General features: G+C 52.4%; 1 protein-coding gene and 1 non-coding gene across 3 annotated transcripts; both read left to right on the top strand.

The window, feature by feature from the left end:
- The first annotated feature begins 1,181 nt into the window (after positions 1-1,181).
- On the top strand, positions 1,182-1,255 carry trnat-agu. Its single transcript has one exon. It is a non-coding gene; the product is annotated as a tRNA-Thr (tRNA).
- Positions 1,256-9,093: 7,838 nt separating this feature from the next.
- lrp3 (low density lipoprotein receptor-related protein 3) lies at positions 9,094-53,534 on the top strand. 2 transcript variants are annotated; one of them, XM_038806182.1, is made up of 7 exons: positions 9,094-9,363; positions 33,904-33,945; positions 40,203-40,341; positions 44,132-44,340; positions 47,307-48,390; positions 51,589-51,721; positions 52,357-53,534. In XM_038806182.1, the coding sequence occupies exons 1-7, from the start codon at positions 9,306-9,308 to the stop codon at positions 53,203-53,205; spliced, it is 2,514 nt and encodes an 837-aa protein (XP_038662110.1). In that variant the 5' UTR covers positions 9,094-9,305; the 3' UTR covers positions 53,206-53,534. The 2 variants fall into 2 exon arrangements, with proteins under 2 accessions (XP_038662110.1, XP_038662111.1); XM_038806183.1 differs by lacking the exon at positions 9,094-9,363 and adding an exon at positions 15,939-15,959.
- Positions 53,535-71,145: the final 17,611 nt, after the last annotated feature.

The raw sequence follows: 71,145 nt of genomic DNA on the forward strand, positions 1-71,145 counted from the left end.
ATTATCCCCATTGCCCCACCTTCTCCACATTGCCCCACCCCCACTATCCACATGGTCCCTCTCCATTATCCCCATTGCCCCTCCCCATCACATTGCCCCTCCCCATTATCCCCATTACCCCTCCCCCTCCACATTGCCCCTCCCCATTATCCCCATTGCCCCTCACCTCCACATTGCCCCTCCCCATTATCCCATTGCCCCTCCCCATTATCCCCATTTCCCCTCCCCATCACATTGCCCCTCCCCATTATCCCCATTGCCCCTCCCCATTATCCCCATTGCCCCTCCCCCTCCACATTGCCCCTCCCCCATTATCCCCATTGCCCCTCCCCTCCACATTGCCCCTCCCCATTATCCCATTGCCCCTCTCCATTATCCCCATTGACCCTCCCCTCTCCCATTATCCCCATTGCCCCTCCCCATTACCCCTCCCCATTATCCCCATTGTCCCTCCCCATTATCCCCATTGTCCCTCCCCATTATCCCATTGCCCCTCTCCATTATCCCCATTGACCCTCCCCTCTCCCATTATCCCCATTGCCCCTCCCCATTATCCCCATTGTCCCTCCCCATTATCCCCATTGTCCCTCCCCATTATCCCCATTGCCCCTCCTCATTATCCCCATTTTCCCTCCCCATTATCCCCATTACCCCTCCCCATTATCCCCATTGCCCCTCCTTCTCCACATTGCCCCTCCCCCATTATCTCATTGCCCCTCCCCATTATCCCCATTGCCCCTCCTCATTACCACTCCCCCTCCCCATTGCCCCTCCCCATTATCGATATTGCCCCTCCCCCTCCACATTGCCCCTCCCATTATCCATATTCCCTCTCCCCTCCACATTGCCCCTCCCCCATTATCCCCATTGCCCCTCCCCCTCCACATTGCCCCTCCCCCATTATCCCCATTGCCCCTCCCCCTCCACATTGCCCCTCCCCCATTATCCCCATTGTCCCCCTCCACATTGCCCCGCCCCCTCCACGTTGCCCCTCCCCCATTATCCACGGTTGCGGTCAGGGTCAGTGCGCAGGCGCGATGCCGGCGGTGGGCGTAGAGTGCACAGGCGCGATGCCGGCGGGTGGGAGTGGAGTGCGCAGGCGCAATGCCGGCGGTGGGAGTGGAGTGCAAGTGCGCAGGCGCACCGAGTCTAGAAGCAGCTATTCCGGAGGCTGAGTCGGCGGCGCCGTGGCTTAGTTGGTTAAAGCGCCTGTCTAGTAAACAGGAGACCCTGGGTTCGAATCCCAGCGGTGCCTTTTGGCCCGGGGGCGCCGACCAGTCACTCCAAAAATTTTATACTCACTCCCTCCCCCCCGCAGAGAGTCGCTCTTCTCACTCCCTCACTCAGAGTCACTCCTTTTATACTCACTCCCCTTCCCCATTTCCTCCTCACTCAGACTCACTCCTTTTACACTCATTCCTCTCCTAGGGAGCAGAGTGAGGAGTCAGCTCCTCTCACTCCCTCACTCAGACTCACTCCTTTTATACTCACTCCCCTTCCCCCATTCCCTCCTCACTCAGACTCACTCCTTTTATACTCACTCCCCTTCCCCCATTCCCTCCTCACTCAGACTCACTCCTTTTATACTCACTCCCCTTCCCCCATTCCCTCCTCACTCAGACTCACTCCTTTTGTACTCACTCCCCTTCCCCCATTCCCTCCTCACTCAGACTCACTCCTTTTACACTCATTCCTCTCCTAGGGAGCAGAGTGAGGAGTCAGCTCCTCTCACTCCCTCACTCAGAGTCACTCCCCTTCACTCCCAGTGAGCCCAGTGAAGACTCCTCTGTATCCCCATTGCCCCTCCTCCCATAACACTATACAAAGTTTTCCTCCAAAATGTTTGGAATTTAGGGTTTAAAACGTTGATGTCCGTGGTTTCTTTGGGGAATGTGTTTGCCGGTAATTTCAGGAGGTGCCGGTGTGACTGGTGCTGATTTGTTGAGTTGAACAATCACACTTTGCCCATTGTCTTTACACCACAGAAACAGGCCACTCTGTCCATCGGATCTGTACCAGTATTTCTGCTCCACATAATCCTCCCCCCACCACCACCACCACCCTACTTCATTTCACCCTATTGACATAACTTTCCACTCCTTCCTACCCCATCTGTTTGTCAACCTTCCTCTGAAATGTATTTCTGTTACTCACCTGAACTACTCCAAATGGTAAAAATCCAGATGGTAAAGACGTTTCTCCTGAAATCCTTATTTATTAGTAACTATCTTATACTGTTGCTCTTAGTTCTGGTCTGTCCCACAAGTGGAAACATATTCTCCAAATCTACCCTATCATAAGAACATAAGAACTAGGAGCAGGAGTAGGCCATCTGGCCCCTCGAGCCTGCTCCGCCATTCAATTAGATCATGGCTGATCTTTTGTGGACTCAGCTCCACTTTCCGGCCCGAACACCATAACCCTTAACCCCTTTATTCTTCAAAAAACTATCTATCTTTACCTTAAAAACATGTAATGAAGGAGCCTCAACTGCTTCACTGGGCAAGGAATTCCATAGATTCACAACCCTTTGGGTGAAGAAGTTCCTCCTAAACTCAGTCCTAAATCTACTTCCCCTTATTTTGAGGCTATGTCCCCTAGTTCTGCTGTCACCCGCCAGTGGAAACAACCTGCCCGCATCTATCCTATCTATTCCCTTCATAATTTTAAATGTTTCTATAAGATCCCCCCTCATCCTTCTAAATTCCAACGAGTACAGTCCCAGTCTACTCAACCTCTCCTCATAATCCAACCCCTTCAGCTCTGGGATGAACCTAGTGAATCTCCTCTGCACACCCTCCAGCGCCAGTACGTCCTTTCTCAAGTAAGGAGACCAAAACTGAACACAATACTCCAGGTGTGGCCGCACTAACACCTTATACAATTGCAACATAACCTCCCTAGTCTTAGAACATAGAACATAGAACAGTACAGCACAGAACAGGCCCTTCGGCCCTCAATGTTGTGCCGAGCCATGATCACCCCACTCAAACCCACGTATCCACCCTATACCCGTAACCCAACAACCCCCCCTTAACCTTACTTTTATTAGGACACTACGGGCAATTTAGTATGGCCAATCCACCTAACCCGCACATCTTTGGACTGTGGGAGGAAACCGGAGCACCCGGAGGAAACCCACGCACACAGGGGGAGGACGTGCAGACTCCACACAGACAGTGACCCAGCAGGGAATCGAACCTGGGACCCTGGAGCTGTGAAGCATTTATGCTAACCACCATGCTACCCTGCTGCCCTTAAACTCCATCCCTCTAGCAATGAAGGACAAAATTCCATTTGCCTTCTTAATCACCTGTTGCACCTGCAAACCAACTTCCTGTGACTCATGCACTAGCACACCCAGGTCTCTCTGCACAGCGGCATGCTTTAATATTTTATCGTTTAAATAATAATCCCGTTTGCTGTTATTCCTACCAAAATGGATAACCTCACATTTGTCAACATTGTATTCCATCTGTCAGACCCTAGCCCATTCACTTAACCTATCCAAATCCCTCTGCAGACTTCCAGTATCCTCTGCACTTTTCGCTTTACCACTCATCTTAGTGTCATCTGCAAACTTGGACACATTGCCCTTGGTCCCCAACTCCAAATCATCTATGTAAATTGTGAACAATTGTGGGCCCAACACGGATCCCTGAGGGACACCACTAGCTACTGATTGCCAACCAGAGAAACACCCATTTATCCCAACTCTTTGCTTTCTATTAATTAACCAATCCTCTATCCATGCTACTACTTTACCCTTAATGCCATGCATCTTTATCTTATGCAGCAACCTTTTGTGTGGCACCTTGTCAAAGGCTTTCTGGAAATCCAGATATACCACATCCATCGGCTCCCCATTATCTACTGCACTGGTAATGTCCTCAAAAAATTCCACTAAATTAGTTAGGCATGACCTGCGCTTTACGAACCCATGCTGCGTCTGCCCAATGGGACAATTTCTATCCAGATGCCTCGCAATTTCTTCCTTGATGATAGATTCCAGCATCTTCCCTACTACCGAAGTTAAGCTCACTGGCCTATAATTTCCTGCTTTCTGCCTACCTCCTTTTTTAAACAGTGGCGTCACGTTTGCTAATTTCCAATTCACCGGGACCACCCCAGAGTCTAATGAATTTCGGTAATTATCACTAGTGCATCTGCAATTTCCCTAGCCATCTCTTTTATCACTCTGGGATGCATTCCATCAGGGCCAGGAGACTTGTCTACCTTTAGCCCCATTAGCTTGCCCATCACTCCCTCCTTAGTGATAACAATCCTCTCAAGGTCCTCACCTGTCATAGCCTCATTTCTATCAGTCGCTGGCATGTTATTTGTGTCTTCCACTGTGAAGACCGACCCAAAAAACCTGTTCAGTTCCTCAGCCATTTCCTCATTTCCCATTATTAAAACTCCCTTCTCATCCTCTAAAGGACCAATATTTACCTTAGCCACTCTTTTTTGTCTTATATATTTGTAAAAACTTTTACTGTCTGTTTTTATATTCAGAGCAAGTTTACTCTCATACTCTATCTTACTCTTCTTTATAGCTTTTTTAGTAGCTTTCTGTTGCCCCCTAAAGATTTCCCAGTCCTCTAATCTCCCAGCAATCTTTGCCACTTTATATGCTTTTTCCTTCAATTTGATACTCTCCCTTATTTCCTTAGATATCCACAGTCGATTTTCCCTCTTTCTTCTGTCCTTCCTTTTTGTTGGTATAAACCTTTGCTGAGCACTGTGAAAAATCGCTTGGAAGGTTCTCCACTGTTCCTCAACTGTTCCACCATAAAGTCTTAGCTCCCAGTCTACCTTAGCTAGTTCTTCTCTCATCCCCTTGTAATCTCCTTTGTTTAAACACAAAACACTAGTATTTGATTTTACTTTCTCACCCTCCATCTGTATTTTAAATTCCACCATATTGTGATCGCTCCTTCCGAGAGGATCCCTAACTATGAGATCATGAATCAATCCTGTCTCATTACACAGGACAAGATCTAGGACCGCTTGTTCCCTCGTAGGTTCCATTACATACTGTTCTAGGAAACTATCGCGGATACATTCTATAAACTCCTCCTCAAGGTTGCCTTGACCGACCTGGTTAAACCAATCGACATGTAGATTAAAATCCCCCATGATAACTGCTGTACCATTTCTACATGCATCAGTTATTTCTTTGTTTATTGCCTGCCCCACCATAACGTTACTATTTGGTGGCCGATAGACTACTCCTATCAGTGACTTTTTCGCCTTACTATTCCTGATTTCCACCCAAATGGATTCAACCTTATCCTCCATAGCACCGATGTCATCCCTTACTATTGCCTGGATGTCATCCTTAAATAACAGAGCAACACCACCTCCCTTACCATCCACTCTGTCCTTCCGAATAGTTTGATACCCTCGGATATTTAACTCCCAGTCGTGACCATCCTTTAACCATGTTTCAGTAATGGCCACTAAATCATAGTCATTTACGATGATTTGTGCCATCAACTCATTTACTTTATTCCGAATACTACGAGCATTCAGGTAAAGTACACTTATGTTGGTTTTTTTACCTCTGTTTTGAATCTTAACATCTCCAGTTTTATTCCTTTTGTTATTACTGGGCCTATTCACTGAGCTCCCCTCAGTCACTGTACCTTGTACTGTCGCCCTTTTAGATTTTTGACTATGTCTTCTCTGCCTTGCACTTTTCCCCTTACTTCCTTTTGCTTCTATCAAACCTCTTCATAATTTTAAAGACCTCTATTAGACCAGTCTCAACTTCCTCTCTTCCACAGAAAAGAGAGCTAGCCTGTTCAACTCTTCCGGCTAGTGTGAATCTCTCAGCTGCTCATCCAACTGGGTACAACTGCATTAGCCTGTGTCCATTCTTATCTATCTCGTTGTAGCCAGAGTATCACATGGCTTCTCTTTCAGCTCCCACTCTGTTTCCTATGGTGTTGTTCAAGGATCTGACCTTGGCAGTCTTGGTTACATGTTGCACCTCTTGAAATGAAAATGAAAATCGCTTACTGTCACAAGTAGGCTTCAATGACGTTACTGTGAAAAGCCCCCACTCGCCACATTCCGGTGCCTGTTCAGGGAGGCTGGTACAAGAATATAACTGTGCTGCTGGTCTGTCTTAAAAGCCAGAGATTTAGCCCAGTGTGCTAACCAGCCCCTTTAGTGAACCATGGTTGATTCATCCCCTTCCTAGAATCCTTCCTCACTGGGATATATCTTTGTTGTGAGTCATGAAGTATCTTTATAACTGAGTCTGCACGTTCTCCCCGTGTGTGCGTGGGTTTCCTCTGGTTTCCTCCCAGAGTCCAAAGATGTGCAGGTTAGGTGGATTGGCCATGATAAATTGCCCTGAGTGTGGGTGGGGTTACTGGGTTATGGGGATAGGGTGGAGATGTGGGCTTGGGTAGGGTGCTCTTTCCAAGAGCCGGTGCAGACTTGATGGGCCGAATGGCCTCTTTCTGCACTGTAACTTTTTAAAAAAAATAATTTTTATTTAGATTTTCCAAAACATATCAAAGGGGCGAAACCCACGCAGACACGGGGAGAATGTGCAAACTCCACACGGACAGTGACCCAGAGCCGGGATCGAACCTGGGATCTCAGCACCGTGAGGCAGTTGTGCTAACCACTAGGCCACCATGCTGCCCTTAAACTGTCTTTTCTGATAACTCCTTTCCCAGTCCACTCAAGCCAACTGTGTCCTCATCTAGAAGGACAAGGGCAGAAGGAACACGGGGACACCACTATCCTGAAGTTCCCCTCCAAGCCACACACCATCCTGACATGAAAATATGTCATAAGAACTAAGAGCAGAAGTAGCCAATTCAGCCCCCAAGTCCGCTCCTCCATTCAATACGATCACTTGATTGTCTCTCGGCCTTTCCAGCCCGTTCTCCATAACTCTTCAACCCCCATTACTAATTAAAAATCTGTCTATCTCCTCCTCAAATACACTCAATGTGAAAACTGAATTGAAAATCGCTTATTGTCACAAGTAGGCTTCAAATGAAATTACTGTGAAAAGCCCCTAGTCGCCACATTCCAGCGCCTGTTTGGAGATTGAACTGCGCTGCTGGCCTGCCTTGGTCTGCTTTAAAAGCCAGATCTTTAGCCCTGGCACCCACCGCACTTTGGGGGAGTAAATGTCACAGATTCATGACCCTTTGAGAGAAATAATTTCTCATCATCTCGGTTTTAAATCTGCCAACCCTAATCCTGAGACTATGACCTCTCGTTCTAGAATGTCCAGAAGAGGAAGCGTTTGCTCCACGTCTACTTTATCAATACCGTTAATCATTTTATATACCTCAATCAGACTCCTCTCATTCTTCTAAACTCAAGAGAGTATAGGTCTAAACTGCTCAATCTCTCATCTCTGGAATCAATCTAATCAAGCTCCTCTGAACTGCCTCGAATGGACCTACATCCCTTCTCAAATAAGCCATCTTGGTTACATGCTGCACCTGAAAACTAGCTCATGCACTACGACACCTAGATCCCTCTGCACCTCAGAATTCAGCAGTTGCTCTCCGATTCAGTAATACTCTACTTTTTTATTCTTCCTGCCACACTGAACAATTTCATTTTCTTACATTATACTCCATCTGCCAGACTTTTACCCACTCACTCAATCCAGCAATATCCATCTGCAAACTCCTTATGTCCTCTTCACAATTACCTTTCCTATCTCGGGCCAGTTATCTCACTTGGCTGATTTGTGATTCAGAGCAAGGCCAGCAGCGGGGGTTCAATTTCTGTACTGACTGAAGTTATTCATGAAGGCTCTGCCTTCTGTCCCTTGCCTGAGGTGTGGTGACCCTCAGGTTAAATCACCACCAGCCAGCTCTCCCTTCTCAAACAAGAAAGCAGCCTATGGTCATCTGGGTCTATGGTGATCTACCTTTTACTTTCCTAGCTATCTCTATGTCATCTGCATGACCTCGGACGAGCTTCCCCGGTAAGGGGGCGAGGCTTTCCCTTAACAAGAGGAGCCCAGCAGACATGAAAACCCCGACCCGGATGTTGTTCGGGTGGGAGACTCTTTGGGGAGTGGAGTTGTATTTGGGCGTCACAGTAGCACAGTGGTTAGCACTGCTGCTTCACAGCTCCAGGGTCCCAGGTTCAATTCCCGGCTTGGGTCACTGTCTGTGTGGAGTCTGCACGTTCTCCCCGTGTCTGCGCGTGTTTCCTCCGGGGGCTCCGGTTTCCTCCCATAAAGAGGTGCTGTTCGGTGAATTGGACATCCTGAATTCTCCCTCAGTGTACCCGAACAGGCGCTGGAATGTGGCGACTAGGGGCTTTTCACAGTAACTTCATTGCAGTGTAAATGTAAGACTACTTGTGACAATAAAGATTATTATAATTATTATAAGTCAGGTTGTGTGAATTAAACCTTTTGTTTTGCCTCCATCACCACTTCCTTGGAGTCAGGATTTGCAGATGTGAATTGTAAAAGGTTGAGGTTCCAAAGGTGGTAAAAATAATTGCAAGTCTTTGTTCATTTATTTTGTTATGTTGAAGCTGGATAAACCAATGAGAAGAGTAATGGAGGTTTCTGCTGATATAGAGGTGGAAGGATAGAGGTGGAGGAGGAGCCACTGGACCATGGCTTGGGCAGAAGGTTCAATTAGATCTGAAACATTAATTCTGTTTTTCTGCTGAGATGCTGCATTTTCTGTTTTTGCTATGGTCTGTATTTCGCAGGCAGCGTAAGGTATTCAGGTAACCTGCAGGAAATGCCAGTATGAAAGATGCCAGTATGAAAGATGGCAGCACTGCCGTTCCTCAGGGACTGGATCTGAGTGGTGATTGGCCGGCAGCCCTGCGCAGGCTCAGTTGCAGCCGGCCCTGCGCAGGCTCAGTTGGAGCCGGCCCTGCGCAGGTTCAGTTGGAGCCGGCAACCGGCCCTGCGCAGGTTCAGTTGGAGCCGGCAACCGGCCCTGCGCATGCTCAGTTGAAGCCGGCAGCTGCCCCTGCGCAGGCTCAGTTGGAGCCGGCAGCCGGTCCTGCGCATGCTCAGTTGGAGCCGGCAGCTGGCCCCGCGCAGGCTCAGTTGGAGCCGGCAGCCGGTCCTGCGCATGCTCAGTTGGAGCCGCCCTCCGCAGCCGGGCCGCCATGTTGCTGGCAGAGCGGCGATTCCGCGGCGGAGAGCCCGGGATTCGGGCCGGATTTTAAATTGCAGCCGCCGGCGGGAGACCCACAAGCTCGGTGGCCATGAGGTGGACAGAGGCCCAGCGGCCAGAGGCAGCGGGCGGCAGCAGCAGCGATGTGAGGGGACGGAGCCGGTGAAGATGACGGAGCGGCGGCGGCGGGAGGCCCGACTCGTGGGAGGCCTGGTGCTGGGCAGCGGTGAGAGAGAGCGGGAATCCCGCCAGAGAGAGAGCGGGAATCCCGCCCCTGGGCAGCGAGAGAGAGAGCGGGAATCCCGCCACTGGGCAGCGAGAGAGAGAGCGGGAATCCCGCCACTGGGCAGCGAGAGAGAGAGCGGGAATCCCGCCACTGGGCAGCGAGAGAGAGAGCGGGAATCCCGCCACTGGGCAGCGAGAGAGAGCGGGAATCCCGCCAGAGAGAGAGCGGGAATCCCGCCACTGGGCAGCGAGAGAGAGCGGGAATCCCGCCAGAGAGAGAGCGGGAATCCCGCCACTGGGCAGCGAGAGAGAGCGGGAATCCCGCCCCTGGGCACCGAGAGCGGGAATCTCGCCCCTGGGCACCGAGAGCGGGAATCCCGCCAGAGAGAGAGCGGGAATCCCGCCAGAGAGAGAGCGGGAATCCCGCCAGAGAGAGAGCGGGAATCCCGCCACTGGGCAGCGAGAGAGAGCGGGAATCCCGCCCCTGGGCAGCGAGAGCGGGAATCCCGCCCCTGGGCACCGAGAGCGGGAATCCCGCCAGAGAGAGAGCGGGAATCCCGCCAGAGAGAGAGCGGGAATCCCGCCAGAGAGAGAGCGGGAATCCCGCTAGAGAGAGAGCGGGAATCCCGTTAGAGAGAGAGCGGGAATCCCGCCAGAGAGAGAGCGGGAATCCCGCCAGAGAGAGAGCGGGAATCCCGCCAGAGAGAGAGCGGGAATCCCGCCAGAGAGAGAGCGGGAATCCCGCCACTGGGCAGCGAGAGCGGGAATCCCGCCAGAGAGAGAGCAGGAAGCCCGCCCCTGGGCAGCGAGAGAGAGAGCGGGAATCCCGCCAGAGAGAGAGCGGGAATCCCGCCAGAGAGAGCAGGAATCCCGCCCCTGGGCAGCGAGAGAGAGAGCGGGAATCCCGCCAGAGAGAGAGCGGGAATCCCGCCAGAGAGAGAGCAGGAATCCCGCCACTGGGCAGCGAGAGAGAGAGCGGGAATCCCGCCCCTGGGCAGCGAGAGAGAGAGCGGGAATCCCGCCACTGGGCAGCGAGAGAGAGCGGGAATCCCGCCAGAGAGAGAGCGGGAATCCCGCCAGAGAGAGAGCAGGAATCCCGCCAGAGAGAGAGCAGGAATCCCGCCCCTGGGCAGCGAGAGAGAGAGCGGGAATCCCGCCAGAGAGAGAGCGGGAATCCCGCCAGAGAGAGAGCAGGAATCCCGCCCCTGGGCAGCGAGAGAGAGAGCGGGAATCCCGCCCCTGGGCAGCGAGAGAGAGAGCGGGAATCCCGCCACTGGGCAGCGAGAGAGAGCGGGAATCCCGCCAGAGAGAGAGAGCGGGAATCCCGCCAGAGAGAGAGCGGGAATCCCGCCAGAGAGAGAGCGGGAATCCCGCCAGAGAGAGAGCGGGAATCCCGCCACTGGGCAGCGAGAGAGAGAGCGGGAATCCCGCCAGAGAGAGAGCGGGAATCCCGCCACTGGGCAGCGAGAGAGAGAGCGGGAATCCCACCAGAGAGAGAGCGAGAATCCCGCCACTGGGCAGCGAGAGCGGGAATCCCGCCAGAGAGAGAACGGGAATCCCGCCAGAGAGAGAACGGGAATCCCGCCAGAGAGAGAACGGGAATCCCGCCAGAGAGAGAGCGGGAATCCCGCCAGAGAGAGAGCGGGAATCCCGCCAGAGAGAGAACGGGAATCCCGCCAGAGAGAGAACGGGAATCCCGCCAGAGAGAGAACGGGAATCCCGCCAGAGAGAGAGCGGGAATCCCGCCACTGGGCAGCGAGAGAGAGAGCGGGAATCCCGCCAGAGAGAGAGCGGGAATCCCGCCACTGGGCAGCGAGAGCGGGAATCCCGCCAGAGAGAGAACGGGAATCCCGCCAGAGAGAGAACGGGAATCCCGCCAGAGAGAGAACGGGAATCCTGCCAGAGAGAGAGCGGGTATCCCGCCACTGGGCAGCAGTGAGAGAGAGAGCGGGAATCCCGCCACTGGGCAGCGAGAGCGGGAATCCCGCCAGAGAGAGAGCGGGAATCCCGCCACTGGGCAGCGGTGAGAGAGAGCGGGAATCCCGCCACTGGGCAGCGAGAGAGAGCGGGAATCCCGCCACTGGGCAGCGAGAGAGAGCGGGAATCCCGCCAGAGAGAGAGCGGGAATCCCGCCACTGGGCAGCGAGAGAGAGCGGGAATCCCGCCAGAGAGAGAGCGGGAATCCCGCCACTGGGCAGCGAGAGAGAGCGGGAATCCCGCCCCTGGGCACCGAGAGCGGGAATCTCGCCCCTGGGCACCGAGAGCGGGAATCCCGCCAGAGAGAGAGCGGGAATCCCGCCAGAGAGAGAGCGGGAATCCCGCCAGAGAGAGAGCGGGAATCCCGCCACTGGGCAGCGAGAGAGAGCGGGAATCCCGCCCCTGGGCACCGAGAGCGGGAATCCCGCCCCTGGGCACCGAGAGCGGGAATCCCGCCAGAGAGAGAGCGGGAATCCCGCCAGAGAGAGAGCGGGAATCCCGCCAGAGAGAGAGCGGGAATCCCGTTAGAGAGAGAGCGGGAATCCCGTTAGAGAGAGAGCGGGAATCCGCCAGAGAGAGAGCGGGAATCCCGCCAGAGAGAGAGCGGGAATCCCGCCAGAGAGAGAGCGGGAATCCCGCCAGAGAGAGAGCGGGAATCCCGCCACTGGGCAGCGAGAGCGGGAATCCCGCCAGAGAGAGAGCAGGAATCCCGCCCCTGGGCAGCGAGAGAGAGAGCGGGAATCCCGCCAGAGAGAGAGCGGGAATCCCGCCAGAGAGAGCAGGAATCCCGCCCCTGGGCAGCGAGAGAGAGAGCGGGAATCCCGCCAGAGAGAGAGCGGGAATCCCGCCAGAGAGAGAGCAGGAATCCCGCCACTGGGCAGCGAGAGAGAGAGCGGGAATCCCGCCCCTGGGCAGCGAGAGAGAGAGCGGGAATCCCGCCACTGGGCAGCGAGAGAGAGCGGGAATCCCGCCAGAGAGAGAGCGGGAATCCCGCCAGAGAGAGAGCAGGAATCCCGCCAGAGAGAGAGCAGGAATCCCGCCCCTGGGCAGCGAGAGAGAGAGCGGGAATCCCGCCAGAGAGAGAGCGGGAATCCCGCCAGAGAGAGAGCAGGAATCCCGCCCCTGGGCAGCGAGAGAGAGAGCGGGAATCCCGCCCCTGGGCAGCGAGAGAGAGAGCGGGAATCCCGCCACTGGGCAGCGAGAGAGAGCGGGAATCCCGCCAGAGAGAGAGAGCGGGAATCCCGCCAGAGAGAGAGCGGGAATCCCGCCAGAGAGAGAGCGGGAATCCCGCCAGAGAGAGAGCGGGAATCCCGCCACTGGGCAGCGAGAGAGAGAGCGGGAATCCCGCCAGAGAGAGAGCGGGAATCCCGCCACTGGGCAGCGAGAGAGAGAGCGGGAATCCCACCAGAGAGAGAGCGAGAATCCCGCCACTGGGCAGCGAGAGCGGGAATCCCGCCAGAGAGAGAACGGGAATCCCGCCAGAGAGAGAACGGGAATCCCGCCAGAGAGAGAACGGGAATCCCGCCAGAGAGAGAGCGGGAATCCCGCCAGAGAGAGAGCGGGAATCCCGCCAGAGAGAGAACGGGAATCCCGCCAGAGAGAGAACGGGAATCCCGCCAGAGAGAGAACGGGAATCCCGCCAGAGAGAGAGCGGGAATCCCGCCACTGGGCAGCGAGAGAGAGAGCGGGAATCCCGCCAGAGAGAGAGCGGGAATCCCGCCACTGGGCAGCGAGAGCGGGAATCCCGCCAGAGAGAGAACGGGAATCCCGCCAGAGAGAGAACGGGAATCCCGCCAGAGAGAGAACGGGAATCCTGCCAGAGAGAGAGCGGGTATCCCGCCACTGGGCAGCAGTGAGAGAGAGAGCGGGAATCCCGCCACTGGGCAGCGAGAGCGGGAATCCCGCCAGAGAGAGAGCGGGAATCCCGCCACTGGGCAGCGGTGAGAGAGAGCGGGAATCCCGCCACTGGGCAGCGAGAGAGAGCGGGAATCCCGCCACTGGGCAGCGAGAGAGAGCGGGAATCCCGCCAGAGAGAGAGCGGGAATCCCGCCACTGGGCAGCGAGAGAGAGCGGGAATCCCGCCAGAGAGAGAGCGGGAATCCCGCCACTGGGCAGCGAGAGAGAGCGGGAATCCCGCCCCTGGGCACCGAGAGCGGGAATCTCGCCCCTGGGCACCGAGAGCGGGAATCCCGCCAGAGAGAGAGCGGGAATCCCGCCAGAGAGAGAGCGGGAATCCCGCCAGAGAGAGAGCGGGAATCCCGCCACTGGGCAGCGAGAGAGAGCGGGAATCCCGCCCCTGGGCACCGAGAGCGGGAATCCCGCCCCTGGGCACCGAGAGCGGGAATCCCGCCAGAGAGAGAGCGGGAATCCCGCCAGAGAGAGAGCGGGAATCCCGCCAGAGAGAGAGCGGGAATCCCGCTAGAGAGAGAGCGGGAATCCCGTTAGAGAGAGAGCGGGAATCCCGCCAGAGAGAGAGCGGGAATCCCGCCAGAGAGAGAGCGGGAATCCCGCCAGAGAGAGAGCGGGAATCCCGCCAGAGAGAGAGCGGGAATCCCGCCACTGGGCAGCGAGAGCGGGAATCCCGCCAGAGAGAGAGCAGGAATCCCGCCCCTGGGCAGCGAGAGAGAGAGCGGGAATCCCGCCAGAGAGAGAGCGGGAATCCCGCCAGAGAGAGCAGGAATCCCGCCCCTGGGCAGCGAGAGAGAGAGCGGGAATCCCGCCAGAGAGAGAGCGGGAATCCCGCCAGAGAGAGAGCAGGAATCCCGCCACTGGGCAGCGAGAGAGAGAGCGGGAATCCCGCCCCTGGGCAGCGAGAGAGAGAGCGGGAATCCCGCCACTGGGCAGCGAGAGAGAGCGGGAATCCCGCCAGAGAGAGAGCGGGAATCCCGCCACTGGGCAGCGAGAGAGAGCGGGAATCCCGCCCCTGGGCACCGAGAGCGGGAATCTCGCCCCTGGGCACCGAGAGCGGGAATCCCGCCAGAGAGAGAGCGGGAATCCCGCCAGAGAGAGAGCGGGAATCCCGCCAGAGAGAGAGCGGGAATCCCGCCACTGGGCAGCGAGAGAGAGCGGGAATCCCGCCCCTGGGCACCGAGAGCGGGAATCCCGCCCCTGGGCACCGAGAGCGGGAATCCCGCCAGAGAGAGAGCGGGAATCCCGCCAGAGAGAGAGCGGGAATCCCGCCAGAGAGAGAGCGGGAATCCCGTTAGAGAGAGAGCGGGAATCCCGTTAGAGAGAGAGCGGGAATCCCGCCAGAGAGAGAGCGGGAATCCCGCCAGAGAGAGAGCGGGAATCCCGCCAGAGAGAGAGCGGGAATCCCGCCAGAGAGAGAGCGGGAATCCAGCCACGGGGCAGCGAGAGCGGGAATCCCGCCAGAGAGAGAGCAGGAATCCCGCCCCTGGGCAGCGAGAGAGAGAGCGGGAATCCCGCCAGAGAGAGAGCGGGAATCCCGCCAGAGAGAGCAGGAATCCCGCCCCTGGGCAGCGAGAGAGAGAGCGGGAATCCCGCCAGAGAGAGAGCGGGAATCCCGCCAGAGAGAGAGCAGGAATCCCGCCACTGGGCAGCGAGAGAGAGAGCGGGAATCCCGCCCCTGGGCAGCGAGAGAGAGAGCGGGAATCCCGCCACTGGGCAGCGAGAGAGAGCGGGAATCCCGCCAGAGAGAGAGCGGGAATCCCGCCAGAGAGAGAGCAGGAATCCCGCCAGAGAGAGAGCAGGAATCCCGCCCCTGGGCAGCGAGAGAGAGAGCGGGAATCCCGCCAGAGAGAGAGCGGGAATCCCGCCAGAGAGAGAGCAGGAATCCCGCCCCTGGGCAGCGAGAGAGAGAGCGGGAATCCCGCCCCTGGGCAGCGAGAGAGAGAGCGGGAATCCCGCCACTGGGCAGCGAGAGAGAGCGGGAATCCCGCCAGAGAGAGAGAGCGGGAATCCCGCCAGAGAGAGAGCGGGAATCCCGCCAGAGAGAGAGCGGGAATCCCGCCAGAGAGAGAGCGGGAATCCCGCCACTGGGCAGCGAGAGAGAGAGCGGGAATCCCGCCAGAGAGAGAGCGGGAATCCCGCCACTGGGCAGCGAGGAGAGAGAGCGGGAATCCCACCAGAGAGAGAGCGAGAATCCCGCCACTGGGCAGCGAGAGCGGGAATCCCGCCAGAGAGAGAACGGGAATCCCGCCAGAGAGAGAACGGGAATCCCGCCAGAGAGAGAACGGGAATCCCGCCAGAGAGAGAGCGGGAATCCCGCCAGAGAGAGAGCGGGAATCCCGCCAGAGAGAGAACGGGAATCCCGCCAGAGAGAGAACGGGAATCCCGCCAGAGAGAGAACGGGAATCCCGCCAGAGAGAGAGCGGGAATCCCGCCACTGGGCAGCGAGAGAGAGAGCGGGAATCCCGCCAGAGAGAGAGCGGGAATCCCGCCACTGGGCAGCGAGAGCGGGAATCCCGCCAGAGAGAGAACGGGAATCCCGCCAGAGAGAGAACGGGAATCCCGCCAGAGAGAGAACGGGAATCCTGCCAGAGAGAGAGCGGGTATCCCGCCACTGGGCAGCAGTGAGAGAGAGAGCGGGAATCCCGCCACTGGGCAGCGAGAGCGGGAATCCCGCCAGAGAGAGAGCGGGAATCCCGCCACTGGGCAGCGGTGAGAGAGAGCGGGAATCCCGCCACTGGGCAGCGAGAGAGAGCGGGAATCCCGCCACTGGGCAGCGAGAGAGAGCGGGAATCCCGCCAGAGAGAGAGCGGGAATCCCGCCACTGGGCAGCGAGAGAGAGCGGGAATCCCGCCAGAGAGAGAGCGGGAATCCCGCCACTGGGCAGCGAGAGAGAGCGGGAATCCCGCCCCTGGGCACCGAGAGCGGGAATCTCGCCCCTGGGCACCGAGAGCGGGAATCCCGCCAGAGAGAGAGCGGGAATCCCGCCAGAGAGAGAGCGGGAATCCCGCCAGAGAGAGAGCGGGAATCCCGCCACTGGGCAGCGAGAGAGAGCGGGAATCCCGCCCCTGGGCACCGAGAGCGGGAATCCCGCCCCTGGGCACCGAGAGCGGGAATCCCGCCAGAGAGAGAGCGGGAATCCCGCCAGAGAGAGAGCGGGAATCCCGCCAGAGAGAGAGCGGGAATCCCGTTAGAGAGAGAGCGGGAATCCCGTTAGAGAGAGAGCGGGAATCCCGCCAGAGAGAGAGCGGGAATCCCGCCAGAGAGAGAGCGGGAATCCCGCCAGAGAGAGAGCGGGAATCCCGCCAGAGAGAGAGCGGGAATCCCGCCACTGGGCAGCGAGAGCGGGAATCCCGCCAGAGAGAGAGCAGGAATCCCGCCCCTGGGCAGCGAGAGAGAGAGCGGGAATCCCGCCAGAGAGAGAGCGGGAATCCCGCCAGAGAGAGCAGGAATCCCGCCCCTGGGCAGCGAGAGAGAGAGCGGGAATCCCGCCAGAGAGAGAGCGGGAATCCCGCCAGAGAGAGAGCAGGAATCCCGCCACTGGGCAGCGAGAGAGAGAGCGGGAATCCCGCCCCTGGGCAGCGAGAGAGAGAGCGGGAATCCCGCCACTGGGCAGCGAGAGAGAGCGGGAATCCCGCCAGAGAGAGAGCGGGAATCCCGCCAGAGAGAGAGCAGGAATCCCGCCAGAGAGAGAGCAGGAATCCCGCCCCTGGGCAGCGAGAGAGAGAGCGGGAATCCCGCCAGAGAGAGAGCGGGAATCCCGCCAGAGAGAGAGCAGGAATCCCGCCCCTGGGCAGCGAGAGAGAGAGCGGGAATCCCGCCCCTGGGCAGCGAGAGAGAGAGCGGGAATCCCGCCACTGGGCAGCGAGAGAGAGCGGGAATCCCGCCAGAGAGAGAGAGCGGGAATCCCGCCAGAGAGAGAGCGGGAATCCCGCCAGAGAGAGAGCGGGAATCCCGCCAGAGAGAGAGCGGGAATCCCGCCACTGGGCAGCGAGAGAGAGAGCGGGAATCCCGCCAGAGAGAGAGCGGGAATCCCGCCACTGGGCAGCGAGAGAGAGAGCGGGAATCCCACCAGAGAGAGAGCGAGAATCCCGCCACTGGGCAGCGAGAGCGGGAATCCCGCCAGAGAGAGACGGGAATCCCGCCAGAGAGAGAACGGGAATCCCGCCAGAGAGAGAACGGGAATCCCGCCAGAGAGAGAGCGGGAATCCCGCCAGAGAGCGAGCGGGAATCCCGCCAGAGAGAGAACGGGAATCCCGCCAGAGAGAGAACGGGAATCCCGCCAGAGAGAGAACGGGAATCCCGCCAGAGAGAGAGCGGGAATCCCGCCACTGGGCAGCGAGAGAGAGAGCGGGAATCCCGCCAGAGAGAGAGCGGGAATCCCGCCACTGGGCAGCGAGAGCGGGAATCCCGCCAGAGAGAGAACGGGAATCCCGCCAGAGAGAGAACGGGAATCCCGCCAGAGAGAGAACGGGAATCCTGCCAGAGAGAGAGCGGGTATCCCGCCACTGGGCAGCAGTGAGAGAGAGAGCGGGAATCCCGCCACTGGGCAGCGAGAGCGGGAATCCCGCCAGAGAGAGAGCGGGAATCCCGCCACTGGGCAGCGGTGAGAGAGAGCGGGAATCCCGCCAGAGAGAGAGCGGGAATCCCGCCACTGGGCAGCGAGAGCGGGAATCCCGCCCCTGGGCAGCGAGAGCGGGAATCCTGCCAGAGAGAGAGCGGGAATCCCGCCAGAGAGAGAGCGGGAATCCCGCCACTGGGCAGCGAGAGCGGGAATCCCGCCCCTGGGCAGCGAGAGCGGGAATCCCGCCAGAGAGAGAGCGGGAATCCCGCCAGAGAGAGAGCGGGAATCCCGCCAGAGAGAGAGCAGGAATCCCGCCAGAGAGAGAGCGGGAATCCCGCCAGAGAGAGAGCGGGAATCCCGCCCCTGGGCAGCGAGAGAGAGCGGGAATCCCGCCACTGGGCAGCGAGAGAGAGCGGGAATCCCGCCACTGGGCAGCGAGAGAGAGCGGGAATCCCGCCAGAGAGAGAGCGGGAATCCCGCCAGAGAGAGAGCGGGAATCCCGCCACTGGGCAGCGAGAGAGAGCGGGAATCCCGCCACTGGGCAGCGAGAGAGAGAGCGGGAATCCCGCCAGAGAGAGCGGGAATCCCGCCAGAGAGAGAGCGGGAATCCCGCCAGAGAGAGAGCGGGTATCCTGCCAGAGAGAGAGCGGGAATCCCGCCAGAGAGAGAGCGGGATTCCCGCCATTGGGCAGCGAGAGAGCGGGAATCCCGCCAGAGCGAGAGCGGGAATCCCGCCAGAGAGAGAGCGGGAATCCCGCCAGAGAGAGAGCGGGAATCCCGGCCCTGGGCAGCGAGAGAGAGCGGGAATCCTGGCCCTGGGCAGCGAGAGAGAGCGGGAATCCCGTCCCTGGGCAGCGAGAGAGAGCGGGAATCCCGCCACTGGGCAGCGAGAGAGAGCGGGAATCCTGCCCTTGGGCAGAGAGAGCGGGAATCCCGCCACTGGGCAGCGAGAGAGAGCGGGAATCCTACCCCTGGGCAGAGAGAGCGGGAATCCCGCCAGAGGGAGAGCGGGAATCCCGCCACAGGGAGAGCGGGAATGCCGCCAGAGAGAGAGAGTGGGAATGCCGCCAGAGAGAGAGAGAGCGGGAATCCCGTCAGAGAGAGAGCGGGAATCCCGGCCCTGGGCAGCGAGAGAGAGCGGGAATCCCGGCCCTGGGCAGCGAGAGAGAGCGGGAATCCCGGCCTTGGGCAGCGAGAGAGAGCGGGAATCCCGCCCCTGGGCAGCGAGAGAGAGCGGGAATCCCGCCACTGGGCAGCGAGAGAGAGCGGGAATCGCGCCGCTGGGCAGCGAGAGAGAGCGGGAATCCCGCCACTGGGCAGCGAGAGAGAGCCGGAATCCCGCCAGAGAGAGAGCGGGAATCCCGCCACTGGGCAGCGAGAGCGGGAATCCCGCCAGAGAGAGAGCGGGAATCCCACCCCTGGGCAGCGAGAGAGAGCGGGCTTCCCGACCCTGGGCAGCGAGAGAGAGCGGGAATCCCGCCAGAGATTGAGAGCGGGAATCCCGCCAGAGATTGAGAGCGGGAATCCTGCCAGAGAGAGAGAGAGCGGGAATCCCGCCAGAGAGAGAGCGGGAATCCCGCCAGAGAGAGAGCGGGAATCCCGTCCCTGGGCAGCGAGAGAGACGGGGAATCCCGCCAGAGATTGAGAGCGGGAATCCCGCCAGAGATTGAGAGCGGGAATCCTGCCAGAGAGAGAGAGAGCGGGAATCCCGCCAGAGAGAGAGCGGGAATCCCGTCCCTGGGCAGCGAGAGAGACGGGGAATCCCGCCAGAGAGAGAGAGCGGGTATCCCGCCACTGGGCAGCGAGAGAGAGCGGGAATCCTGCCAGAGAGAGAGCGGGAATCCTGCCAGAGAGAGAGCGGGAATCCTGCTAGAGAGAGAGCGGGAATCCTGCTAGAGAGAGAGAGCGGGAATCCCGCCAGAGAGAGAGAGCGGGAATCCCGCCAGAGAGAGAGAGCGGGAATCCCGCCAAAGAGAGAGCGGGAATCCTGCTAGAGAGAGAGCGGGAATCCCGCCCCTGGGCAGCAGTGAGAGAGAGCGGGAATCCCGCCCCTGGGCAGCAGTGAGAGAGAGAGCGGGAATCCCGCCAGAGAGAGAGAGCAGGAGTCCCGCCAGAGAGAGAACGGGAATCCCGCCCCTGGGCAGCAGTGAGAGAGAGAGCGGGAATCCCGCCAGAGAGAGAGAGCGGGAGTCCCGCCAGAGAGAGAGAGAGCGGGAATCCCGCCCCTAAACAGAGAGAGAGAGCGGGAATCCTGCCCCTGGGCAGTGAGAGAGCGGGAATCCCGCCAGAGAGAGAGCGGGAATCCCGTCACTGGGCAGCGAGAGAGAGCGGGAATCCCGCCCCTGGGCAGCGAGAGAGCGGGAATCCCGCCAGAGAGAGCGGGAATCCAGCCAGAGAGAGAGTGGGAATCCCGCCAGAGAGAGAGCGGGAATCCCGTCACTGGGCAGCGAGAGAGAGCGGGAATCCCGCCCCTGGGCAGCGAGAGAGCGGGAATCACGCCAGAGAGAGAGCGGGAATCCCACCACTGGGCAGCGAGAGAGAGCGGGAATCCTGCCCCTGGGCATAGAGAGCGGGAATCCCGCCACTGGGCAGCGAGAGAGAGCGGGAATCCTGCCCCTGGCAGAGAGAGCGGGAATCCCGCCACTGGGCAGCGAGAGAGGGCGGGAATCCTGCCCCTGGGCAGAGAGAGCGGGAATCCCGCCAGAGGGAGAGCGGGAATCCCGCCAGAGGGAGAGCGGGAATGCCGCCAGAGAGAGAGAGTGGGAATGCCGCCAGAGAGAGTGGGAATGCCGCCAGAGAGAGAGAGAGCGGGAATCCCGTCAGAGAGAGAGAGAGCGGGAATCCCGTCAGAGAGAGAGAGCGGGAATCCCGCCGGGAGCGGGAGGGAGAGAGTGGGAATCCCGCCGGGAGCGGGAATCCCGCCAGAGGGAGAGCGGGAATCCCGCCCCTGGGCAGCAGTGAGAGAGAGAGCGGGAATCCCGCCAGAGAGAGAGAGCGGGAGTCCCGCCAGAGAGAGAACGGGAATCCCGCCCCTGGGCAGCAGTGAGAGAGAGAGCGGGAATCCCGCCAGAGAGAGAGAGCGGGAGTCCCGCCAGAGAGAGAGCAGGAATCCCGCCCCTAAACAGAGAGAGAGAGCGGGAATCCTGCCCCTGGGCAGTGAGAGAGCGGGAATCCCGCCAGAGAGAGAGCGGGAATCCCGTCACTGGGCAGCGAGAGAGAGCGGGAATCCCGCCCCTGGGCAGCGAGAGAGCGGGAATCCCGCCAGAGAGAGAGCGGGAATCCCACCACTGGGCAGCGAGAGAGAGCGGGAATCCCGCCCCTGGGCAGCGAGAGAGCGGGAATCCCACCAGAGAGAGAGCGGGAATCCCACCACTGGGCAGCGAGAGAGAGCGGGAATCCTGCCCCTGGGCATAGAGAGCGGGAATCCCGCCACTGGGCAGCGAGAGAGAGTGGGAATCCTGCCCCTGGGCAGAGAGCGGGAATCCCGCCACTGAGCAGCGAGAGAGAGCGGGAATCCTGCCCCTGGGCAGAGAGAGCGGGAATCCCGCCAGAGGGAGAGCGGGAATCCCGCCAGAGGGAGAGCGGGAATCCCGCCAGAGGGAGAGCGGGAATGCCGCCAGAGAGAGAGAGCGGGAATGCCGCCAGAGAGAGCGCGGGAATCCCGCCAGAGAGAGAGAGCGGGTAATCCCACCAGAGAGAGAGAGCGGGAATCCCGGCCCTGGGCAGAGAGAGAGCGGGAATCCCGCCAGAGAGAGAGAGAGCGGGAATCCCGTCAGAGAGAGAGAGCGGGAATCCCGTCAGAGAGAGAGAGCGGGAATCCCGCCAGAGAGAGAGCGGGAATCCCGCCAGAGAGAGAGCGGAAATCCCGCCAGAGGGAGAGCGGGAATCCCGCCAGAGAGAGAGAGCGGGAATCCCGTCAGAGAGAGCGCGGGAATCCCGGCCCTGGGCAGTGAGAGCGGGAATCCCGGCCCTGGGCAGTGAGAGCGGGAATCCCGGCCCTGGGCAGAGAGAGCGGGAATCCCGGCCCTAGCCAGAGAGAGAGCGGGAATCCCGGCCCTGGGCAACGAGAGCGGGAATCCCGGCCCTGGGCAGAGAGAGCGGGAATCCTGGGCAGCGAGAGCGGGAATCCCGGCCCTGGGCAGAGAGAGCGGGAATCCCGGCCCTGGGCAGAGAGAGCGGGAATCCCGGCCCTGGGCAGAGAGAGCGGGAATCCCGGCCCTTGGCAGCGAGAGAGAGCGGGAATCCCGGCCCTTGGCAGAGAGAGAGAGCGGGAATCCCGGCACTGGGCAGCGAGAGCGGGAATCCCGCCCCTGGGCAGAGAGAGCGGGAATCCCGGCCCTGGGCAGCGAGAGCGGGAATCCCGGCCCTGGGCAGAGAGTGCGGGAATCCCGGCCCTGGGCAGCGAGAGCGGGAATCCCGGCCCTGGGCAGAGAGTGCGGGAATCCCGGCCCTGGGCAGAGGAGAGCGGGAATCCCGCCCCTGGGCAGCGAGAGCGGGAATCCTGGCCCTGGGCAGAGAGAGAGAGCGGGAATCCCGGCCCTGGGCAGCGAGAGCGGGAATCCCGGCCCTGGGCAGAGAGAGCGGGAATCCCGGCCCTGGGCAGAGAGAGCGGGAATCCCGGCCCTGGGCAGAGAGAGCGGGAATCCCGGCCCTGGGCAGAGAGAGCGGGAATCCCGCCCCCGGGCAGTGATAGCGGAAATGTGTAAACTCCACATGGACAGTGACCCGGGTCTTGGGTGCCGTGAGGCAGCAGTGCTAACCACTGCGCCACCCTCAAATTATAACATTCTATTGGCTTTCCCAATTACTTGTTTCACTTGTATAATCGCCTTTTGTGATTTATGCACTAGGGCACCCAGATCCCCCTGCAGCTCGGAGCTCTGCAATTTTTCACTATGTAGATAATAAGCTTTCTTATTCTTCCTGACGAAATGGGAAATTTCATATTTTCCCATCTTTTGCTCACTCATTAAACCCACTTGTACCTTTTCGTAACCTCCTTATGTCCCCTCACCACTTACTTTCCTATCTATTATTGTGTGATATCTCCTAGCCTGTTCTCTAGCCTGTCCCTAATGGCAACAACCTTTCCTCTCTGACCCCTCATGAGTTTCAATACCTTAATCAAACCTCCTCTCCATCTTCCCTAAGGAGAACGGTTGCAACTGCTTCAATGTATCAGCAACTGAAGCCCCTAATCTCTGGAACCATTTGCATGAATCATTTTTGCACTCTCTCTCAAATGCCTTCACATCCTTCCTAAAGTGTGGCACCCAGAACTCGACTCAATATTCTAGTTGAGGCTGAACTAGTGTTTTATAAAGAGAAAATAGTGGCACAGTGGTTAGCACTGCTGCCTCACAGCGCCAGGGACCCAGGTTTGATTCCGACCTCAGGTGACTGCCTGTGTGGAGTTTGTACGTTCTCCCCGTGTCTGCGTGGGTTTCCTCCGGGTGCTCCGGTTTCCTCCCACAGTCCAAAGATGTGCAGGTTAGGTGGATTGGCCATGATAAATTGCCCTGAGGGTCCAAAAGGTTAGGTGGGGTTACTGGGATTGGGCCTAGGTAAGGGTGTTCTTTCAAAGGGTCGATGTGGACTTGATGGACCAAATGGCCTCGTCCTGTACTGTAGGGATTTTATGAACTCAGCAGGTCTGACAGCATCTGTGGAGAAAGAAACACAGTTAATATTTCAAGTTCATATGACCCTTCCAAAGAACATGTAGGTTATATGGACTCAAATCGTTTACTCTGTTTCTTCATAGATTCTCCAAACCTGCTTAGTTTATCCAGCATTCTCTGTTTCTCCATAGATTCTCCAAACCTGCTTAGTTTATCCAGCATTCTCTGTTTCTCCATAGATTCTCCAAACCTGCTTAGTTTATCCAGCATTCTCTGTTTCTCCATAGATTCTCCAAACCTGCTTAGTTTATCCAGCATTCTCTGTTTTTATTTCAGATTTCCAGGTGTATTATTTGCTTTTATTTTAGTATTTTGTACATATTTAACATAATTGCTCTTGTATTCTATGCCCCAATTAATAAAGTCCAGGATGCTGTACACTTTATTAACTGTGCTCTCAATCTGTCACCGTCAATGGTTTGTGCAGATGTGCAACCAGCTCCCTCTCCTCCTCTGCCCCCATTAGAATTTTATCCTTTATTTTGTGTTGTATTTCCAGGTTCTCACCAAAATCAATCACTTCACATTCTTTGCATTAAATTTCATTTCTGCTTGTCTGTTCATTCCACCAATCTGTCTCTGTCCTGGTGCAGTTTAATGCAATCCCCAGAGTTCACAATGCTCCCAAGTTTCATGTCGTCTACAAATTTTGAAATTTACTTGAATGAAACATGGACAAGGAGAGATCGCACAAACTAGGGTTGTATTCGCTGAAGTTTAGACGATTAAACGTTGATTTGATTAAGGGTTTCACAATATTAAGGGGAGCAGATGGTTGGGGAGCCTAGGACAGGATGTGTCAGGCAGAAACTGCTTTGATTGTAGATATATTGAAACCGTACTAAAATGTTCAATTTATTCAAAGTGCAAAGTAAAGGTGCAAAAAGTGGAATTCTGAGTGAATGCCATGGATTGGCAGACATGAATGGGTCTTTTCCTGGTTGGCAGAATGTGACGAGTGGGTAGTGCCACAGGGGTCCGTGCTGGAGCCCCAATTTAAAAAAACATAAATGACTTGAATGAAGAGGCTGAAGGTATGGTTGCTAAATTTGCTGATGACACAAAGGTAGGAAAGTAGTTATGAAGAGAACACGAGGCTACAAAACGGTATAGACAGGTTAAATGAGTGGGCAAAGATCTGAACAAATGATACAGAACGTTTACCGTGAGGAAGCAGTGCAAACAACTGCGCCACCGTGCAGTCCGAGCCAGCTAGATTCTTGATAACCTTACACCTACTTGCTTATCAGGAGTAGAGAATGTGGTGTTGAGGTTACAATCAGATCAGCCATGATCGTATTGAATGGGGGAGAAGTCTCGAAGGGTGACCTACTCCTAATTCATATGGTGGTACTAAATATTACTCCTGATTGGCGGCTGTGTGAGGATTTTCAGATTGCGAGCCTGGATCCATCCGCCATGTTTGTGCGGGGCGGCCTGAGGGAGGGCGGCCACCGCGCATGCGCTGGTTGGCACCGGCCCAACTGCGCATGCGCGGTACCCGAGTCTTTTACGCGGCGCCCCTAGCACATGGTGCCCCGGGCGACTGTCCGAGTTGCCGATACCTTGAGCCGGCCCTGTCAGTGGTTAAGTTTTGGACCCCGGAAGGTTACGGTGCCAACAACCCGTGGCTTAAATAGGTCTGCCCACTGAGCTTTCAGATGGAGTTCTGTTTTTCAGTGGGAGCCCTGGTTAATTATTACAAAAATCAAGTAAAGCGTACCTTTTTTTTGAAATAATTTTTATTGAAAAATTTTGAATTTATACAACAATAACGCACCATAGTAAAATACCAATAATATTAACAGTCATAAACATTCGCCCCACCTCCATGAACAACACAGCATTTTAACAACAACGCAAATTAACACAATATAAAGTTACAGACTAGACACTACAATAAGGAACCCCCCCCCCCCGGGGTTGCTGCTGCTATTGACCAAGATACCTATCTTTGAGCCAGGAAGTCCAGAAAAGGCTGCCATCGTTTATAGAACCCTTGTATTGGTCCTCTCAGGGCAAATTTGACCCTTTCCATTTTTATAAATCCCGCCATGTCACTGATCCAGGTCTCCACACTTGGGGGCCTTGCATCCTTCCACTGTAGCAGAATCCTTCGTCGGGCTACTAGGGACGCAAAGGCCAGGACACCGGCCTCTTTCGCCTCCTGCACTCCCGGCTCTACCGCAACTCCAAAAATCGCAAGTCCCCACCCTGGTTTGACCCTGGATCCAACCACCCTCGACACCGTCCTCGCCACCCCCTTTCAGAATTCTTCCAGTGCTGGGCATGCCCAGAACATATGGGCTTGGTTCGCTGGACTCCCCGAACATCTGGTGCACCTGTCCTCACCCCCAAAGAACCTACTCATCCTAGTCCCGGACATGTGGGCCCGGTGCAGCACCTTAAATTGGATGAGACTAAGCCTCGCACATGAGGAGGAAGAGTTGACTCTCTCCAAGGCATCCGCCCAAGCCCCGTCCTCTATCTGCTCCCCAAGTTCCTCCTCCCATTTAGCCTTCAGCTCCTCCACTGACAACTCCTCCACCTCCTGCATTACCTTATAGATGTCAGACACCTTCCCCTCTCCGACCCACGCCCCTGAAAGCACTCTGTCCATCGTCCCCCGCGACGGCAGCAGAGGGAATCCCTCTACCTGTCGCCTAGCAAACGCCTTTACCTGCAAGTATCTGAACATGTTCCCTTCGGAAAGGCCAAATTTATCTTCCAGTTCCCCCAGGCCCGCAAACCTCCAGCCAATAAACACGTCCCTCAATTTGCTGATGCCCGCCCTTTGCCACCCCTAAATCCCCCATCCTTGTTCCCCGGGATGAACCGATGGTTGCCACCCAGTGGAGCCTCCATCGAGCCCCCTGTTTCCCCCCGATGCCGTCTCCACTGGCCGCCACCACCGGGCTCGTGGTAAACCTCTTAGGGGAGAGCGGCAACGGTGCCGTTACCACGGCACCCAGGCTCGTACCTCTACATGACGCCATCTCCATACTTTTCCACGCCGCCCCTCCCCCCTCCATCACCCATTTACGCACCATTGACACATTGGCTGCCCAATAGTACCCCAGAAGGTTGGGCAGCGCCAGCCCGCCTCTATCCCTCCCTCGCTCCAGGAACACCCTCTTCACTCTCGGAGTCCCATGTGCCCACACAAAGCTCAAAATACTGCTAGTCATTCTCCTAAAGAAGGCCCTGGGGATAAAGATGGGCAGGCACTGAAAGAGGAACAAGAACCTCGGAAGCACCGTCATTTTGACGGACTGTACCCTCCCCGCCAACGATAATGGCAGCATGTCCCACCTCTTGAACTCTTCCTCCATCTGATCTACAAGCCTGGTGAAGTTATGCTTGTGAAGAGTCCCCCAGTCCCTGGCCACCTGCACCCCCAGGTACCTAAAGCTCTCCCCTGCCCGCCTAAGCGGGAGCCTACCAATTCCTTCCTCCTGGTCTCCAGGGTGCACCACAAACACCTCGCTCTTGCCTAAATTTAATTTATAACCTGAAAAGGTCCCAAACTCAGATAGCAACTCCATCACTCCCGGCGTCCCTCCCACCGGGTCCGCCACATACAGTAACAGGTCATCGGCATACAACGACACCCTATGTTCCTCTCCACCTCGCACCAATCCTCTCGACCTCTCTAAATCCCTCAGCGCCATCGCCAGCGGCTCGATTGCCAGTGCAAACAACAAGGGGGACAGGGGGCAACCCTGCCTGGTCCCTCGGTAAAGCCGGAAGTACTCCGACCTCCTCATATTCGTGGCGTAAACCGTACCTTTATAGAATCATCAGTAGAATCATACAGCACAGAAGGAGGCCATTCAGCCCATCATATCTGTGGTAGCACATTGAAAGAGTTATTTAATGAGTCCTACATCCATAGCTCTGCACAACTTCCTCCCTTCAAGTATTTATCCAATGCAGTTTTTAATGTATCTTTTTATTAGAGATTTCCCACTTATACAAATAATGCAACAAATCCCCAGGAATTGCACAGCACAGCATAAATGCCTCAACATACACAAATGTAGAAAAAGACAGGAAAACAACATCACAGTCGGTTCTGGCCAATCATCAAACCCGGTGCCTCGTCTACACCAGGAGAAACAATACATGGATAAACCGGGGAATGTAGGGAAAGGGACAATGCTGGAAAATCTCAGCAAGTCTGGCAGCATCTGTAGGGAGAGAAAAGAGCGAACGTTTCGAGTCCGATGACTCTTTGTCAAAGCTAACAGACAGAGAGAGTGGGAAATATTTATACTGTGGAGTGAGAATGAAAGATGAGTCCTAGCCACAGAAACCCAGGGAAACCGGATGCTAATGGCCACAGATACCAAGGGAAAAGAGTGTTAATGGCAGTCCCCAGAGAGGACAAAAAATGTGAAATGTCAAACAGCAGGGAAACTAACATCAGAGGATGAACTGTAGGTGTGGGGGGAGGGGAAGGGGGAAGCAAAGAGGAGAAAGGTGCAGGAAAGGTGGATCAGATTGGGGGGGGGGGGGGGGGGGAATTAAATGTATTAAGAAAGAAATGGTAAAAGGCAGTTAAAATGAAATGAAAACAAATGGGTCGAGGTGGGACTGAGCATCAGCCCCATCTCGACCCATTTGTTTTCATTTCATTTTAACTGTCTTTTACCATTTCTTCCTTTCCTGCACCTTTCTCCTCTTTGCTTCCCCTCCCCCCACACCTACAGTTCATCCTCTGATGTTAGTTTCCCTGCTGTTTGACCTTTCACATCTTTTGTCCTCTCTGGGGACTGCCATTAACACTCTTTCCCCTTGGTATCTGTGGCCATTAGCATCCAGTTTCTCTGGGTTTCTGTGGCTATGACTCATCTTTCATTCTCACTCCACAGTATAAATATTTCCCACTCTCTCTCTGTCTGTTAGCTTTGACAAAGAGTCATCGGACTCGAAACGTTAGCTCTTTTCTCTCCCTACAGATGCTGCCAGACTTGCTGACATTTTCCAGCATTTTCCCTTTCATTTCAGATTCCAGCATCCGCAGTAATTTGCTTTTGAAATGGAATGAAATGAAATGAAATGAAATGAAAATCGCTTATTGTCACGAGTCGGCTTCAATGAAGTTACTGTGAAAAGTCCCTAGTCGCCACATTCCGGCGCCTGTCCGGGGAGGCTGGTACGGGAATCGAACCGTGCTGCTGGCCTGCTTGGTCTGCTTTAAAAGCCAGCGATTTAGCCGAGTGAGCTAAACCAGCCCCTTTTATCCAATGCAGGGAAAGAGGATAAAGCTATGAAAACATGGTGAACTGATGCACATCTTCACATATAGCGAACTCTCAGCCAAGGCAGATGTAGAATAAGAATTTTGGGCAGGGTTTGGATGCATACTAGGACACACCTCCCCTGACTCCAGTTACAGCAGAGGCAGCAATTGCACATTATAGCGTCTTTTTCTCGATAAAGGTCTGCCTTTGCAGGAGCCAATCAACAATTATTTAACCCAAAAATAACAAAAAAAAATACAGAATAAATTCGCAAAGACATTAGTTCTAAGAGGATATTTTACACATGACCACAAGCGGAACAAATCCCCAAAAATCAGCAATGTACAGAGCGATCATTATTCCACATATTTACACAGAAGACCAGCAAATATTTAGCCGATTGGTTCAGATTGAAATCATTACGGTCGGTGTCCCCCTCTCACCTACAATGACAGGATAAAAAGATACTGCCAAGAGCAGAGGAGGATGGGATGATAAGGCACCAGGACATAGCCACGAGCAGCAGATGGTGTTCACCCTCGTCCACAACACAAAAAGAAGAAAAAGCACATACAACACCTAGCTCAGCCTCCCAAGACGACCAGGCCAAGAAGGAACATCCCAAGCAAAGGGGGACAGCAGGATACCGCTCACAATACAAGACCTGGCGTGGCATTGTACACACTCGCAGGAGCGAGGAAACAATGGATACACACCATGCCAAGACTCGCTACACAACAGACCTCACTCCGCTCCACAATACTCAGACTTGCCCTCAGGCTTTATAGTTAACAGATAACTACCTCTCCAGTGGAACCTATCTCGAGAAAGGCAGGAGCCCCAAAAGGGGACAACCAGGGGGAGGATACCAAAAATGTGGAAGCAAGGATTACAACAAATACAAAGCCACGCTCGGTAAGTACTACACAACCCTCGTCACATCCACTACCAACTCAGTATTACCGTCGGCATATAATATCATACACACATGTTAGAATAAAAGGCAATAATATAAAATAGGCAAATTAATCACACGGGAATAAAGACCAGAATTATTGATGAACCGCAGGATAACATCACCATCCACGGAGCTTGAAAAGGCCAAAGCCATGACAAGATCATCCTCATCCACAATCCGGATCCCCCCTCCCCCGGAGTTTCATTGAAGCAGCTGCACCTCCGCCATGTGCGGAAGCCCAGCCTCGGTATCTGGCTGCCTCCAGCCCTTCCCAAATAACACAAGGCAAGACAACGCAAAGACCAGTGCTTGGGTCTCCGACCGACCCCAGGCCCTGAAGACCGGATACATGTGCTCTGTCAAACTCGAAACACCCAATCTTCAGGTTGAGATCGTGAAGCATAGCAGCCAGTTCTCAAATTGGGTTGGGAATACACCCCCAACCACCGTCATAAGACCGATCGCAACAAACACTCCCGGTCTGGCCCCATCTCTCCGAACCAACCTGGACTTCGACATACCATATAACAGGATTTCCAAGGACCGAAGGTGGGCCCCACCAAGCAGACGGCCCTATCGACTGACGGGATTCTTTTCTCCACTTCATCCATTCTATTAAGCATATCTCGCAGTTCATCATTGTGAGCACCAACAACTGCAAGGAGCCGGGATCGACGTCCACAACTTTTTCCATTCACAATGACAGCTATCATCTCGACACCAAGAGCGTTTCTGAAGCGTAGGTAGGCCCACTCACCAGTAAAACCACCACTGCAAGCTGGACCCCACCTCGGCAACCTCCGACCCCCCCCCCCCCCCCCCCCCCCCCCCCAATCAAACCAGGGTTTTCCACTCTGCTCCTCACCCCAGAAATCTAGCCAGGATCTTCCAGGAACACCACACGGGGTGTACACACAACAGGAACAAATAATTATGGGTCGTGCATTCGGATCAGGATTAAAAGATGAGCATCGCCAGAGCTCGGGAAAACACAGCTGTTCCTACGCTCACGTCTCATGACTCCCCTCCCTGTTCCTTTTTGAAAGTTACCATTCGATCTGCTTCCAGCCCCTTGAAGGAGGCACGCTGTAGCCATCAGATTCACTATGTTTTAAATACATGTCTACTCTCCCATTCTCCTATTGAAGCATGTTCACAACAGCAGGATGCCTCAACTTTATCACCATTGAAATACTATTCTGTATTGCACCGTCACATAACGGGGATGTCAGAAACCCTTCAAATCTATTCCATTCAGTTAGATCATTCCTCGTCTGTATCTAAACCTCTGTTAACTTGGTCTGCGTACACTTCCCGAAAAAAAGTTTTTCTGAATCTTGATATTTTTTAATTGATTCCCAGCCTCAACATGGGTAAGACACTTCCGGATTTCCACAATCTCTGTGGGAAGCAGTGTATCCCGGAATCGCCCGATTCCGTTCTGACAGTCATCTGCGAACATCCCACATCTGACCTTATGTTGGAAGGATGGTCATTGATGAAATAAGTTGGACCTAAAACACTACCCTGAGGAGCTCCTACCATGATGCCCCTGGACTGAGATGATTGACCTCCAACAACCACAACCGTCTTCCTTGGTGCCAGATATTATCTCTTAACAGCGGGAGAGTTTTCCCTGATTTCCATTGATTCCAGTTTAGCTAGGGTTCCTGGATGCCATACTCGGTCAAATGCTGCCTGATGTCAAGGGCAGTCACTCTTCACCTCACCTCTGGCAGTCAGCACCTCTGGCATTCAGCTCTTTTGTCCATGTTTGAACCAAGGCTGCAATGAGGTCAGGAGTTGAGTGACCCTGGCAGAACCCAAACTGAGTAAGTGCTGTTTGATAGCACTGTTGATGACTCCCTCACTTTGCTGATGTTGGAGAGTGGACTGATCGGGCGGTTATTGGCTGGATTAGATTTGACCAATTTTCCACATTGCTGGGTAGCTGTACTGGAACAGCTTGGCTAGGGGGTGCAGCAAGCTCTGGAGCACAATACTTCAGTAGTATTGGTGGAATATTAATCTTTAATTAATGTCTTGTTCTTTGTATCTAGACAGATATATGAATGGGCGGGGAACAGAGGGAAGTAGATCCTTGGAAAATAGGCGACAGGTTTAGATAAAGGATCTGGATCGGCGCAGGCTGGGACGGGCTGAAGGGCTGTTTCCTGTGCTGTAATTTTCTTTGTTCTTGTTCTAGTGTCACAAGTAGGGTTTACATTAACACTGCAATGAAGTTACTGTGAAAAAGCCTCTAGTCACCACATTCCGGCGCCTGTTCAGGTACACAGAGGGAGAATTCAGAATGTCCAATTCACCTAACAGCACGTCTTTCAGGACTTGTGGGAGGAAACCGGAGCCCCCGGAGGAAACTCACCCAGAACATGGGGAGAATGTGCAGACTTATCACAAACGGTTCCCTGGAGCTGTGAAGCAACAGTTCGAACCACTGTGCTACCGTGCCGACCCATTGTCAAGGCGCAGAACCTCTGCAGTATCCACTGCCTGCAGCTGTTTGATATCCCGGTGTTGTGTATCGAATTGGTTGAAGACTGACATCTGTGATAGAACATAGAAAATTACAGCGCAGTACGGGCCCTTCGGACCTCGATGTTGCGCCGACCCGTGAAACCATCTGAAGCCTAATCTGACCTACACTATTCCATTTTCATCCATATGTCTATCCAGTGACCACTTAAATGCCCTTAAATTTGTCGGGGATCTCTGGAGGAGACCGAGATGGATCATCCACTCGACACTTCTGGCTGAAGATTGTTGCGAATGCTTCAGCCTTGTCTTTGCACAGTGGGCTGGGCTCCTCCATCATTGAGGATGGGGATATCTGTGGAGCCTCCTCCTCCAGTAAGTTGTTTAATTGTCCACCACCATTCACGGCTGGATGTGGCAGGACTACAGACCTTAGACCTGATGCATTGGTCGTGGAATCGCTTAGTTCTGTCTATCACTTGCTGCTTATGATGTTTGGCTCACAAGTATCCTGTGTTGTAGCTTCAACAGGCTGACCACCTCATTTCTAGGTATGCCTGATGTTGCTCCTGGCATGCTCTCCTGCACTCTTCATTGAACCAGGGTTGATTCCCTGGCTGGGTGGTAATGGTAGAGTGGGGGATATGCTGGGCCATGAGGTTACGGTTGTGGTTGAGTATAATTCTGCTGCTGATGATGGTCCACAGCGCCTCATGGATGCCCAGTCTGGAGTTGCTAGATCTGTTCAAAAATCTATCCCAGTTAGCACGGTGGTAGTGCCACACAACACGATGGAGGGTATCCTCATTGTGAAGACAGGATTTTGGTCTCCACAAGGACTGTGCGGTGGTCACATCCAATCGATACTGTCATGGACAGATGCCTCTGTAGCAGGCAGGTTGGTGAGGATGAGGTCAAGTAGATTTTTCCCTCTTGTTGGTTCCCTCACCACCTGCTGCAGTCCCAGGTCTAGCAGCTTTGTCCTTTAGGACCGGCCAGCTCGGTCGGTGGTGGTGTTACTGAGCCTCTCTTGTGATGGGACATTGAAGTCCCCGACCTAGAGCAGATTCTGTGCCCTTGCCACCCTCAGTGTTCCCTCCAAGTGGTGTCCAACGTGGAGGAGAACTGATTCATCAGCTGATGGTGGCCGGTACATGGTGACCAGCAGGAGGTTTCCAATAGAGCATCAGAAATTATTATTATTATAACCTTTATTGTCACAAGTCAACTTACATTAACACTGCAATGAAGTTACTGTGAAAAGCCCCTAGTCGCCACATTCGGCGCCTGTCGGGTACACTGATGGAGAATTCAGAATTCTCAGCTGGTACTTCTCAGATTTGCACTGACGTATTCTTAGTAAATAAACAAAGAGCAGTTGTTGTTTATTTCCGTGTGGTTTTTTTTTTCTCATTTCCAGTGTCTCCATCCTGGATGTGCTGTTTTGACGGGGGGAGGCTTGTTACGGGGCCTGGGCATTCCCAGTGAGTGAGGGTCTGGGATTTGATCGATGATTTCTGTCTTTGTCATTCCTTTTTGTATCACAATTGTTGATGTTTCTTGAAAAAGAAACTACCCTCTGTCCAGCTGGGGAGGGGGGGGGGGGGGGTGGGGGTGGCTTTCTATCTCATCTCTAACCATAAAAAAAAAATCATAGTTTCTTTTAAAGAAACGGGTTGAAATTTGTTGACGGTTTTTCTTTCTTTCTCTGCAGCTTGTTCCTTCTTTCTCGGAGGAGCAGAATGTTCCGGAATGGGTGAGACTAATTATCTTCCTTGTTAAAGTATTCACGTTGTCATGTGAGAGTGCCTTTAAGAAATGGGTGTTTAAGCAATGTATCTTTAACAAATGCAGTGATGTCAGAGTGTGGTGGAGCTGGGCTTTAGCTCAGCCATTTTGAAGTTTTTAGTTTCAGTTGAGAGAGCAGCTGAAAAGTGCCTGGCTGGTTGGCTGAGAGCCGCATGAAGGAAAAGAGCTGGTCTGGTGATTTCTGCAAATCCAAAGACTTAAATATATTGAATGTAACCTGTTGCTCTCCTATTTTTGAAGGCTTGAAGTGTTTTGGAGGTTTAAAAGAACAGTTTGCAGGATTGGGTAGTATTGTATTATTTTCGGGGTTATCTTTGATGTAAGGGGTGTTAAGAGATCCAATGTTTATTTTAAAAGGTTAAGTTGAGTTCATGGAGTAAACATTGTTTTGTTTTAAAAACCACTGTGTCCATAATTGTAATACCAAACCTAGGGAACAAGCCGTGTGCTTCAAAAGCAACAATCCATTAAAGGTAGGGGTTGGTTGGACTCCATGATACATTTGGGGTTCTGAAAGTTCCTCTCCCCATAACAACTTTTCTAAGTGTGAATTTTTATAACCTTTCTTGGATCCTGACTATGAAGAATATAAAGGGGGAAAATATGAGGCCTCCATAATCTCAAACTTGATTTAGATTTATTGTCACGTGTACCGAGGTACAGTGAAAAGTGTTGCTCTGCAGACAGTCCAAACATCATTCCGTACATGAAAAACATAGGACATTAGATACACAATGTAAATACATATTCACAGGCATCGGGTGAAGGATACGGAGTGTAGTACTACTCAGCAGAGAAGATGTGTGGGGAGATCAGTTCAGTCCATAAGAGGGTCACTCAGGAGTCTGGTAACAGCGGGGAAGAAGCTGACTCTGAATCTGTTAGTGCGTGTTCTCGGACTTTTGTAAATCAAAGAAGAACGATTTCAGCCGTAACACAAATGTGTCCATAGTGTGTCAGACTCAAACCTGTTGCACTTGTTACAGATGCAAAGCCATCTTTTAAAAAGTAAAACAAACTGACGGTCACTGACGGTCAAAAATCCAAGTTTCTTCCAATCTTCTGTTTTCTGATCAGACTGCAGCAACAGTTGTGCATTTAGATAGTGCCTTTAATTTACTAAAACATTCCAAAGCATTATCAAGCAAAGTTTGACACCATGCCACATGAGGTGATATTGAGACAGGTGATCAAAGGCTTGCCAAAGAGGAAGGTTTTCATGTGTATCTTCGAGGAGCAGAGAGATGCAGAGGTTTGGGGAAGATACTCAAGAGCTTAGGGCCCTGGAACCATGGGTGGAGCAAGAGGAATTTCTTCAATTAAACCTGCAGACTCGAACCCCTGATTAAGCTAACTGGACTTTACATATTACAGTGGTGTTTCCCAAGCTTCCGTGCTAAGGCAACCACTTCTTTGATACATATAAATAACTTGGATGTTAGAATACAGAGTAATATTTCAAAATTTGCCAGTGATACCAAACTTGGTATGGCAGATGGTGAAGATTATATCAGACCATACACTAACAAAGTGGGTGGGCGAGTGGCAGGTGGAATTTAATGCAGAGAATTATGGGGTGATACATCTTTGCAGAAGGGACAGGATGAGGCAATATAAACTTAATGGCATGGTTCTAAAGAGTAGTAATAATAATCTTTGTTAGTGTCACAAGTAGGCTCACATTAACTCTGCAATGAAGTTACTGTGAAAAGCCCCTAGTCACCACGTTCCGGCACCTGTTCGGGTACACAGAGGGAGAATTCAGAATGTCCAATTCACCTGACAGCACGTCTCGGCTCTTGGACAAAAATGAGATGACTCCCCCTTCAAATATAATCCCCCTGTACTCCCTTGCATCCCTATCTGTCCCCAAGGTGAAAACATTAGATGTAGTAGATTTCTCATAAGCTTTACTCTCTATCTTTCTCTGTTGAAGTTCCTGTTGTTGTACCAGTGCCACTGATTTAGTACCCATTCCCTTCTCTGCTACAACCTTTTCTGAAGACTACTTAGTGTCCCTATTCTCCTTCCTACTCCAACAATGGGGTGGCGTGGTGGCACAGTGGTTAGCACTGCTGCATCACAGCGCCAGGGACCCAAGTTCAGTTCCGGCCTCGGGTCACAGTGCGGAGTCTGCACGTTCTCCCCGTGTCTGCGTGGGTTTCCTCCGGGTGCTCCGGTTTCCTCCCACAGTCCAAAGATGTGCGGGTTAGGTGGATTGGCCAGGATAAATTGACCCTACGTGTCCAGGGATGTGCAGGTTAGGTGGGGTTACGGGGATAGGTAATGGCAGTGGGGCCTAGCGAGGATCAGTGCATACTTGATGGACCGAATGGCCTCCTACGGCGCTGTAAATTCCAAGATTCTAATCCTTTCTCATTGCACAACACCTAGGCCAAGATGGTCTATTCCCGTGTTGGTTCCTCATTATACCAGGTCCAGAAATCCATCCCGTACACATTCCAGAAATTCCTCCTCTATTGCACTATGCCTAATTTAAGCCACCCAATCTATATGCAGATTAAAGTCACCCATAATCACAGATGTTCCTTTGACACATGCATCTCTGATTTCCTGTCTAATGCTATTCCCAACGTTACCACTACAGTTGCAGTGTTAATGTAAGCCTACTTGTGACACTAATAAAGATTATTATTATTCTCCCACCCCCATGAATGTTTTTTTTCCCCTTGGTGTTTCTTAACTTGACCCATGCAGATTCCACACCTTCGGTGCTAATATCTTTCCTCAATATTGTATCAATACCATTAATCAACAATATCCATCACATACTCCCATCATTCAGACTTAACATGAAGGAAAAATGAACTAATAGGCAAACAATGGTCAAACACACCATATTGCATAATAAACAGCAGATGCGTGCAAGACAGAATCCACGGATTTTTCAGCAACCCAGCCTGATATCATTGTCCATTGTCAGTTGCATAATCTCGTTAAATCTCGTTATGAGGGATATCTAATCTTCACTTTGAAGATCTAGCCTCTGAATTCCCTCAACACTGCTATGAGTCAGACTGTCTCAATGGCTGCTCACCTCCCAATGGTTTATTCTCCCACTGAGACTATTCCACAGGCTTCGCGAGGCTGCGCTCCAACACTGATTAACAGGCACAATTAGCTCTTCAGCCATGCCAAGCAGGGCATCACTGTTCCAATGGTTTACCTTTGTCCCAACAGCCTGCAGCACAGAGTCAATAACTTTTGTCTGCCGTTGCAGCTTCTCGGGTCTTCTCTGAGCCCTACCTGTACGAAGCCAGCACATCGCATCTCTTTTGGTGCCCGGAGCTCCTTTTTATGCTGTCCTCCCACTGGTTTCTGTATACAGTGGTCCCTCCCTCTGGGACGACTCCTGTTAAGGATGCCATATTGGGACCCATGATTGCTATTTGTGTGCCACACAGGCACCCTGAAGTACTGGGCTGAACACGCGCAGCCTGTCCTATCCATGCATGCAATGAAATTCCCAGAGCATACCGGGATTCGTCAGCCTCTGCTTTCACTTAATTACCCGAGGTAAGTTTCCATTTCATAACTGGTGGTAGGACATATTGAGAGAGTGGTTAGCAAGGCATCTGGGATCTTGGGCTTCATAGAGCCGTTGAACACAAAAGCAGAGAAGTTATTTCAACATTTATAAAGCGCTGGTTAGGCCACAACTACAGCATTGTGTCCAGTTGTGATCACTATGCTTTAGAAAGGATATGAGGATGTAGAGGAGATTTGCCAGAATGGTTCCAGTGATGATGGATTTTAGGTTGGAGAAGCTGGGAACAGTGGAGGTTAAGGGAGGGTTTGATAGAGATGCAAATATACAAGGAACAGGATAAAGCCCCTTGAGACGACTGCAACATCTAATAAATCATGGCTCATCCGATTGTGGCCTTAATTCCACCCTCCTGCCTACCACCACCACACACACACACCCTTTGACTCCCTTGTCAGTCAATAATCTATCTAACTCTTCCTAAAAAAAATGAAATGACCCTGCCTCCACTACTCTCTGAGGAAGAGAATTCCACTGAATCCTCGCCCTCTGAGACAAATAAATTATCCTCATCTCTGTCTTAAATGGGAGACCCCTTATTTTTAACCGTGTCTCCTGGTTCTATTCTCACATTGGCCAGTTTTCAGCATCCACGGTGTCTAATCCCCTCAAAATCTTACATGTTTCAACAAGATCACCTCTCAATCTTCTAAACTCAGAGAAACCCAGCTTTCTTCGTAAGATGACTTCTTCATCCAGTGAATCAGTTGAATGAATGTTCGCTGAAATACCTTGAATGCACTTATGTAATTTCTTAAGTAAGGGGACCAAAACTGTACACTGTATTCCAGGCGTGGTCTCACAAACACCCTGTACAACTGGAACAAAACTTCCCTATTTTTAGATTCCATTCCTCTTGCAATAAACAACAACATTCCAATTGCCTTCCTAATCACGTGCTGTGCCTGCAGACTAACATTCTGTGATTCATGTACCAGGACATACAGATCCCTCTGTATCTCAGAGTACTGCAACCTCTCTCCATTTAAATAAAATGTTTCCTTTCTATTATTTCTGCCAAAGTGGACAAGTTTGCATGTTCCTTCCTAAAGTGGGAAAGTAGGAATGTGAGAGCTGGAGGTGGCCATTGACCTTTCGGGTCTGCTTCGCCATTGTCATATTTTTGCCCGCTCACTTAACCTAACTATATCCAATCAGCTGCCTCAGAATCTTTTTTTTTTTAAATTTAGATTACCCAATTATTTTTTCTATTAAGGGGCAATTTAGAGTGGCCAATCCACCTACTCTGCACATTTTTGGGTTGTGGGGGCGAAACCCACGCAGACACGGGGAGAATGTGCAAACTCCACACGGACAGTGACCCAGAGCCGGGATCGAACCTGGGACCTCAGCGCCGTGAGGCGGTTGTGCTAACCACTAGGCCACCGTGCTGCCCTTGCCTCAGAATCTTGTATGTTTCAATGAGACAACCTCTCATTCTTCTAAACTCTCGCGAATGTACATCCAGATTTTCTTATTTTTTGCTGAAGTCGTTTTTCTCCCTCAAGGCAGTTCAGTGAGTTGGGCAGAATGGGTTTATACTGACAGCGAATTCAGGGAGCAGCCAACCTGGCTCAGCCCAGCCTGAAGGGGTTTATACTGACAGCGAATCCAGGGAGCAGCCAACCTGGCTCAGCCCAGCCTGAAGGGGTTTATACTGACAGCGAATCCAGGGAGCAGCCAGATATCACCTGGCTCAGCCCAGCCTGAAGGGGTTTATACTGACAGCGAATCCAGGGAGCAGCCAGATATCACCTGGCTCAGCCCAGCCTGAAGGGGTTTATACTGACAGCGAATCCAGGGAGCAGCCAACCTGGCTCAGCCCAGCCTGAAGGGGTTTATACTGACAGCGAATCCAGGGAGCAGCCAACCTGGCTCAGCCCAGGCTGAAGGGGTTTATACTGACAGCGAATCCAGGGAGCAGCCAACCTGGCTCAGCCCAGCCTGAAGGGGCAGAGTTCCCTTCATGTGTGCTCGGTACAGTGTGAAGTCTGCACGATTCCCAGATCCCAATGGGAGCAGCTTTTCTTTGTCGATCTTGTCATATCCTTGTGAACTGTAAATGTACACCATACATGATAAATTCTCCAACGCTCAAGAAGATCGGCACCATCCAGGACAAAGCAGCCCGCTTGATTGGCACCCCGACCACAATAATCACTCCCTCCACCACCGACGAACAGTTTCCCTCCCTAACAGCACAGTGGGTGTACCGCCACCACATGGACTCCAGCAGTTCAATAAGACAGCTCACCACCACCTTCTCAAGGGCAATTAGGGATGGGCAATAAATGCTGGCCTAGCCAGCGACACCCACAAATTTGGGTTGGCAGGATGTTACGAGCGGAATACCAAAGTTCCTCAACTAGTTACAAATTACCACTTAGATGAAGGGACCAAGTGTATGGATGTGAAATTTGCTGATGGCAATGATAGCTCGGAGAGTAAGTTGTGAAGAGGACATAAGGGGTTTGCAAATGACATGGGTGCTGTGCAGGTTGGATCCAATAATGGCTGAGGTTTGAGTGAGGCCAGTTACTGTCAGGTATGGTGAGGAGGCAACTGAAAATAATTAAATTCCTACACCTTGCAATATTTAATCTCAAAGTGTGCATTTTCTTTTCCTGTTCTTTCAGCTGCTTGTCATGGCAGATTGGAACCTCACAAAGAGCAACGTGGCGTCATCTACAGCCCCACCTGGCCCATAAACTACCCCCCGTCCATGAACTGCAGCTGGTACATCCAGGGGGACTATGGAGACCTCATAACCATAAGGTGCTGACTTTGTGACCTTTCAGGTTGTCAGAATGTTTCATAGTGACCTGTTTTCCTGTACTGTACACGGGTTTGTGATCAGGGCATTGTGTTCTCTCCATCACTCACTTGGTGGATTCACCTCCCAGTCTGGCACAGAGTGAGGATCTCTCTCGGGCCATGCTGTGGTTGGTCACAGTGCATCTCTAAGGAAGCTACTGTTTGCTGCTCATGATCTCCACGCAGCGACTAACTGATGGAATGTACTTTGTTTTTAAAAAATTCATTCCTGGGAGGTGGGTGTCGCTGATTAGGCCAGCATTTATTGCCCATCCCTGGTTGCCATTAAGTGCAGCGTTCATCAACACTGCCGAATATTGTGAGCAGTATGGGTAAGGTTTTAGAAACCATATTCAGGGGAAATAGAAAATGCTGTAAAAGCCCTGGCCTGGGAAGACCCGTGGAGAGAGAACCAGCATTAATATTTCAAGTCTCTGTGACTCCAGATTTCCAGCTTCTGCAGTATTTTTCTTTTATTTTCGGGAAAAAGAGGATCAAAAGACAAATTGTCCTTCGTTAATCTAGTTGAACTTTTTGATGAACAAAGAAGGTCGGAGAGAATGCAATGGGTGTTGTCTATTTTTAAGGAATTGTTTGGCAACGTACTACATAAGTGGCAAGTTAATAAAATAGTGTCAAATTTGATTAAAATATGGCTTAAAGCAGGAAACAGTGAGTTGTGATAAATGATTATTTTTCATGGACTAGTCGGTTTTGCTTCCTAAGGGAACCACTTTTTGATATATAAGTAACTTGAATATTGGAAATGGATGCATGCTTCACAAAAGCTACAGTAGTTATATCAAGGTGGGTAAGAGAGTGTGGAACAGCAAGCTGACTTATAACACCAAATTCTGCCAGGACCGTGCCCTCAGTACACTCCTCCTCTGCAGGGGCGAGACCTGGGCAACATATGTCAGGCAGGAACAAAAACTGAACAGTTTCCACCTTTGCTGTTGTGGGCCTATCTACCCATGGCATGAAAAGGTCACCAACTTCGAGGTCCTGGAGCATGCGAATTTCATCAGCATACACTCATTACTAAACCAATGGAGTAAGAGGATGCATGGAAAGGAGATTACGCCGGAGTGGGATGTAAGCAGAGTGTGTCATTGGTTCTGAAGAAGTCGTATGCACTCAAAACGTTAACTCTGTTTCTCTCTGCAGATGCTGCCTGACCCTGCTCAGTTTATCCAGCATTCTCTGTTTTTATTTCAGATTTCCAGCACCTGCAGTATTTTGCTTTTACATTAGTGAATATTCGGGAATTTGTGTCAGGTGGAAAGTTTTAGTGGTAACTTTAGATTAAGAGTCAGGCTCTGACATAGAACTTTCAAGTGAGTTAAAAAGTCTAGTAGACAGGGCGCTGCCTGGCAGGGGCAGTTACCTGTCATTCAGATCAAAGTAGTTGGTTCAGTAGGCATCAGTTATTGTAGCAGGAAGCTAAACTAGATAGTGATTCATCAGAGGCTGTTCAAACCGGCTTTTCAAACTGTATGGGGTAAGGGGATGCATGGAAAGGAGATTATGCCTGGATGAGACATAGACTGAGTGTGGCTGAAGAGGTGTTTCTTTTCCAGTCTCCAATTGCCTCTACTGGTGAGCTTTCTTCCTTCGTCTCCAACATAGGAGGGGCAACTTTCTGGTACTTTAGCTGTGCAAATTATTAACTTGTTGACTACTTAAAGAAATCAGATTGGTCAGAAATGGCAGGGCTGATGGTGTGCCCTGACTGCAGGGTGTGGAAATTGGTGGAATGCACTGCAATCCTGGAGAACCATGTCTGCAGAAACTGTCTGCAGCTTAGACAACTTGGGCTCAGAGTTGCTGAGCTGGGGTCTGGGTTGTGGACATTGTGGCGCATCAGGGTGGAGGAGAGTTAACCGAACACTTTGTTCCAGGAGGCAGTCACTCCCAGGTTAGGCAAAACAGTAATGGTCAGGGACAGGAAGGTGTGACTGCAAACATTTTATTGTAATTTTATTTTTTATTTTAAAAAATGTTTTTTTTACAATTAAGGGCCAACTTTACCGTTTATTTCTTGGTTTATACTATGTCCCACTTTGGAAGTATTGCTCAGGAGCCTGTAAATTACTCCGACCAAGGATTTCTTACCCTTGTTCTTTATTTCCACCCAGATCAATTAAACATTTGGCCCTTAGTGCCAATATAATTTCTTAATACTACCTTGATGTCATCTTTAACTAATAGAGCAATTCCATCTCCTGTTCCATTCGGTCTATCCTCTCGGAATACCGAGTACCCTTGGATATCCAACTCCCAGTACCGGTCCTCCTACACCCATGTTTCAGTAATCCCCACCAAATCACTCCACTAGTTACAGGTTACCATCCTGAAATTGTCCCTCTTATCACAACTCTGTCTTCTCTGTTAGCTAATCCCCTATCCATGCTGACATATTACCCCCAAAACAATGGGCTTTGATCATATTAAGTACCCTATTGTGTGGTACCTTATCAAATGATTTTTGGAAGTCCAAGTTATTACATTTATTAGTTCCCCTTTATCTACCCTGCTGGTTACCACCTCAAAGAATTCTGATAAATTTGTCAGGCATGATTTCCCCTTCATGAAACCATGCTGAATCTGCCAGATTATATGATATATTTATTTTTTCTTTTAAAATACATTTTCTTAAGGTCTTTGTAATTTTATAATAATAACAATAACAACAACAGAAAAGAAAGTGAATTTAAATATAAATGTAGTACATACATCATTTCCATCCTAACAAATCCGGGGCCGCGTGGGAGCGGGGCCGCGTGGGAGCGGGGCCGTGTCAGAGCGGGGTCGTGTCAGAGCGGGGCCATGCCAGAGCGGGGCCATGTCAGAGACGGGCATGTCAGAGACGGCCCCGTGTGGGAGCGGGGCCGCGTGGGAGCGGGGCCGCGTGGGAGCGGGGCCGTGTCGGAGCGGGGCCACGTGTAATTCTCTGCAACAAGACAGATTATTGGCAGAATTTAATACAGAGATGTGTGAGGTGTTGAATTTTGTCAGGAAGGACAGGAGGAGGCAAAATAGACTTAATGGAACCATTCAAAGGAAGTTTGGGGGCAGCGAGACCTGGAGGTACATGTTCATCGATCATTGACAGTGGCAGCACATTTTGAATGGTTCACAAAGCATATGGGGTCTTGGGTTTATAAATAGAGACATTGAGCACAAAAGCAGCAAAGTTATAAAACTCTGGTTAGGCCACAGCTAGAGTATTGTGTCCAGTTCTGGTCACCACACTTCAGGAAGAGTGTGAGGGACATTGAGGGGGTGCAGAGGGATGAGGGATTTTAGCTTGGAGAAGCTGGAATTGTCCTTGGAATGAAAGAGATTATGTGGATATTTGACAGAGGTGGCCTTGTAAAAACCAACTGGGGTCCTCATCTTTTAGGAAACAGAAAGTGCTGACTTTCCCCAGCTGGGACAATGTGTGACATCAGCTGTGCAAAAATGTGGTTGACTCATAACTGCCGTCTGGAAGGATCCAGTGAAACTCTCAGTTGTAGCAAAACAGCAACAAAGCATAGCAAGAATGACCACATAGACTGCAGTGATTCAGGAGAGGGCACATCACTGCTGGGGCAACTGTATCGATGGGAAACACGCTCCAGCCTTGCCAGTGATGTCCACATTTTGGGAATAAATTATCAGCAGTGGGGAATGTCTGGTGAAGTGTGGGAGCTCTTTGATCAAGGGTTGATCCAAATGAGGGTGACTTTCCTCTCTTATTTTCCAGCTTTCAGAATTTTGACCTGGAGAATTCCCACAAGTGTACGGTGGACTGGCTGATGATTGGTCCAGCCCCAAAGCGAGAGGAGTACAGAATGTGTGGCTCGTCCATCCCCCAACCCTTCATCTCCACCAGGGATCATGCCTGGATCTTCTTCCATTCTGATGGCTCTAGCTCCGGGCGCTCTCGTGGATTCCGATTGTCCTATATCCGAGGTGTATCTAATTATCCCACTGTTGTTTGTACCCTGTAGGTGGAGGGTGGTAGGGAGGGTGACTGCAGAAATACGTAGCATTTTATCCCTCTCCGAGTATTCTCCCTTTCCTGAAGAACAGCTTCCCTTCCTTTGCCTTGCTTCACGGGTATGAACGTGCCGTAGAAACCTCATCCAAGTCCTTTCCGAGTGACCATCCCTCAGGTTGCCTGTCGAAGATTTCGCAATCATACAGCGATGCAGCTCAGAAAGAACTGTCAGTTCAGTCACTGTTCCCTGCCCTTTCTGCACAACCCAGCTGATTTTCCGCTTCGAATATTTATGCACTTTCCTTTTGAAAGTTACTATTGAATCGACCAGATTTTCAGGCAGTAAAACAGTGTAAAAACACAATTCCTCACGTTGCCTCGGCTTCTTTTATCTTAAATCTGCATCCTCTGGTATTGACCCTCTGGTTATTGACCCTCTGGTTATTGACCCTCTGGTTATTGACCCTCTGGTTATTGACCCTCTGGTTATTGACCCTCTTGTAATGACCCTCTGGTTATTGACCCTCTGGTAATGACATGGGTATTGACCCTCTGGTTATTGACCCTCTGGTAATGACCTGGTTATTGACTCTCTGGTTATTGACTCTCTGGTAATGACCTGGTTGTTGACCCTCTGGTTATTGACCCTCTGGGAATGACCTGGTTATTGACCCTCTGGTTGTTGACCCTCTGGTTATTGACCCTCTGGTTGTTGACCCTCTGGTTGTTGACCCTCTGGTTATTGACCCTCTGGTTGTTGACCCTCTGGTTATTGACCCTCTGGTTATTGACCCTCTGGTTATTGACCCTCTGGTAATGACCTGGTTATTGACTCTCTGGTTATTGACCCTCTGGTTATTGACCCTCTGGTTATTGACCCTCTGGTTGTTGACCCTCTGGTTGTTGACCCTCTGGTTATTGACCCTCTGGTAATGACCTGGTTATTGACTCTCTGGTTATTGACTCTCTGGTAATGACCTGGTTATTGACTCTCTGGTTATTGACTCTCTGGTAATGACCTGGTTATTGACCCTCTGGTTATTGACTCTCTGGTAATGACCTGGTTATTGACTCTCTGGTAATTGACTCTCTGGTAATGACCTGGTTGTTGACCCTCTGGTTATTGACCCTCTGGGAATGACCTGGTTATTGACCCTCTGGTTGTTGACCCTCTGGTTGTTGACCCTCTGGTTGTTGACCCTCTGGTTGTTGACCCTCTGGTTATTGACCCTCTGGTTATTGACCCTGTGGTAATGATCCTCTGGTTATTGACCCTCTGGTTATTGACCCTCTGGTAATGACCTGGTTATTGACTCTCTGGTTATTGACCCTCTGGTTATTGACCCTCTGGTTATTGACCCTCTGGTTATTGACCCTCTGGTTGTTGACCCTCTGGTTATTGACCCTCTGGTTGTTGACCCTCTGGTTATTGACCCTCTGGTTATTGACCCTCTGGTAATGACCTGGTTATTGACTCTCTGGTTATTGACTCTCTGGTAATGACCTGGTTATTGACTCTCTGGTTATTGACTCTCTGGTAATGACCTGGTTATTGACCCTCTGGTTATTGACTCTCTGGTAATGACCTGGTTATTGACTCTCTGGTTATTGACTCTCTGGTAATGACCTGGTTATTGACCCTCTGGTTATTGACCCTCCGGTTCTTGACCCTCCGGTTCTTGACCCTCCGGTTCTTGACCCTCCGGTTCTTGACCCTCCGGTTATTGACCCTCCGGTTATTGACCCTCTGGTTATTGACCCTCTGGTTCTTGACCCTCTGGTTCTTGACCCTCTGGTTCTTGACCCTCTGGTTCTTGACCCTCTGGTTATTGACCCTCTGGTCTCCCCTCTCACCCCCTCCCCTCTCACCCCCCTCCCCCCTCTCACACCCCTCCCCCCTCTCACACCCCTCCCCCTCTCACACCTCTCCCCACTCTCACACCTCTCGCCTCTCTCACACCCCCTCCCCCCTCTCACACCCCCTCCCCCCTCTCACACCCCCTCCTCTTCTCACCCCTTCTCCCTCTCACACCCCTCCCCCTCTCAACCCCTCCTCCTCTCACCCCCTCCTCCTCTCACACCCCTCCCCTCTCACACCCCTCCCCTCTTACACCCCTCCTCTCTCACACCCCCTCCTCTCTCACACCCCTCCTCTCTCACACCCCTCCTCTCACCCTCCCTCCCCTCTCACACCCCTCCTCTCTCACACCCCTTCTCTCATCTCCCTCCTCCTCTCACCCCCTCCCCTCTCACCCTCTCCCCTGTCACCCCCTCCCCTGTCACCCCCCCTCCCCTCTCACCCCCTCCCCTCTCACCCCCTCCCCTCTCACCCCCTCCCCTCTCACCCCCTCCCCTCTCACCCCCCTCCCCTCTCACCCCCTCCCCTCTCACCCCCTCCCCTGTCACCCCCTCCCCTCTCACCCCCCTCCCCTCTCACCCCCCCTCCCCTCTCACCCCCTCCCCTCTCACCCCCTCCCCTCTCACCCCCCTCCCCCTCAACCCCCTCCCCCGTCACACCTCCTCCCCCTTTCACACCCCTTCCCCCTCTCACACCCCCCCTCTCACACCCCCTCTCACCCCCCCCTCCCCCTCTCACCCCCCCCCCCCCCCTCCCCTAACCCCCTCCCCTCCCCTAACCCCCTCCCCCTCTCACACCCCTAAAGCTAGATTGGGTAGACGTAGCAAAGAAGTTTCTGCTCGTGGACAAGGCCAAAGCCAGGACCCACAGATAGATGTTCATTAATAATGAAATAGGTCATTTAACAGAAAGCCCGTTGCCCAGGGAGGGTGGTTAGAATATAGAAGGGCAGATTGAGGTGAATAATGTTGGTGTATCTTGGTGGAAGCTCAGTAAATGCACGAGGTAAACAGCTGACACTGAAAGCCCCGAGCCTGCCCACAGAGCCTGAAGTTCTGATTATTTTTTCTATTCACACAGGGAAACTGGCCCAGAGCAGCTGTAAGTCGGATGAGTTCCTGTGCGGCAATGGGAAATGCATCATGCGTGCCTGGAAGTGTAACAAGATGGATGAATGTGGGGATAACTCTGATGAGCATGGGTGCCACGTACCTCCGACCATGCCCCCTACAAGCCTGTGTCCAGCAAGAACATTCCATTGCCTGGTGGAGGATGACCCCCGGTGCCTCCCCATGGAAGTTCAGTGTGATGGCAGCTTGGACTGTGACAAGGGGACTGACGAGGAAAACTGTCCTGATACCAGCTGTGGCAAGAGACTGGACAACTTCTACGGCTCCTTTGCTTCTCCTGACTATTTCCGCTCTGAGCAAGACCGGGCCGAGCTGAACTGTATGTGGGTGGTGGACACCGAGGACAGCAGGCACATTGTGCTGCAGCTCAGCCTGCAGCTGGGTTACAACGATGAGGTGCGCGTGTACGATGGGGGAAGGGGGGGGATCAGGCTGCTCCAGACACTCTCCTTCCGGAACAATCGGCACACCGTCACCATCGAATCCTCCCGAGGTCAGATCACCGTCTCTTACCACACCGACCTCGGCAGCTTGGGTCACGGGTTCAATGCCACCTATCAAGTAAAAGGTTACTGCCTTCCACAGGAGCACCCGTGTGGGCACGACGGCGGCTGCTTTGCCGACAGTGAACGCTGCGATGGCTGGTGGCACTGCCCGAATGGGAAGGATGAGCAGAACTGCGCTGCTTGCCAAAAGGACGAGTACCCATGCGGGGGCACAAGCGGCATGTGCTACCCACTGGGGGACCGCTGCAATAACCAGAAGAACTGCCCCGACGGCTCAGATGAGAAAAACTGCTTCTCCTGCCAGCCGGGGAACTTCCACTGTGGCACCAAGATCTGCATCTTCGAGCAGTGGCGTTGTGATGGCCAGGAGGATTGTCAGGATGGCAGTGATGAGCAGAACTGCCTGGTGGTGGTGCCGAGGAAGGTGATCACAGCTGCCCTCATTGGCAGCCTGATTTGTGGCCTTCTGCTTGTCATTGCCTTGGGCTGTGCGTTCAAACTGTACTCCCTCCGAACTCGCGAATACAGGTACCGTAACTGGAGCAGCTTTGAGCCGTGCTGTTGGGTTTAATTAAACATCAAAAGGTTTTGTAAGTAGAATATTCAAGATATAAATCTACAGGAGAGAACGCAGATCAGAACAAGGGGGCTTTCACGCGTATGACTGAGGGTTTGCAGTGTATTGTCTCATTCAACATACTGACACTCAGCTGTGAGACACTCCCTCTGAACTGACCCTCCGACAGTGCAAAGCTTGCTGGTTACTGACACTCCGCTAGTGCGCTGCCCGCTCACTGCCCAGCTCCCTCAGTACAGTGCCTCTGTCTGTGCGGCGCTCCCTCAGCCAGTGCCCAGCTCCCTCAGTACTGTGCCTCTGTCTGTGCGGCGCTCCCTCAGCCAGTGCCCAGCTCCCTCAGCACAGTCCCTCAGTACAGTGCCTCAGCCAGTGCCCAGCTCCCTCAGCACAGTCCCTCAGTACAGTGCCTCAGTCAGTGCCCAGCTCCCTCAGTCAGTGCCTCAGTCAGTGCCCAGCTCCCTCAGTCAGTGCCCAGCTCCCTCAGTCAGTGCCTCAGTCTGTGCGGCGCTCCCTCAGTACAGTGCCTCAGTCAGTACCTCAGTCAGTGCCCAGCTCCCTCAGTACAGTGCCTCAGCCAGTGCCCAGCTCCCTCAGTCAGTGCCTCAGCCAGTGCCCAGCTCCCTCAGTCAGTGCGGCGCTCCCTCAGTCAGTGCCCAGCTCCCTCAGTCAGTGCCCAGCTCCCTCAGTCTGTGCGGCGCTCCCTCAGTCAGTCCCTCAGTCAGTGCCCAGCTCCCTCAGTCAGTGCCCAGCTCCCTCAGTCAGTGCGGCGCTCCCTCAGTCAGTGCGGCGCTCCCTCAGTCAGTGCCCAGCTCCCTCAGTCAGTGCGGCGCTCCCTCAGTCAGTGCCCAGCTCCCTCAGTCTGTGCGGCGCTCCCTCAGTCAGTCCCTCAGTCAGTGCCCAGCTCCCTCAGTCAGTGCCTCAGTCAGTGCCCAGCTCCCTCAGTCAGTGCCTCAGCCAGTGCCCAGCTCCCTCAGTCAGTGCGGCGCTCCCTCAGTCAGTGCCTCAGTCTATGCGGCGCTCCCTCAGTACAGTGCCTCAGTCAGTGCCTCAGTCAGTGCCCAGCTCCCTCAGTCAGTGCCTCAGTCAGTGCCCAGCTCCCTCAGTACAGTGCCTCAGTCAGTGCCCAGCTCCCTCAGTCAGTGCCTCAGTCTGTGCCCAGCTCCCTCAGTCAGTGCCCAGCTCCCTCAGTCAGTGCCCAGCTCCCTCAGTCAGTGCCCAGCTCCCTCAGTACTGTGCCTCAGTCAGTGCCCAGCTCCCTCAGTCTGTGCGGCGCTCCCTCTGTCAGTGCCCAGCTCCCTCAGTCAGTGCCCAGCTCCCTCAGTACTGACCCTCTGACAGTGCGGCACTCCCTCAGTACTGACCCTCTGACAGTGCCGCACTCCCTCAGTACTGACCCTCTGACAGTGCGGCACTCCCTCTGTACTGACCCTCTGACAGTGCAGCTCTCCCTCAGTACTGACCCTCTGACAGTGCAGCACTCCCTCAGTACTGACCCTCTGACAGTGCAGCACTCCCTCAGTACTGACCCTCTGACAGAGCGGCACTCCCTCAGTACTGACCCTCTGACAGTGCAGCTCTCCCTCAGTACTGACCCTCTGACAGTGCAGCACTCCCTCAGTACTGACCCTCTGACAGTGCGGCACTCCCTCAGTACTGACCCTCTGACAGTGTGGCACTCCCTCAGTACTGACCCTCTGACAATGCGGCACTCCCTCAGTACTGACCCTCTGACAGTGCAGCACTCCCTCAGTACTGACCCTCTGACAGTGCAGCGCTCCCTCAGTACTGACCCTCTGACAGTGCAGCACTCCCTCAGTACTGACCCTCTGACAGTGCAGCGCCTCCCTCAGTACTGACCCTCTGACAGTGCGGAGCTCCCTCAGTACTGACCCTCTGACAGTGTGGCACTCCCTCAGTACTGACCCTCTGACAGTGTGGCACTCCCTCAGTACTGACCCTCTGACAGTGCAGCACTCCCTCAGTACTGACCCTCTGACAGTGCGGCACTCCCTCAGTACCGACCCTCTGACAGTGCGGCGCTCCCTCAGTACTGACCCCCTGACAGTGCGGCACTCCCTCAGTACTGACCCTCTGACAGTGCAGCACTACCTCAGTACTGACCCTCTGACAGTGCAGCACTCCCTCAGTACTGACCCTCTGACAGTGCAGCGCTCCCTCAGTACTGACCCTCTGACAGTGCAGCACTCCCTCAGTACTGACCCTCTGACAGTGCAGCGCTCCCTCAGTACTGACCCTCTGACAGTGCGGAGCTCCCTCAGTACTGACCCTCTGACAGTGTGGCACTCCCTCAGTACTGACCCTCTGACAGTGTGGCACTCCCTCAGTACTGACCCTCTGACAGTGCAGCACTCCCTCAGTACTGACCCTCTGACAGTGCGGCACTCCCTCAGTACTGACCCTCTGACAGTGCGGCACTCCCTCAGTACTGACCCTCTGACAGTGCAGCACTCCCTCAGTACTGACCCTCTGACAGTGCGGCACTCCCTCAGTACTGACCCTCTGACAGTGCGGCGCTCCCTCAGTACCGACCCTCTGACAGTGCGGCGCTCCCTCAGTACTGACCCTCTGACAGTGCGGCACTCCCTCAGTACTGACCCTCTGACAGTGCAGCACTACCTCAGTACTGACCCTCTGACAGTGCAGCACTCCCTCAGTACTGACCCTCTGACAGTGTGGCACTCCCTCAGTACTGACCCTCTGACAGTGCGGCACTCCCTCAGTACTGACCCTCTGACAGTGCGGCACTCCCTCAGTACTGACCCTCTGACAGTGCAGCACTCCCTCAGTACTGACCCTCTGACAGTGCGGCACTCCCTCAGTACCGACCCTCTGACAGTGCGGCGCTCCCTCAGTACTGACCCTCTGACTGTGCAGCACTCCCTCAGTACTGACCCTCTGACAGTGCGGCACTCCCTCAGTACTGACCCTCTGACAGTGCGGCACTCCCTCAGTACCGACCCTCTGACAGTGCGGCGCTCCCTCAGTACTGACCCTCTGACTGTGCAGCACTCCCTCATTATCTGCTGGAGAGTCGGTCTGGATTATGTTGATCTGAGACAGATTTTTAAAAAACTGGTATTGTCCTGGCCACAACTTATTTTACAGTTCAGCTTTCCTTTTTGTTTTAGAGCTTTTGACACCCCAATGACACGGCTGGAGGCGGATTTTGTGCAGCGTGAGGCTCCCCCATCTTACGGCCAGTTGATTGCCCAGGGTCTCATCCCACCTGTCGATGACTTCCCTGTCTACAGCCCCGCTCAGGTAGTCCTGCTTAACTGTTGTCAGACCTTCTGTCCATTGTCCTTTCTGGTCAGACCTGGTTGACTGATAGTGGTGAGGGGCTGGTGCAGACATGATGGGTCAGGCGGCTGCCCTGTGTTGGATGGCTCTTTGGGACTTTCATTACTCTTTTAACTCTTGGTTTTTGCAAGAAATAAATCCCTGATTTCTAAAGTAGTGCACTTATCGTTGGAGAGGGAGGGATTTAAAAACTTATTCTGCAGTTGACAAAAGAAGCTGGGGGGTCTTTGCATCCCAGGAGGATCCTGGAATAGTGAGTGTTTTTTAGCAGATTGGTGTGTTAGAAGTGGCCCGGCCAGATCTGGCAGTGGATGGATAAACCAGTTCCCCACCATATCCTTTCAGATCACACACATAGTGACCAGGAAATCTAATTTGGTGAAGTTGGTTGAGTTTGTGTGTGGAGCCTGGTTGCTCAGTTGAGGTTGGGGTGTAATTTTGTGACCTGTGTGACTGTCCTCCACTGCGGCTCACTGTCTGAGGGTAGACGTGGGCCTCTCCTGTTCTGCATTCTGGAATCTGCAGGCTTTCAGTGCCTGTTAATGATGTCAAGCCAGTCTTTGAAAAGATTGTAAATACTTGTTCTCTGTTTCCAGGCCTCCGTCCTGCAGAACATTCGCACAGCTATGAGACGCCAAATTCGTCGCCATGCCACTCGCAGGATTTCTTCCCGTGGACGCCTCAATAGGATTTGGAGCAGGTTCTTCCAGAGACCCCGGGGCTGGGGGCTTATTCCCTTGCTCACCCCGACCTCTGCCTCGACCCCTTCATCCACCCACCTGGGCCGGAGTGAGATAGTGCGGAATTGCGAGCAGGAAGAGAGCGGTCGGAGGTACGTGCAGCCACAAGAGGACCCTGACTCAGACACTGACACAGAGACCGATCGGCAGGTTGGCGAAACTCCGCGGGCAACCACGGTTGGCTGGTCAGTGGTGACCTTGGAAAGTCCGATGCCAAAAGCGTCCTCATCCCCCAGCACAGATAGTCAGACGGAGCTTCAGATGCCTTCCTTTCTGCACTCTTCAAGCTCTGAGGAGGCCTGCAACGCTGACTTTGACTTCCCTTTCAGACAGCCATCAGGAGAAAACTGTACTAACAGTGACCCACTATCCAGCAGTCCGGAGTGGAGTTTCAGACGCCGTCGACAGCGTCTTCGCCTCGGCTCTCGTATCCTGCCCATGAGGTCTCGTGGCACCAGGGGCCAGAGGTCTGTGACAGTGAGTATAACCGTGCTCAATTCAAATGGTTACTTTACATCGGAGCCCGATCACCACCGAGATCCAAGACAGCAGAGTTCGACCTCAGCGGCTCCTGCCTGCAGGAGTCAGTGCTCCAGTTGCCCAGAACCTGTGAGTGAAAGACCATGCTCCTTACCGGTGCCTCCTCACAAACACTTCTGTGCAGAGACCCCATCGCCAGACCCTTCCTTCCAGACTCCCTTCTGACAGCCAGACCACAGGAGTGATGATCACCCGCTGAGAAATTCCTTCATCTCCACACAGACATTTTAAATGGTGAACCCTCCACGGTATTTTTATTGCTACAGAATTTTTAAAAAACTGTTGTTTCCTTCGCCAAACAACCAAAAAAAGGTGGAAACCACATATCATTGAAGCTGCTTTGAATGTAATGCATTATCTGAGGCGTGTGCTGGATTCAGCAGGGCCCCTAATCGAAGACCAATTGCATTTACAATCACCTGACCTTTGTTGTGTCCACATTGTTATTTAAGACATTTAGCCATTGTCTGGCTTAATACATGGCACCAAATGTAGACTTTGAGATGTTCTATTTATACAGCCTAACATGTTATTCCTGAAGAGTGTCACTGAACCCTGGGAGTTGATGCGGAAACACAGCAGGATGAATCTTAACTTGCTCACCACTGCAAATGGCATTTTGGTTCCAGCTCTCTCATTCCTGACCCCTCAAATATTTGAAGGATTTTAACAAAATGTCTAGGCGGTTATTCTAGGATTGCAAATGTCCAGGTGACTTCCCACTGAAACAAAATATTTTCGTCTCTTTGAACAGTTAGGTTTGGAGCCAGATTCTGTCTGCAGTGGGACAGATTATTCCATCTGTTCTTCAGTTTCTGTTCTCTATCTTTGGTGTATATTTTTCTCCCTATCCACCTATCTGTTGCTTTGTGCCTCTCTATCTTCCCCTTCTGGCTCTGCACTTTCTCTCGCTGTGCAGCTACCTGTTTCTCTCCTGCCTCCCTTCCTCTTTGCCTGGTGTTTCTGCTCCAATTTTCTCTTTAGCTCTCACTGTCACTGTCGGTCTCTCTCTATCTCTCTCTCTCTCTGTGTTATCTGTCTGTCTTTGTCTGTTTCTGTTTGTCTGTCTGTCTCTTTCTGTCCGTCTCTATCTGTCTCTGTCTGTCTAACTGTCTTCACTAAGGACGGCACAAATAACCGTCCGGAGATACTAGGGGACTAGCGTGAAGGAGAAACTGAAGGAAATCTTTATTAGTCACAAAGTTGTGTTGGGGAAATTGATGGGATTAAAACCCAATAAGTCCCCAGGGCCTGATGCTCTGTATCCCAGAGTAGTTAAGGAAGTGGCCCCAGATATAGTGGACGCATTGGTGATCATTTTCCAGCATTCTATAGACTCTGGAAGTTCCAATGAATTGGAGGGTAGCTAATGTAACCCCACTTTTTAAGAAAGGAGGGAGAGAAAACGGGGAATTATAGACGGGTTAGCCTGACATCAGTGGTGGGGAAAATGCTGGTGTCAATTATTAAAGATGAAATAACTGAGCATTTGGAAAGCGGCTACAGGATCGGTCCAGGTCAGCATGGATTCACTAAAGGGAAATCAGGCTTGACAAATCTTCTGGAATTTTTTGAGGATGTGACCAGTAGAATGGACAAGGGTGATCCAGTGGATGTTGTGTATCTGGACTTTAGAACATAGAACATACAGTGCAGAAAGAAGCCATTTGGCCCATCAAGTCTGCACCGACCCACTTAAGCCCTCACTTCCACCCTATCCCCATAACCCAATAACCCCTCCTAACCGTTTTGGTCACTAAGAGCAATTTAACAATGGCCAATCCACCTAACCTACACGTCTTTGGACTGTGGGAGGAAACCGGAGCACCCGGAGGAAACCCACGCAGACACGGGGAGAACGTGCAGACTCCGCACAGACAGTGATCCAGCGGGGAATCGAACCTGAGACCCTGGTGCTGTGAAGCCACAGTGCTAGCCACTTGTGCTACCATGCCGCTCAAAAGGATTTTGAGAAGGTTCCACACAAGAGATTAGTGCAGGGGTGGGCAAACTACGGCCCGCGGGCCGCATGCGGCCCGCCAAAGGTATTTCTGCAGCCCACCAAGTCATTAAAAAAAAAAATTTTAAATTTTTTTTTTTTAAGGTTAATGGGGGGGGGGGGGGGGGGGGGGGGGGGGGCTGTTGGGTTACTTACTGGTATAGGGTGGATACGTTGACGAGTAGGGTGATCATTGCTCGGCACAACGTCGAGGGCCGAAGGGTCTGTTCTGTGCTGTACTGTTCTATGTTCTATATGAGGCGCCCAGAATCATAACCGGGTGAAGTAATTATTTACTTAATATACTATGCGGCCCTTTGTGAATTGTGAATTTCTGAATGTGGCCCTTGCACGGAAAAGTTGCCCACCCCTGGATTAGTGGTATTGGGGTAATGTACTAACGTGGATAGAGAACTGGTTGGCAAACAGGCAGCAGAGAGCAGGAATAAAGGGGTCCTTTTCAGAGTGGCAGGCAGTGACTAGTGGGGTACCGCAGGGTTCAGTGCTGGGACCCTAGCTGTTCACAGTATACATTAATGATTGATTCTCATTCTTTCTCTCTCTCTGCCTCTTTCTCTCTCTGCCTCTCTTCCCTTCTCTCTCTCTCTCTTCCCCTCTCTCTGTCTTTCTCTCTCTCTGCCTCTGTCTCTCTCTGTCTTTCTTTGTGTTTTTCTCACTCCCTGTCTCTCTCTGTCTGTCTGTCTCTGTCTGTCTCTCTCAGCCTGTCTCTCTCAGTCTCTCTCTCTGTGTCTGTGTCTCTCTGTCTTTCTTTCCCTGTTTTCCTCCCTCTCTGTCTTTCTCTCAGTCTGTCTCTCTGCCTCTGTGTATCTCGCTGTCTCTCTCTCTCTGTCTGTCTGTCTCTCTCTGTCTGTCTCTCTCTCGCTGTCTCTGTCTCTCTCTCTCTCTTTGTCTCTCTCTTTGTCTCTCTCTTTGTCTGTCTCTTTGTCTGTCTCTTTGTCTGTCTCTGTCTCTTTGTCTCTGCTGTCTCTCTCCCTCTCTCTGTCTCTCTCCCTCTGTGTGTGTGTGTCTCTTTCTCTCCCTCTGTTTCTCTCTCTCTGTTTCTCTCTCTCTATTTCTCTCTCTCTGTCTTTCTCTCTCTGTCTTTCTCTCTCTCTGTCTTTCTCTGTCTTTCTCTCTCTGTCTCTCTCTATCTCTCTCTCTATCTCTGTCTCTCTCTATCTCTGACTCGTTCTCTATCTCTGTTTCGCTCTCTCTGTCTCTCTGTCTTTCTTACTCTCTCTGTCGCTCTCTCTGTCTCTCTCTTTCTGTGTCTCCCTCTCTGTCTCTCTGTCTGTCTCTCTTGTCTCTCATTCTGTCTCTCTCTGCCTGCCCAGTGTTTGTCTGCTGTCTCTTTTCCCTCTCCTTGTCCTCTGCCTCGATAGAATCTTTGGGAGTACAGCTGATAAATCGATATCTCAAGCACATATCAAATTGAGATGCCATTTGTGGAGGTTAGTATCAGACTGATACACAGATTGAAATATGTTATTACGATACCAGGAACCAAAACACCTTTCAGGAAACCCTTCTCCCTCACAGTGGTGCTGATGTGAATACAGGAATGTGTTGTCTGTGGAATTGGTGATGTGGGTGGGGTATGTACTGAAACTCTGTCCTGTTGTTGGCTTCCCAACGTGTCGTGCTGTGATTCAAGTTTTATTCCTTTTTGATGGTAAATTTACATAATTGTCCAATGTACATTTCTACCAAGAAGACAGAGTACTGTGCAGGCACATATCTTCACATTAAATATTCTCTAGTCACTCAAAGCTGCATCTGAGCTTCCATTAGAAGTGTACCCTGTGGTAATTATTGTCACTGTGATTTCAATTAAGTGCAACACATAAAGTGGAAATTCAGGTCTGTCACCGTATAACACTGGGGTACAGTACTGGTGGGGACGGGTCTGTCACTGTATAACACTGGGGTACAGTACTGGTGGGGATGGGTCTGTCTCTGTATAACACTGGGATACAGTACTGGTGGGGACGGGTCTGTCACTGAATAACACTGGGGTACAGTACTGGTGGGGACGGGGTCTGTCACTGTATAACACTGGGGTACAGTGACTGGCGGGGACAGGTCTGTCTCTGTATAACATTGGGGTACAGTACTGGTGGGGACGGTCTGTCACTATAACACTGGGGTACAGTACTGGTGGGGACGGGTCTGTCTCTGTATAACACTGGGGTACAGTACTGGTGGGGACGGGTCTGTCACTATACCACTGGGGTACAGTACTGGTGGGGACGGGTCTGTCTCTGTATAACACTGGGCTACAGTACTGGTGGGGATGGGTCTGTCACTGTATAACACTGGGGTACAGTACTGGTGGGGCCGGGTCTGTCACTGTATAACATGGGGTACAGTACTGGTGGGGGACAGGTCTGTTACTGTATAACACTGGGGTACAGTACTGGTGGGGACAGGTCTGTCACTGTATAACACTGGGGTACAGTACTGGTGGGGATGGGTCTGTCTCTGTATAACACTGGGGTACAGTACTGGTGGGGGACAGGTCTGTTACTGTATAACACTGGGGTACAGTACTGGTGGGGACAGGTCTGTCACTGTATAACACTGGGGTACAGTACTGGTGGGGACGGGTCTGTCACTGTATAACACTGGGGTACAGTACTGGTGGGGACGGGTCCTGTCACTGTATAACACTGGGGTACAGTACTGGTGGGGACGGGTCTGTCACTGTATAACACTAGGGTACAGTACTGGTGGGGACGGGTCAGTCACTGTATAATACTGGGGTACAGTACTGGTGAGGACGGGCCTGTCACTGTATAACACTAGGGTACAGTACTGGTGGGGACGGGTCTGTCACTGTATAACACTGGGGTACAGTACTGGTGGGGACGGGTCTGTCACTGTATAACACTGGGGTACAGTACTGGTGGGGACGGGTCTGTCACTATAACACTGGGGTACAGTACTGGTGGGGACGGGTGTGTCACTGTATAACACTGGGGTACAGTACTGGTGGGGACGGGTCTGTCACTGTATAACACTGGGGTACAGTACTGGTGGGGACGGGTCTGTCACTGTATAACACTGGGATACAGTACTGGTGGGGAAGGGTTTGTCACTGTATAACACTGGGGTACAGTACTGGTGGGGTCGGGTCTGTCACTGTATAACACTGGGGTACAGTACTGGTGGGGACGGGTCTGTCCGCTGTAAACACTGGGGTACGGTACTGGTGGGGGTCGGGTCTGTCGCTGTATAACACTGGGGTACAGTACTGATGGGGACAGTCTGTCACTGTATAACACTGGGGTACAGTACTGGTGGGGACGGGTCTGTCACTGTACAACACTGGGGTACAGTACTGGTGGGGACGGGTCTGTCACTGTATAACACTGGGGTACAGTACTGGTGGGGACGGGTCTGTCACTGTATAACACTGGGGTACAGTACTGGTGGGCACGGGTCTGTCACTGTCTAACACTGGGGTACAGTACTGGTGGGGATGGGTCTGTCGCTGTATAACACTGGGGTACAGTACTGGTGGGCACGGGTCTGTCACTGTCTAACACTGGGGTACAGTACTCGTGGGGATGGGTCTGTCGCTGTATAACACTGGGGTACAGTACTGGTGGGGACGGGTCTGTCACTGTATAACACTGGGATACAGTACTGATGGAGACGGGTCTGTCACTGTATAACACTGGGATACAGTACTGGTGGGGATGGGTCTGTCACTGTATAACACTGGGGTACAGTACTGGTGGGCACGGGTCTGTCACTGTATAATACTGGGGTACAGTACTGGTGGGGATGGGTCTGTCGCTGTATAACATTGGGGTACAGTACTGGTGGGGATGGGTCTGACACTGTATAACACTGGGGTACAGTACTGGTGGGGACGGTTCTGTCACTGTATAACACTGGGGTACAGTACTGGAGGGGACGGGTCTGTCACTGTATAACACTGGGGTACAGTACTGGTGGGGATGTGTCTGTCACTGTATAACACTGGGGTACAGTACTGGTGGGGGTGGGTCTGTCACTGTATAACACTGGGGTACAGTACTGGGGGGGACGGGTCTGTTGCTGTATAACACTAGGGTACAGTACTGGTGGGGACGGGTCTGTCACTGTATAACACTGGGGTACAGTACTGGTGGGCACGGGTCTGTCACTGTATAACACTGGGGTACAGTCCTGGTGGGGACGGGTCTGTCACTGTATAACACTGGGGTACAGTACTGGTGGGGACGGGTCTGTCACTGTATAACACTAGGGTACAGTACTGGTGGGGACGGGTCTGTCACTGTATAACACTGGGGTACAGTACTGCTGGGGATGGGTCTGTCTCTGTATAACACTGGGGTACAGTACTGCTGGGGACGGGTCTGTCACTGTATAACACTGGGATACAGTACTGGTGGGGACGGGTCTGTCACTGTATAACACTGGGGTACAGTACTGGTGGGGACGGGTCTGTCACTGTATAACACTGGGGTACAGTACTGCTGGGGACGGGTCTGTTGCTGTGCGGTGGAACGAACATGAAGCAAAATAAAATGTCTCAGCTGAATATGTTTCATTAGTTTCAGTGTATTTCTGCAGATCTATTGCTTCCGGTGCAAGAAACGTCCCTAGTGAGAACAGTGGAATTTTGTAATTGGAAGATGTCAAAAGGGGATGTTACCCTGAAGTCAAGTTTATCATGGCTTGTGACAGATATATGCCTAGTATTTAAACGTCCCAAATTCTTACATAGGTCTTTAATCTGCTCCCACACAAACAGATCGAGATTGGGGTGTCCAATTGTATTCTACTTACTAATAGAATCCAGGCTTTCATATATTCTTGCATTGGAGGGACCTGTTCCCAGGTGCTTCAGAAATACAATACAAATTTTCCCAAAGACAAGATACGGCGGAAATCCTGCAAACTGAAAAAAACAAGTGGGTTTTAAGGAGAGGATTAAAAAGTGGGCTGTGTTTGGTGAGTGATTTTCATTGTGTGGGATGTAGTGGTGACTGAGAGAACAGTGTCCTTTCGGAGTAAGAAGCCGGGGAAGCTCAAAAAAAGACTTTCACTTCCTCCCTGCCATCCTTCACAGCTGAGGAGGTAATTTTGAAGCTTAGTCCCTGTTGTAAAGTAGGAAATGCAGTAGCCTATTTATTCGCACCAAGATCCCCCACACAGACATGTGACAGAGTTTTGTTTTTGTGATGCTGATTCAGGTAGGACACTGGGAGAGAATGTACCTGCTCGAATTTGGAGAGCGGCCATTGGAAGTTTCCATTCATTTGAAGTTGAATGTCCTGTCTGAGAAATAGATGAACTCTGAGCAGAGTGAATAGTTCAAGGGTGGGGGAGGGGGCGGGGCTGGAGGAGATGGCAGAGATGAGAGGGGGCGGGGCTGGAGGAGATGGCTGAGATGAGAGGGGGCGGGGCTGGAGGAGATGGCTGAGAGAGAGGGGGTGGGGCTGGAGGAGATGGCAGAGATGAAGGGGTGGGGCTGGAGGAGATGGCTGAGATGAGTGGGTGGGGCTGGAGGAGATGGGCTGAGATGAGGGGGTGGGGCTGGAGGAGATGGCAGAGATGAGGGGGTGGGCTGGAGGAGATGGCAGAGATGAGGGGGTGGGGCTGGAGGAGATGGCTGAGATGAGGGGTGGGGCTGGATGAGATGGCAGAGATGAGGGGGTGGGGCTGGAGGAGATGAGGGTGCGGGGCTGGAGATGGCAGAGATGAGGGGGTGGGGCTGGAGGAGATGGCTGAGATGAGGGGTGGGGCTGGAGGAGATGAGGGTGCGGGGGCTGGAGGAGATGGCTGAGATGAGTGGGTGGGGCTGGAGGAGATGGCAGAGATGAGGGGGTGGGGCTGGAGGAGATGGATGAGATGAGGGGGTGGAGCTGGAGGAGATGGCAGAGATGAGGGGGTGGGGCTGGAGGAGATGAGGGGGCGGGGCTGGAGGAGATGGCAGAGATGAGAGGGGGTGGGGCTGGAGGAGATGGCTGAGATGAGGGGGTGGGGCTGGAGGAGATGGCAGAGATGAGAGGGGGTGGGGCTGGAGGAGATGAGAGGGGGCGGGGCTGGAGGAGATGAGGGTGCGGGGCTAGAGTTATTTCCATGCAAGGATGAAGCCTTGTCATTTTACCTTTAATTGCCCTTGAGCAGATGGTAGTGAGCCACCGATTTCAGAGGGTAGTTAAGAATCAGCTATGTGCCCGCAGTCACGTATGGGCCAGATTGAAAAGACCTTTGTGAACAATCAAGAAGTTTCATGATCATTATTAATGAGATTATCATCTTGTTGCAGATTTCGTGATTAATTGAAATAAAGTTCCCTCAGATATTAGAACACAGCACAGTACTGGCCATTCGGCACACGATGTAGTGCCGGCCATTTATCCTAATCTAAGGTCAACCTAACCTACACCCCTTCAATTTACTGCTGTCCATGCGCCTGTCCAAGAGTCGCTTAAATGTCCCTAATGACTCTGACTCCACCACCTCTGCGGCAGTGCATTCCACACACCCACCACTCTCTGTGTAAAGAACCGACCTCTGACATCTCCCCTATACCTTCCTCCAATCACCTTAAAATTATGTCCCCTTGTGACAGCCATTTCCACCCTGGGGAAAAGTCTCTGTCTATCCACTCTATCTATGCCTCTTGTCACCTTGTACACCTTTATCAAGTCACCTCTCTGCCTTCTTCGCTCCAGTGAGAAAAGCCCTAGCTCCCTCAACCTTTCTTCATAAAACATGCCCTCCAGTCCAGGCAGCATCCTGGTAAATCTCCTCTGTACCCTCTCCAAAGCATCCAATGAGGCGACCAGAACTGGACACAATATTCCAAGTGTGGTCTAACTAGAGTTTTGTAAAGCTGCAGCAAGACCTTGCGGCTCTTAAACTCAATCCCCCTGTTAATGAAAGCCAACACACCATACGCCTTCTTAACAACCCTATCAACCTAGGTGGCAACTTTGAGGGATCTACGTATGTGGACCCCAAGATCCCTCTGTTCCTCCACACTTCCAAGAATCCTGCCTTTAACCCTGTATTCAGCATTCAAATTTGACCTTCCAAAATGAATCACTTCACATTTATCAAGGTTGAACTCCATCTGCCACTTCTCAGCCCAGCTCTACATCCTGTCAATGTCCTGCTGTAACCTGCAACAACCCTCAACACTATCTACAACTCCCCCAACCTTAATGTCATCGGCAAACGTAGTAACCCACCCTTCCACTTCCTCATCCAAGTCATTGAGAAAAACCACAAAGAGCAGAGATCCCAGAACAGATCCCTGCGGGACACCACTGGTCACCGACCTCCAGGCAGAATACTTTCCATCCACTACCACTCGCTGTCTTCTTTCGGCCAGCCAATTCTGTACCCAGACATATTGCGGTGGTATTTTAGTTGAATCCGGAACATTAGTTAAGGATTGATAGATCAGTAGCATAGCAGCTGTCCTGCCATTTCCAAGGACAGTGGTGTATAGGTGGCAGCATTTTGGATGGGCTTTGTTTACTTGTTCTTGAGATGTGAGTGACCCATTTATTAGCCATGACTTGAGATGTTGGTGGATTGCCTGCTTGATCTGGTGCAGTAGTATTGGAGATTCCAAGATCGTGCCCCAAGGCACCGTCATATATGTTGGAAGTCAGGAAAGAGCAAGAGTAGGCCATTCAGCCCCTCAGGCCTACTCCCCCATTATTATAGCCCATCTGATAATAACTTCAAATCTTCATCCCGCATAACCCTGATAAACTTTCACTTGCTTCAAAAAAATCTATCCATCTCTGCCTTAAAGGTAGTCGTAGACTCTGCTCCCGCCATCTTTTCCGGAAGCGAGTTTTGACCCACTGAGAGAGAGAAATTCTCCTTATCTCTGTTTCAAAAGGGCAACCCTTTATTTTTAAACAGAGACCCCTAGTTCTAGATTCTTCCACAGGTGGAAACATCCTCTCCCCATCCACCCTTATCGGACAGAGATAAGGAGACATTTCTTCACACAAAGAGTGGTGAGCCTGTGGAATTCATTACAACAGGAAGTAGTTGATGCTAAAACATTGGATATATTCAAGAGGCGGCTGGATATAGCACTTGGGGAGAATGGGATCAAAGGCTATGGGGAGAAAGCAGGATTAGGCTATTGAGTTGGATGATCAGCCATGATCGTGATGAATGGTGGAGCAGGCTCGGAGGGCCAAAGGGCCTCCTCCTGCTCCTATCTTCCATGTATCTATGTACCCTGTCAAAATCCCTCAAGATCTTAAGTTTCAATCAAGTCACCTCTTACTCTTCTAAGCTCCAGTGAATGCAAGCCTGTCTAACCTTTCTCCATGTGGCAACCTGCCCATTAGTTTAGTAAATTTCTCTGGACTGCTTTCAACACATTTACAACCTTCCTCAAATAAGGAGACCAATATGGTACGCAGTGCTCCAAATGGGGTCTCACCAATGCCCAGTACAACTGAAGCATAACTTCCCTACTTTTGTGTTCAACTCTCCTTGCAATAAACACTAATGTGCTGTACCTGTTTACTAATGGTTTGTAATTCATGCACTAGGCCACCCAGAACCCTCCGCACCTCGAACTCCCACCATTTAGATAACCAACTTTATTCTTCCTGCCAAAATGGACAATTTCACATTTCCCACATCATTCTACTGCATTTGCCAGAGCTTTGCCCACTCACTTAACCAATCTATATCTTTTTGAAGTCTCCTTATGTCCTCTTTACAACTTACTTTCCGACCTATCTTTATGTCATCAGCAAATTTGGCAGCAATCCCTTAAATCCCGACATCCAAGTCATTTATAGAAACTGTAAACTTTTGAGATCCCTGCGGCCAACCAGAAAAAAACGATTTATGCATACTCTCTGCCGCTTGCTAGCCAATCTTCTATCCAGGCAAATGTATTACCCTCTATACCAGGAGCTTTTATTTTCGGCAATAACCTTTTATATGGCACTTTCTCAAATGTCTACTGAAAATCTCAGTCCAGTACATCCACCGATTCCCCTTTATCCACAGCATCCTCTCCCCGTACCAGCCTCCCCGAGCAGGTGCCGGAATGTGGCGACTAGGGGCTTTTCACATTAACTTCATTGAAGCCTACTCGTGATAATAAGCGATTTTAATTTCATTTTCATTTTCTTACTTCTTCAAAGAACTCCAAAAAGTTGGATAAACAGAGCTGGATTCTCCACCACCCCCTGCACTGATGCGGCAAAGAATTCAGCATCGACCAAACCCAGTGCTGATCCCGTTCCGATGCTCCGGTTCCCTGCTGGTGGCAGCATCGAGGTTCGTGCCCTGCGCCAGTGGGAGGATGTGAATGGGTCAAAGGAACCCATTTACTTTCTATTAACAGGCTGGGCTCCGAATTCTCCAAGTCTGCGTGAATCTCCTCTGGGCTGGGATTAACGTGGGTGAGAATTGACGCAGCTATTTCCCAGCGTCGCCCTGGTGCAGTGGACCTCGTGGTGGGCCCAAGGGGGTAACTTTTCGTAAGTTGTCCCCAAAGTCCATCTGTCCCCAATTGCCCCCAAAGTCCGTTCTGTTCAGACCCCAAGAGGCCGACAGCGAACCCAAGGAGACTACCAATGAACCGGAACAGCAGACCGAGAGATCTGCAGCGCGGCAACCGAAGAGGAAAGAGTCGAATTGGACCCCTCCGGAAGGTCGCTGCCCGAGACTCGACATGTATGCTCAAGCCGTCAGGAGTCGCGCCAATGCCAGATTCATCAGTCGCATTCACAAGACAGCCCCGAATGTCACTCAAGCACAACACAACGCCATCCACGCTCTCAAGACCAACCGCAACATCGCCATCAAACCAGCAGACAAAGGAGGGGCCGCCATCATACTGAACAGAACGGACTATTGCAAAGAAGTGTACCGACAACTCAACAACCAGGAACACTACAGATAGTTACCTGCAGATCCTACCAAGGAACACATCCGCCAACTCAACAGACTGATCAAGACCTTGCATCCAGACCTTCAGAGCACCCTACGTGCTCTCATCCCACGTACTCCCTGCATTGGAGATCTCTACTGCCTCCCGAAAATACGCAAGGCCAATACACCAGACCGTCCTATCGTATCAGGCAATGGGACCCTGTGTGAGAACCTCTCTGGCTACATCGAGGGCATCTTGAAACCCATCGTACAAGGAACGCCCAGCTTCTGTCGCGACACAACAGACGTCCTACAGAAACTCAGCACCCATGGACCAGTTGAACCAGGAATATTCCTCGTCACAATGGACATCTCGGCACTCTACACCAGCATCCCCTATGACGACGGCATTGCTGCAACAGCCTCAGTACTCAACACCGACAACTGCCAATCTCCAGACGCAATTCTGCAACTCATCCGCTTCATTCTGGATCACAACGTCTTCACCTTCGACAACAAATTCTTCATCCAGACGCACGGAACAGCCATGGGGACCAAATTACACCTCAATATGCCAACATCTTCATGCACAAGACCTCCTCACCACACAGGACCTTCAACCGACATTATACACCTGATACAGCGATGACATTTGTTTCCTTTGGACCCACGGCGAAGAATCACTGAAACGACAACACGATGAGATCAATAAATTCCATCCCACCATCAGACTCACCATGGTCTACTCTCCAAATTCTGTTGCATTCTTGGACACACTCATCTCCATCAAGGACGGTCACCTTAGCACTTCGCTTTACCGCAAGCCCACAGACAACCTCACGATGCTCCACTTCTCCAGCTTCCACCCTAAACGCATTAAAGAAGCCATCCCCTATGGACAAGCCCTCCGTATACACAGGATCTGCTCAGACGAGGAGGAGCGTAACAGACACCTACAGACGCTGAAAGATGCCCTCGTACGAATGGGATATGGCGCTCGACCCATCGATCAACAGTTCCAACGCGCCACAGCCAAAAACAACACCGACCTCCTCAGAACACAAACACGGGACACCACTGACAGAGTACCCTTCGTCGTCCAGTACTTTCCTGGGGCGGAGAAACTACGACATCTTCTTCGCAGCCTTCAACACGTCATTGATGAAGATGAACATCTTGCCAAGGTCATCCCCACACCCCCAATACTGGCCTTCAAAGAACCGCGCAACCTCAAACAAACCATTGTTTGCAGCAAACTACCCAGCCTTCAGAACAGTGACCACGACGCCACACAACCCTGCCAGGGCAATCTCTGCAAGACATGCCAGATCATCAACATGGGTACCACCGTTACACGTGAGAACACCAGCCACCATGTACGCGGCACATACTCGTGCGACTTGGCCAATGTAGTCTACCTCATATGCTGCAGGAAAGGATGTCCTGAAGCGTGGTACATTGGCGACACCATGCAGACACTGCGACAACGAATGAACGGACATCACACGACAATCACCAGGCAGGAATGTTCCCTTCCAGTCGGGGAACACTTCAGCAGTTAAGGGCATTCAGCCTCTGATCTCCGGGTAAGCGTTCGCCAAGGCGGCCTTCAGGACGCGCAACAACGCAGAATCGCCGAGCAGACACTTATAGCCAAGTTCCGCACACATGAGTACGGCCTCAACCCGGACCTTGGATTCATGTCGCATTACATCCACCCCCCACCATCTGGCCTGGGCTTGCAAAATCCTACCAACTGTCCTGGCTTGAGACAATTCACACCTCTTTAACCTGGGGTTACCCCTATCTCTGCATCTGTAAGGATTTAATTATCTGCTAATGCTCGTATTCTAAGCATTATCTGGCGTCTTTGACTTTGTCTATATATATATATATATATATGTTTCTGGAACATACCTCTTCATTCACCTGAGGAAGTAGCAGTGCTCCGAAAGCTAGTGATTTGAATCAAACCTGTTGGACTTTAACCTGGTGTTGTAAGACTTCTTACTGTGCTCCCCCCAGTCCAACGCCGGCATCTCCACACCATTGAAATTTAATGTACTCGTCCCTGAATCTCGGGAGTTTTGGGAAATTAAAAGCAATGCACCAACTATTTCACTCCACACTTTGAAGACTTTAGGATGAAATCCATCAGGACCGGGGCTCCTGTCAGCCACAGACCCAACAATTTGCTCAGCACCACTTCTCTGGTGAGTGTAATTATCCTGAGTTCCTCCCTTCCATTTCCTGGTTCATAGCTGCTTCTGGGACGTTACTTGCATCCTCTGTAGTGAAGTCAGACACAAAATACCTGCTCAATTACGCTGCCATCTTTGTTTCCCATTCTACATTCTCCAGGTTCACCTTTGACAGGACCAACACTCACTTTGGTAACTTTAAAAAAAATTTAATAAAAATTAAATTACTCTCATCTTGTTTCACAATACCACTAGTATAACCCGCTTTCTGCCTGGCTCCACAACGTGCCGTTCTAAGAAACCATTCCTAAAACATTCTATGATCTCCTCATCTAGGCTACCATTGCCGACCTGACCTTTCCATCTCTGTAGATTGAAATCTCCCATGATTATCGGTGTGCCTGTCTGACAAACTCCAATTATATCTGCCTTCATGTTCCATCCCAACCATGTGGTTACTGTTGGGGGCCAATCCCACAAGTGACTTCTTGCTTTACTATTCCTCATCTCTACCCAAGCAGCATCAACCTCCTTGCTTTCTGAATTTAGGTCATCCCTTTCTGTTGTGCTAATACAATATTTAACTAACAGCCGTCACTCTACCCTTTCTTCGTTTCCTGTCCTTCCTCAGTACTGATCCTCTCATGGTGCAGCACTCCCTCAGTACTGACCCTCTGACAGTGCAGCACTCCCTCAGTACTGACCCTCTGACAGTGCAGCACTCCCTCAGTACTGACCCTCTGACAGTGCGGCACTCCCTCAGTACTGACCCTCTTGACAGTGCAGCACTCCCTCAGTATTGACCCTCTGACAGTGCGGCACTCCCTCAGTACTGACCCTCTGACAGTGCGGCACTCCCTCAGTACTGACCCTCTGACAGTGCGGCCCTCCCTCAGTACTGACCCTCTGACAGTGCAGCACTCCCTCAGTACTGACCCTCTGACAGTGCAGCACTCCCTCAGTACTGACCCTCTGACAGCGCGGCACTCCCTCAGTACTGACCCTCTGACAGTGCGGCACTCCCTCAGTACTGACCCTCTGACAGTGCAGCACTCCCTCAGTACTGACCCTCTGACAGTGCAGCACTCCCTCAGTACTGACCCTCTGACAGTGCTGCACTCCCTCCGTACTGACCCTCTGACAGTGCAGCACTCCCTCAGCACTGACCCTCTTACAGTGCAGCACTCCCTCAGTACTGACCCTCTGACAGTGCAGCACTCCCTCAGTACTGACCCTCTGACAGTGCGGCACTCCCTCAGTACTGACCCTCTGACAGTGCAGCACTCCCTCAGTACTGACCCTCTGACAGTGCAGCACTCCCTCAGTACTGACCCTCTGACAGTGAGGCACTCCCTCAGTACTGACCCTCTGACAGTGCAGCACTCCCTCAGCACTGACCCTCTTACAGTGCAGCACTCCCTCAGTACTGACCCTCTGACAGTGCAGCACTCCCTCAGTACTGACCCTCTGACAGTGCGGCACTCCCTCAGTACTGACCCTCTGACAGTGCAGCACTCCCTCAGTACTGACCCTCTGACAGTGCAGCACTCCCTCAGTACTGACCCTCTGACAGTGCGGCGCTCCCTCAGTACTGACCCTCTGACAGTGCGGCACTCCCTCAGTACTGACCCTCTGACAGTGCGGCGCTCCCTCAGTACTGACTTTATAAGGTGCGGTCTTGGTATTGCATTGGAGTGTGAGCACGGATTACATACTCAAGGCTATAAATGAGATTTGAACCCACAGTTGTCTGGCTCAGTGGTAAGAAAGCGATTGACTGAAGCCCAAGTAGTGGTGTGTGGGGGATTCTGGGAGTGTGGCTGCGGAGGAGGTTTGTTGGGAAGTGCAGTCATCTCTCTACTTGGAACATGAAAGGCAACCCCGGAAATGAGATTTCTCGGTTTATGTAAGCAGTGCTGAGGATTTTTAAACTCTTTTAGTTTCCAGAAACTGCGACATTGTGCACGGTAAGTATTTTGTCTGAGTTCTTTGAAACCATAGAATGCCATTCAGCCCATCAGATCTGCATTGACGGCCATGCAGGCGGGTAAGGCTCCGGGTCCGGACGGGTACCCAGTGGAGTTTTATAAAACGTCCTCGGGGATATTGGGGCCAGTGTTGTTGAGGATGTTCAATGAGGCATCAATTCGCTCTATGCGGATGACCTGCTTCTGTACGTTTCAGACCCAATAGAGGGGATGGATGAAATCATGAGGATTCTAGGGGAATTTGGCCGGTTTTCGGGATATAAGCTTAATATCAGAAAGAGTGAGATGTTTGTGCTCCAGGAGAGGCGATTGGGAGAGCTGCCATTTAGATTAGTCGGGGGAAGCTTTAGGTACCTCGGCATCCAAGTGGCGCGGGAATGGGACCGGCTGCATAAATTAAATCTGGCCCGGCTGGTGGACCAAATGAAGGACGATTTTCGGAGATGGGACGCGTCTCCTTTGTCTCTGGCTGGGAGGGTGCAAACGGTGAAGATGACGGTCATCCCGAGATTCCTATTTGTATTTCAGTATCTCCCCATCTTTATTCCGCGGTTCTTTTTTAAGCGGGCCAACAGAGTGATCACGGGCTTCGTCTGGGCGGGCAAGACCCCGCGGGTCAGGAAGGTAATGCTTGAGTGGAGTCGGGGAGAGGGCGGGCTGGCGCTGCCAAATTTGAGCAACTATTACTGGGCGGCGAATATAGCCATGATCAGGAAGTGGGTGGTGGGGGAGAGGTTGGTAGGGGTGCGTATGGAGGCGGCTTCATGCAAGGGCACCAGTTGGGGGTGTTGGTAACTGCGCCTCTGCCGTTCCCGCCGGCACGGTACTCCACCAGCCCCCATGGTGGTGGCGGCCCTGAGAGTCTGGGGGCAATGGAGGAGACATGTGGGAGCAGAGGGAGCATCGGGCTGGTCCCCAATCTGTGATAATCACCGGTTTGCCCCAGGGAGTATGGATGGGGGGTTCCGGTTATGGCGGAGAGCAGGGATTGAGAGGATGGGGGATATGTTCATAGAGGGGAGCTTTCCGAGTTGGAGGAAATGTTTGGGTTGGCGAGGGGAAACAAATTCAGGTATCTGCAGGTGCGGGACTTCCTATGTAAACAGGTGTCAACCTTCCCGCTCCTACCGCTAAGGGGGATTCAGGACAGGGTAGTTTCCAGAGGGTGGGTAGGAGAGGGGAGCGTCTCGGACATCTATAAGGAGCTTATGGGGTTGGAGGAGATGCAGACCGAGGAGCTGAAGCACAAGTGGGAGCAGGAGCTGGGAGGAGAGATAGAGGATGGTTTATGGGCGGACGCATTGAGTAGAGTCAACATGTGCCAGGCTCAGCCTGATACAATTTAAGGTTGTTCACCGGGCTCACATGACAGTGGCCGGATGAGCAGATTCTTTGGGGTGGAAGACAGGTGCCAAAATGTGTGGGAGGACCAGCGAACCATGTCCACATGTTCTGGACGTGTCCGAAGCTTAGGGGATTCTGGCAGGGGTTTGCAGATGTCATGTCCACGGTGCTAAAACCAAGGGTGGCACTGAGTCCAGAGGTGGCGATTTTCAGGGTGTCGGAAGACCCGGGAATCCAGGAGGAGAAAGAGGCAGACATTCTGGCCTTTGCTTCCCTGCTAGCCCGGAGACGGATATTATTAGCTTGGAGGGACTCAAAGCCCCCGAAGTCAGAGACCTGGCTATCGGACATGGCGAGCTTTCTCTGGAGAAAATCAAGTTCGCCTTGAGAGGGTCACTGTTAGGGTTCACCCGGAGGTGGCAACCGTTCATCGACTTCTTCGCGGAGAATTAATCGTCGGGGGGGGGGGGGGGGGGGGGGGGGGGGGGAGTAGTTTAGATTAGAGTAGGGGGTCAATAAGGGTGGGACCTGTACGAGAGGTAAATTACTTTTGCACTGTGTTTATAACCGGGATTACTGGATCAGGATTGGCACTGTATTATGTATATTTTTTATTTTTTACTATACCAAAAATACCTCAATAAAATGTTTATTAAAAAAAAAAGATCTGCACCAACACTCTGAA

This window comes from Scyliorhinus canicula, chromosome 9 (assembly GCF_902713615.1).
Source record: "Scyliorhinus canicula chromosome 9, sScyCan1.1, whole genome shotgun sequence".
Lineage (NCBI taxonomy): Eukaryota > Metazoa > Chordata > Chondrichthyes > Carcharhiniformes > Scyliorhinidae > Scyliorhinus > Scyliorhinus canicula.

What these genes read in the sequence shown, in the direction of transcription:
- lrp3 (XM_038806182.1), top strand. Translation starts at nt 9,306, where the DNA reads ATGACGGAGCGGCGGCGGCGGGAGGCCCGACTCGTGGGAGGCCTGGTG. An exon ending in AGCAGAATGTTCCGGAATGG is followed by an intron (nt 33,946 to 40,202) that starts GTGAGACTAATT and finishes CTGTTCTTTCAG; the next exon opens with CTGCTTGTCATGGCAGATTG. An exon ending in CTGTCTACAGCCCCGCTCAG is followed by an intron (nt 51,722 to 52,356) that starts GTAGTCCTGCTT and finishes CTCTGTTTCCAG; the next exon opens with GCCTCCGTCCTGCAGAACAT.